Genomic DNA, 60,948 nt, shown 5'->3' with positions numbered 1-60,948 from the left:
GGAGCGCACAAGATCATGAATCTTACGCCGAGTGGACATGACTTTCAAATGAATAAACTCCTCGATGGTCCTCTTCAGTGAGTCTAGACGAGCACGCGTGGAGGGGGGCAGATGGCCGTAGGGACTGCTGCAGACAGTTGATTCGCTTGAACTTGGCATATTGAAAGTGTTGTTTTTACCGCACCTGCATTTGCTTATTTATAGGCAAAGGGTACTGAATACGGGGGAAGTCGAAGAGTTCCCGACCATACCAAACGACTGCGCATTTATGCAGTAAAAAAGTTAATCACAGCCGTTGGTGTAAGAATACGTGTACGGTCAGCAACCGCCTCGTAAATTGGTCCGAGTAATCAAAGGGACATGAGCCAATATCAATGCCGCAGTGTCATCATTGCCTCGGGGAATGAGGAGACCCCCGGCACGATTTTCGTGTCGAAAATCAGGGTTGTGTATGATTGCGATACTATACCATAGGTCGGGAAGTCTTAGGTTACCGACATTTTGTGAAGCCCGGGAAGCATAAGTCCTCGGTATTTTACGAGGCCCGAGAGACGTGAGGCTCAGGCGTGTCATTCACAGCCCGAGAAGCACGAGGTCCCGACGTTTGTATTAATGTCTCGGGAGGTATTAAGTGCAGGGGTCCTGGTAAGTCATTTCATCAGATAATACAATCCGTGATGCACGTGTTAATTAATAGGTTTAAAATCGTCGTCTCCGGGCAATGACAGAGAAGGAAACTGAGATAAAATTTTTATTTAACCGTGTACATTGGCACGTATTACATCATCATATTTCTCTTCTACAACAATTATGCATATCTTCAACCAAGCAGACAGCGGGGGAGTGGAGCCTTGCATGAAGCTGGGAGAATCGAGAATGTTCTTCAAGAGCTTCAATTCTTTCCGAAGCATCAGCTGATATACATGGCCATCCGTGAAGATGTCCACCCACTCAGCTATGTGTAGTTGTTTGCGCATTTTCTTTAGTTTGAGTACCAGGGTAGGGGTGATGGTCTCCTCATAATCATAGAGAAGTTTCAGTTCTTGAAGCTCTTCCCAATAGCCGAGAACTTCGTTAAGAACTTCGTCTTCTATGATGGATTTTTGGACTTCAAGGTTGGGCTCCCTCAGGGCCTCAGCCATCCCTGGGGTTCTTGAGCTGCTTGCACCGGTCATATCTATTGAAGTAATCAGCAAGGGATAGTGGAAGGGTTGGAGGATACTATATATTTATAGGGAGGAGAAGTGTATCACAATCGTTGCTTCTCGAATATATCAACGGTTGAGATGAGTATTGGAAGTTGCACCGAGCAGGCGAAAAGACAGGCGTAAGTATCGAGATATCATAACAGTCTTCGAAACACGAAACATTGCGGATAAGTTTGAATTTTAGGGCTTACGACAGCATCAGCAATAATATCCACATCTGTAGAATTCTAAAAGATTCCGCTATCACCAGGAGAACTGTTTTTTACTAATCGGGACAGCGAGACAGACTCTAGCCCGACTTTTTTAGGCGGGAGTGGTGATGCCCCAAGGGAGCCCGGGCCTGGGTACAGACCCTGACCCGAGAGGTTCTCGAACTCGGGCAAGATCAGAGCAGAGAGAAAATATCAAAGTGCAATTACTTTCAGTAAGCCGGGGTGAAAAACAGGATCCCGGATCTTCAGACGCCCGGCAAGTTGTGCACTTAGTTATCTGAGGAATTCCCAATAAACCACTTGGCGAGCCATCGTCCAATGAACAATTAGCCAATACCCGGGGTAAAAACTTCCCAGGCGGAAAAGTACCTCAGAGGCACCCGGGTGGAAAACACCCGGGAAAGAGACACGTTCTCTCCCTGACAAACACGTCTTCCGGACATCGCGGAGCCCATCCTCCCACACTCCATGACCAAGTCCACTCCCAGTACATGGCCCACTATTTTGCAACGTGGCCCATGACCCCAAGTCATGGACCACCATCCGAGCTTTGCGGGCAAGTTATCTACCAACTTCATCTATAAGTACCCTCCGTTGGGATTTCACAGAGGTATCGACTCTTCTCTGAATACTCATAAGCACTCACAAATATTCTTACTTTCTTCCTCAGTTTTCCTTTGCGTACATCACTGACTTGAGCGTCGGAGTGGATACGCCGGAACAACTTCCGGCGCCCTCCCCCCACCCCCCCCCCCCCCCCCCCCCCCCCCCCTTTTTACGTTCTGTGATTTCAGGATTAATACCCAGGTCATCCCGGGCGTTGGTTCTCAGGCTATAGGGAACTCAATCCTCCCGGACCACCGGTCATTCATTATAGAAAATTCCAACCGCACAGATATTCAAACACCAGACTTGACAGATTGCACATCCGGCTATTACCCGATTTGCCCGGTCGACATCAGTATACCTTAACAAAATTTTAACACCATATATTTCAATTAGTTTTATTATTTATGATAAGATAATATATTAAATTTTAAATCAATATTTTGTTTATTTACACGTTAGTAATATAAAGTATAAATGACGTTATTATTAGGTAAATTTGAAATTCATTATCATTAACATGAAATATTATATAAATATGTAAAGAGTGAATTTGAATTTTATAACCTTAGTTTTTTAAGTAACAAAAAATATATTTGAAATATGTATACAGATGAGATTTTTTTCTTGCATGTCTAGGCATCCTCAATTTTCTATTTTTTTAAAAACAAAGAATATATAAATAAAATTATATGTTGAGTTATAATTTATATATGAAATTACAAAATTATCTTAAATATTTTTTTTTTAAAAAAGAAAATAATAAATAAAGTATGTATTTATAACCTTTTTCTGAAAATAAATTAAAAAAGACGTTAAAATGGCGGAAGACCTGAAGGATTGGTTGCTTCTCGAAACGCGAATATAAGCTATGCCTACTCTAATGTTGCCAGCAGCTCGCTCCGCTGTCTCACCACCACGTCCGCCGTGTGCGGCGGCGCGGCTTAAGCCCTTGTCGTGTGTACTTCCCTCTCAATCACTCCGTTTCAGCAGCACCATAGATCCTCATTCATTTCTTTTTTCTTTGAAATGTCTGAGAAGTTTATCTTCTCCTTACTTTATTCTCAATAGCCACAGTAGAAAACCCCTAGCTTCGGCTCCCATTTCTGCTGCCTATAGCTCTACCAATGGTGATTCTGAAGATGAGAAACTCGCTCAGGTATGTTGTTTCCCTTTCCCTCTCTGTCCTCGTGTGTTTTGCCTGGATGGGAATTGCAATAGCCTTCCTTGATTGATGTTTCTCTAGTGGCGGCTGAGTTGAGATTTTTATCATTTCAAGTATCATGTTTTGATTTAGGGTTTGTGATATTGTGGTTTGTTGGAGATGAACTTTAATTACTTCAGATTAGGTTTTTTTGTAAGAATTAAAGGTCAGATTTTGTTCTCAATTGAGTTTTTTTTAACATTTTATTAAGATGTCTTGGAAGCTGATGAAATTTGTATTTGGGGTCTTCGGTTGAAATTATGTAATAATCCATTAAATCAAAGACGAATGATCTTTAAAAAAGTGAAAATGCAAATTGATCCAGTATTTGGTCCTGCTTATCATTTTTATTTACAATATTAGAATAATGAGGGGTCCCAATTGTTGAAGCAATTATAATGTTGAACATAAAAACGTCAGTTTGAAATGGCCATATTAGGTTTCAAAGAGATTAGAGAGCACCTCGAGGAATTTCAAGAGATTGGGAAGTTTTGGTTTCTGGGGACAGCTAGTTTGTACGGTAGTTGCCGCCACGATCCTTTCATTTTCTGTCGTTATATCTGGGAAGATTACATCGCCTGCTACCTTTTATTCTACTGCTGGTGGTATAGCAGCTGCATTCATTTCTGTGTTCTGGTCATTCGGCTATATTCGGTTATCCGAGAAACTCCGGAAAACAGCCAATGATCCTTCTAAGGTAATGTGCAATTATGAACAAGTAGCATTAGATTTAATGTTTGAGCTTCAGTTAGCCTATGTTACATATTTCCGTTTAGTTCCAACAATATGTGATCCCATTGTTATGATTTGTATATATCTGTTGATTTTTTATTTTTTAATTTCACTTTTAACTACTTGGGTGGAACCTTAAATGTTCATAAGAAGTTATACTCTTTATATGTCTGAAAATAATTTACATGATTTTGTCTAACGACTAATACTGAAAAATTTATAAAAAAGTGTTTCCTGAAGGGAAGATCTTTAGGGAGCCAAAAAAGATGGTGTTTTAGAGGGACCAACCTACTTTCCTTGACACTTCCAAATTGACGAGATAATCTAAGAGTATTTTGGAGTTGTGTTATATTGTATTATTTAACAAAAAAAAATATTATAGGATGCTGACAACCCTAATAAAATCTATACTCGTCAAATTCTTTCATATGAGATCAATCTTTCAATTCTTGCATCCATAAGTTGAGAAGATTTTATTTTTTGTAATACGCTAGATATTAAGGTTAGATTTTTTCCAACTTCACAAGTCCACAAGCCTCATATGCCTGGTTAAAATGAACCATTGTAATCCTGGACTTAGCCTCAATTTTAGTTCAATCACTAGTCACTACGCAAACTTGATGAACCAAGTGGAGCTTTGTCTCTAGCCAACAGCCTGTGCTAGGAATTGTTCTCCCACTAACCACTATCAAACTAAGTTCAAATACTTGCAGAGCTTCCCTAGCCCACTATAATTTATAACTTGGTAGCCCCGTCCATGAACTGACCAGGAGTGGACCCAACAGGGGGTTGGGGACAGTTGCCCCTCTTAAAATAAATTTTTAAAAGTTTTGTTTGTAATTTCTAAAATTTGATCGTGTCACTCTCACCCCATCAAAATCCATTCAGTAGCCCTTCCTCACCCCCATCTATTTTTGTCCCATCTTTCGAATTCCAAGATACACCAATAAAAGAAACTCAATATATCAGTCCATTTGGTATAAACTTACTCAGTGCGCTGGTCATTGTCCTGCCAACTTATTGCAAGCTGAATTTTCTTTTAGGCACCTCCTCGAGAGGATGTTGTAAGAAGTCTGAAAAATGGTATCGTCATAAATCTCTTGGGCATGGGTGCGGCAATACTTGGCATGCAGGCAACTGTAGGTTTGTTGGTGGCCAAAGCTCTTACAACCTCAGGTAATCCTTATTACCAAGGTTCCGCTCCTGGGAGCAGTCCAGTTCTTGCCTTGGATGTTTTCTTGGTGCAGGTATCCTTCAGACTTAATGATCATCTGATTTATGCATTTTATGTGGGATGCTTACAGAAAGAGCTTGGAAATTAGGTTGGTTGGGATATGGGTTTGAAAAATGGATTTGAGAAATACTACACTAAAACTTGAAGTTTTCTTTTCGAGGGGTACGAGAGGATTGGCTCCTACTAGAATCATCCTTGTGACCTTGGCTTGTAAGTCGGTTATCTTCTCATTACATTTGCTTGTTTTACAGGCATCCGCAAATACTATACTCTCACATTTTCTAGGACTGATAAGCTCGTTGGAGCTACTGCGATCCGTCACATTGCCACCTTCAGAAAGTGCTCCGAGTCCTAAGCTTGCATGAGGTATTTGGTATTCTCAGAAAAGCCGTTGAAAATGAAGTTCACAAGCCATTTCGATGGTTGGTATTTGGCCTAAGAAATTGTATCCAACTTCGAGCCTGAATCTTTTTATAGGTGGACCCTTTTTACGTTGAAATCGTGCTTGCTATAGCCAGCATTTGGAAAAAGGAAATCTTTTTATATTTTCCATTTTAAGTTCGTAATTATTATGCTATTGCTGCATTGAGCAAGTCCAGTAAATGTGAGTGGCAGGATTGTTTGATTAATCTTTTTGAATGTTAAATAAACACCTAGTAAATCGCACCTAGTAACATGGTTACATTTGAAATTTGCTAACAAAGTTGCCATTTCTCCTACTTTAAATTGAATCATAATGAGATATTTATTCTATATATAATTTATTTATGAATATTAATTATATTAGCAATTTTAATTCTAAATCAAATTTTATGGACATTGTAGCTAAAACTAAAAAAATAAAAAATCTTGTCATAATATATTTATATATTTTAATACTCCCTGGTACTCGGGTATGTGCATTATGTTTTTTTAACCAAAAACTAAGAAAGAAAAAAATAAATGATAAAATATAAAAATAATGTTTTAAAATAAATAAATATCCATCAAAAAGAAAAAAAAATGTAGTATTTTGTAATTAAATAGTCATGATAAATAAAAAAGATTTGTAACATTTTCGTAATTTAAAAAAAAATGTTTGAAATTAACAATTTATATGACCGTTTTAGTTGTAATTATAATTAAATTAAAGATAACATAACCGTTTTTGAATGGGATTATGTAATAAGATAATATATTAATTTGGTATGATCCGGGCTTTCGGGTTAGGGCCCTGAAGCCCATCATCAAATGATTCGGTGTTCTTTCCCAGGAATCAATACCAAATCAACTATCCAAGATCCAGAATCTAGGGTTTATGGGTTTGTAGTGCTTCCCGCAAATGTCGTCTTCGTCAGGCAGGCCGGCTTCCATAGCTGCCGGAAATTATCAGGTGGTTCCAGTTGCGGAGAAGGCGGTTTCTTCGCTTCCTCCGCGGCCTCCACCTTCTTCTTCGTCATCATCTGCTTTAGTAGAGTACACACCGCCTGTAGCTGCGCCAGAAGACGAGGATCTCGAAATTAAGCTACGCCGCATTATTGAATGTGTTCCAGTTCGCGTCAACAACACCTCAGGAAGTTCTGCCGGTTCAGGATCGGGTGATTTCCATCAGGTAGTGGATGCCACTAGTTTCTGCAATTGATATGATATGTACATTGTAACCACCACTAATTAATCACCATAATTTCCAAGAAACGTAATCCCAAGGCCGTATCGTTGTGTTTGATGAAAATGTTTATCTTTTAAGTAATATTCCGGTCATCGATGAGATATTTCTCTTTCAGAAGGTAGTTACAGATCGACCTACTCAATCTCAAGTATACAGCCATTAGACTGTTGTTGGGCATGGCTAAGTTTCTTCTACAATGGTGGAGGTTCATATTGTGCACTTTTATTCATGATAAACATAGGAACCCTCTGGTAATTGTTATTTAAAATTGTTAAACTCGAGAAGAACAGAGCAAGCAAATTGCTATGAAAAGCTCCATCTTTTCTGTTAATTAGAAAATATAAAAGATTGTTCTGTACAAAGTGTAACTACCGACCCTATTTGTATGTACAAAAGCGCTCTCTCCTAAAACACATTTCTACTCGCAAGAAAAGTCTTTATCAAACATTTCAGAATTTGAATGAAAACGATAAAATGCAACTTTTGAACTGAAAAGTGTTTGGAGTTCATGCCTCTCTGTAGTGAGTCATAGCCTTGGAGCTTGTTTGTCTTGGTTATTCAGAAGCTTTATCAAACAAAATGTGGAGTGATTTTGTCTGCTGAAACAGTGAAGGTAACTAGAGTATATACCACTATATACCATGGTGCTTATGGGTTGAATGCTTTTTTCACGATGATGGCCTAATCGTTGTGTTTAATTCACTTCACCCTTAAGCTTTGATGAATTTCGCTTTTTGGAACGTTGGCTGCATAGGCAATATTCACCATTGGTTCGATTTATTTGTTTTAAACTAAGTTGATATAGCTAGCAGTTTGGAAACTATTGTCTTGTTTCGACGTGTCTTTTTGAATTCTTCGGAACTATGATTTGATTTACGTGGAATGATCTATTGTATGGGAAATAATAGAGAATTATTTTTATTAAGAAAAGGCGGAGGCAAATTGAAGTTATTACGAAAAACCAGAGCGAATCTTAAGATCAAAAACAGAAAACATTGGCTATAGTTTATCTTGTACAACGTTATCTTGTTATACTCATCCCCTTTCACCAAATTATAATTACAAATATTTAAATTTTTTTGTTGGGTTATTGATGGTGACAGTATCGACAAATGAGGCGGAAGGAACAAGATCGGCTAGCAAGGATGGACGTCGACTACCAGAAAAGGAAAGAAATCTCAGAATTCAACCAGAGAAGAGAGGAAAGATTAAAGGCTGCAGAGGAACGTACACTGAAGAAACGTTTAAAACGTCAGAAGAAGAAACAGAGAAAGAAAGGGAAAAAGAGCAAACTGAATGAAGGTGGAGAAGAGCATCCGACTGAGCAATCATCAGACGAGGATGGAGATTCAGATAATGATGAAACTTAGAGGCAAGGAAAGACAAGTCCGATGCTTAGGCTCCGAACCCAAACGAGCTAACCAACAATAAAAAGAAGAAAGGTAGTTTGCTATGAATTGTAGGTTGATGGTGTTGCGTCAATGTTGTGTAAGATAGGACATCTGATCAAGGGAAACAAGTTGTATTGGACCCAAGAATAGGTGGTTTCATATTGCAAGTTGAATGTATAATCTTTGTTGATTTGATCAAAATTTCCCAAATGGGATAAAAAACCTTTGTGCGCATCATCCATGTTTTAGATTTATTTGACCTTGATTTAATAATCAATACATGTTCATGTATGTGTGGATAATCATCTTGAATAATTTTTTTAAAATATTTTAATTTTCCCTAAAAATAAATTAATCCAAGACTTCACCCTTAATGGGCCTGTTATTATTTACTCCAGCTGAAGCCCAATCCGTATGGCAGTGCGGATTCCGTTCAACCAGAAATTGAACAGAAAGATCTCTGCACCATGAATTCGCAACACCAAAACTTGCTGTAAATCGATCAAAAAACAAAAGGGAAGAAAGTAGTGAAGAAGAAGATGCTGCCCACCTCTTCATCGGCGAAGGGGCGCTCGGGTGCTCATGCCCGACCCAATTCGGTCCTACCCCAGTACCTCCGCAGAATAGTCAAGGTAATTTTTGGACGAAATATTTTGCAGATCTGATCTTGATCTTTGGTTGTGAAATTTACCTTGTTGTGAGAAATTTGTGGCTTGATTCGGTGATTTTGCTTTCCCCACCTGTCATTATCATGTGGGTGAAGGACTCGAGATTGATCGAGTTAATAGAGGAGCAAATGTGAAAGGTTATGTGTATCGTTTCTGTTTTCAGTTCGTTTTATTTCTACTAGTTGAGGTGATGGGAGTTCTTTTGTGCTTGAAGTTGAAATTTTGGGGACATGAGCTGGAACGTCTTGTTCTGCTGCTATCTCAGTTTCGTTGTAATGCTGCGGAACATTCACAGTGATTCCTTACTTCATTATTTAAATACAAACTAATGTACTTTTCTGAATGAAAAGTGTTCTTCTTCATATTTAATTTGGATACAGCCTGTTCCATATTGATTTATTGGAAGTTCTACAGCTACTCACATGATCATCCCTCCATGCTATCCTCACTAGTCGTTGTACTGTAGTTACTATCCAGAACCCTAAAACCAACTTATTTGAGACTAAATTATGATTCAAAGGTCGTCATGGGAAGTCAAGGCTGTGTTGTGGGATGGGGGACATAAATTGGAAAATAATCTCTGGTTAGCTAATGCACTGGCTCTTTATTGTGGTGTTACACCATCTAAACATTAATTTTTTTAATGAGTTGGAAATACACCATCTAAACATTAATTTTTTTAATGAGTTGGAAATACACTTCAAGTATGCATGTGTGTATTTGGTTTTTTAATTGGGTATCTGATTGCTAAGTCTTTGCTTACTTTGTGGGTGAATTGAATATTGCTTTGAAACTTTTATCTTAGCTGTGGTCTCGAATATGGTGTGCCTATTATCAAATCAATTTCTTTTGGCCATGGAATTTGCTTCATTTTTACTTTTATTTTTTATATGAATAACATTTTCAGAAGCCTGCTGATACTTTTGGCTGTCTATAGTTAACTATTTATAGTCTATAAATGCCTCTTTTTGATTTTCAATCAGTGACATTTTTTTTGGATGGCTCAGTGGCAACAAATGGATATTGAATATACTTTCTGGCAAATGCTTCATCTATGCACTTCTCCAAAAGTCGTGTGAGTTTCTATCTTTCCACAGATGGCTGTTGGTGTTCCAATTTAAAGCTAATCCATTAAGCCTCTCATTTAACATAATTAGCAAAGGTTTTTACTTCTTTTTTTCCATGATTAGTTAAAACTAAACAAGCTATTAATTCTGTATTCGTGATATGGTTTACTTCAAAGCAAATTTTATCAGTGTCATGTTACATATATGAACAGAAACATCTTTTCACTGAAATAAACACCTCAGATTTCCATGTAAATAGAGAGAGAGTTTATACACATTCATAAGTCATATAATTTTACTGTGGCGGGTTGTCATATTTGGAGAGGTAAGAAGATTTTGTTAATGTAAGCAGCTGTGTATTGGTATATTTTGAGAATTCCTGGTAGTATAATAGTCTATGGTATCTTAATAAAGCACCAGGAAACTTTAGTAGTCCCTTGCTTATTAATTTTATATTTCTGATTTATAACTTTGTTCATTTTGCATGGGAAACTGTTCAATGAATGCAGATATCAACACACCAAGTATCACAAGCGTAAGTTAGTTTTTTTACTTGGCATCATATTATACGTATGAAACCAACCTTTCTCTGATATCATTTTATTTCATTTGTGGGCATCAACTTTTGCAGTTGATGTATTTTTTCTGCTGAATGGATGGTTTCATACTAATTTTTTTGATATTTTTAAAAATTATACACTCCATTTTGTTAAGCAAGATAATTTGTAATTCAACTGGTTTTTGTTTTAAGCTGTAGGTGTTATTAATACTTTTCCATTTTTGTGTCATGTAGAAACAAAGAATCAATGGGCACGTGATGATCCTGCATTTGTTGTGATATTTAGTCTTCTTTTGTCAGTTGCTACTGTGGGTTATTGTGCTGCGTAAGTGCACTCATGATCTTAGTTTTGAACAAACTTGTGTAAAGTCCTCGTATAGTTGACATTATTAGCAAGTAGATTTATTTTTGAAGATATAATGAATAAATTAAATTGCACCTGAGGTTCGATATTCAACATGATGTTCTTTTAAATGATTCCAATATCGTAAGTTCTTCAAATGAAACTCTGGGTGTTGTGTTCTTTTCACCTCTTGCAATACAATACTTCATGTGTATTCTAATGCTGTTGTTTGTCATCTATCATTTATTTCAGGTATGATCATAGTGCAGGACACACTGTTTTTGTGGTTATTTCGGTATTGCTTTTCCATTTCCTTGTGATAGGCACAATTTTGGCAACTTGTTTTTGGTAAGGAAAAATATGAATATGGGTAGAGTGCTTTTTCTTATTATTGCATGTTTCTATTTTCTTGATTTAATTTTATTACTTTTTGAGAGCTACATTTCTATGAAAATGCTTGGTCGTAATCTAAGTTTCACTCATCAGATCTTTGTCAGCTGGTTCAGAATTTTTGACGGTTTTCATAGATGATAGAGTTTTATTTGACAAGATGATGAAATTTTATTTGTCAAATTTTGTCCAGGCTCTTGACTAACAATTATCTTCGAGAAGAAGCTATAAACAGCCACGTGGTTGAGCAACGGGTGGAATGGCAAGTGCTGATCTGCTTTTGCTAATCTCTTGTATTATTATATATATGAGTTAGTCTGCATTTCTTTAGTTTCTGTATATCTGATAGCATTGTTTTCTTCTTATGTTAGTAAAATTATGCCTCGTGCCTGAATTTGTACATGTGTTTGTGCTAAGAACTCTTTAATTTTCTTGCTAACATTATGTTGATCCGACTTTGTGAAGGTTGTATTCTTTTGATGTACACCTCAACTCTTTCTTCCCTATGTTCGTGCTGCTATACGGTATGCATAAAATAAATGTGCCTTATCTTGTGGTTTTCTTCGATAATATATTTACTGATGTCTTTGCATTTTGCAGTCGTTCATTATTTTATATCACCTCTTCTACTGGCTCATGGTTTTGTTCCGGTGTTGCTATCAAATTTGCTCTTCATGGTGGGAACTTCCTACTACCATTACCTAAATTATTTGGGTTATGATGGTGAGATGAGTTTACCAATTAGCTGTTTCTTTTTTTTTTCAATTGGTTAATGAATAATGACAGTCATTTCTTATCATGTCCTTTTGTCTCTCACCCTCGAGCTAGGCTATGAACCTCATCAAGTTTTTTGTTCCATCTTGTGTCAAAGTTCCACTTTAGGCTATAATGACGTTCATGAAGTGTCCAAAAGATTAAGGGCTTTGCATAAACTTCTCTCAGCTCATTAAATTCAGAGTTTGTAAAGAAAAATACTGAGTCATTTCCACCTAAATCACATGTTATGCTATGAACTCAGTCTAATTTTGCAAATCTTCTGGTTTGCAAATAATGGACTCCCATTTAAAAGTAGCACGATATATGCAACCAAATCGAGCGTTCTTGGGAATAATATGTGTTAACAAGCTTCTTATGGCTGAGTCAGTTTGATTATTTTTTTAATTATTAGTGCGATGAAGTTTAATGTATTCAGAAATATATGGCATTCTATTGTGTTCACACGTATCTCACAAAGTGTTGATAATATGGGAAACTGGTACCACGGAAGTGTTTTTTGAAGTTTAACGCATAATTTGTCTATCCTAATGCAGTATTGCCCTTCTTGGAGAGGACCACTTTGTTCCTATATCCAATTGGCATCGTCCTTGTATTCTTCCCCATCTGTAAGCATCCTCACACTATATTCCAAAATGTTTTCTGAGTTATTCAACAAATAGATGGATATTTTACATTTTTGCAGTAATTTTGAGTGGATTCAATCCATCGAGATATTTCATGAACATGTACTTTAGCCAGTTGCACTAGATTTGTCTAACATCTCAGACGCCACAAATGACCCAAGAAGATTCCACGAACCCGAGGATGGTTAACGAGGAGATGGAAAAGAGCTGCGATTTGGCAAAGAAAGAGTAGGTAACAGTTAGCCTTTTTTTGTCCTACTGCGAGTGTGATTGGGCATAGGGAATATGAATTGTTGTTATCATAGGAATTTTGGTTGCAATTTTTATCTCATGTATATGCCAAACGGGCTTTAGATTAGAGTCTCAAATACTGAGTTTCTTTTACGGCTTGAAGTTCTATAAAAGCATATGAGGTTCCCCAGAGTAAACCTAGAGATCAGTTGTGAATTGTTATGTTGGTAGGTTAAACTCCATGGTGCATCTAATGGATGGCACCACCGATCACAGTTCCACTCGAACCGTGAACCGAAATCGAAGCCAAACTCATGTTTTGGTTTGGTTTGTGTTTCAAAATCAAATATATAATCTGAAGTATAAAAAATTTCACAAATTCATCTTTTGTCTTATGTCAAAATTTTGATGATGGATAGATAATTATTGGATTGATGGATCCATTAGTAATATGGGCAAACATATATTATTGTGGTCTTTTTTTTTAACTGGTGGATGAGTTTATTTGTTATAATTGTGTTTGAATTAAGACTTTGTTCTAAACTTGAGATCGTTGTGTCATATGAACTATAAGCAATTGCGATCATATTGTATGGAGTTTTCTTGAATATAGTATGAATAAGAAGGAACCAATTAGTCCGAAGCAAATGAACTCAAATCTCTTTGTTCTTCGTTGCATATGTATTTTGTTTTCAAGGTACGCACCCAAACATGCACACTTCGACACTTTTAAAGAACAAAATTAAAGTTGGACTCAGATTTAAATCAACACCCCTACAAATAAATAATCGAAATACACCTCGATTTCATTCAAGAAAGTTCAACTTTTGAGTCCGGTATAGACTTCTGCAGAGGCAGAGCATTTAGCAAACTTTGGATCAGATCATCGATCACTCGACCATGAAGCCAGAATTCTTCCAAAAAACAGAGGAAAGGGGTCCGAGAAGATTTATATTTGAACACAAGTGGCTTCCGGAGGAGGATTTTACAGATTTTTTAAATTAGAATTGACAAGTTTTTAGGGGAACACCGGTTTGCCTAATCGTCTATCTCAATGCAGTAATGCTCTCAAATCACGGGGTGGCACTAGGTTTGATCAACTGGGTCGGAAAATCAGTGATCTTTGTAAGAAGCTGGATCGGCTTATGAGCTCTCGGGAGATTAAAAATAATTTTTGGCACATTGAAGAGGTCGAAAAACAAATCGAAAAACAAGAGGAGATTCATTGGAACCAACGAGCGAGCCCGAGTTAATTGGCTACTGCACGGGATCATCATACCAACTTCTTCCATGTGAAAGCATCTTCGCGCCGCCATAATAATGTTATTAAAGGTCTTATGAATGTGAGAGGTGACTGATATACTGATAAAAATAGTTTGGCTGGTATTATCAAAGAATATTTTGGTAATTTATTTTCCTCTTCTAATCCAACCACGATGGATATCGAGGCAGTGCTTGAATTCACATATATGGTGGTGGGAGATCAAATGAATGTCGTGCTCTGTGCCACATTTACTGAAGAGGAAGTCCAGAGACCAGTGTTTGATATGCATCCATCTAAAGCTCCAGGGCCGAATGGTTTTACTGCTCTTTTCTATCAAAAGTTATTGCCGATAATTGATAAAGACATAATGAAATCTGCTTTGTCCATTCTCCACTATCAAGAAGATTTGACAAAATGAAATGATATACAGATTACACTTATTCTGTTATTCACAAGGTTAAAGAGTCAATGTCTTTAAAAGACTTCGGAACAATCATTCTTTGTAATACCTGCTATACGATAGTGTCACACTCAATCACTAACCAGTTTAGACCAATTCTTAATCAGATTATTAATTCTTTTCAAAGTGCATTTATCCCAGGCAGGTTAGTTCTTGATAATGTGATTGAGTGTATGCATAGGATACAGAATAATACGAAGGCAAAAACCGTCGAGAGGGCTCAGAAAGGATGATGATCCGCTATCACCATATTTGCTCGTGCTTGTTCTCAAGGCTTTTCTCATCTATTTACCAAAGTGGTTGATCGAAAACTATTTAGGGGATTTGAAGTGGCAAACTCTTGTTCGATCATATCTCATTTATTCTTTGCAGATGATAGCTTGATTTTCTTCCGAGTTACCAGGGAGGATAGTGTCAATGTTCGTCGTTGCATTTTGATGAATCATCACTCACATTTAGTCTGAGAACATCACCTCATACTGTCAAAAAGAGATTTTATTCTTTCTTACTCTTTACAGTGACTGAGTACCATAATATATTACACGGAAGATTTGTTCTAAGGAATATATAATCTAGGCTATAATTGTGGGTGACACTTTAATTTAGGGATTTATAATGATATACTTTCTATAAGTACTAGAAGATTAGCTTGTATGACAGCTCATGTTGACACTCCCCCTCAAGTTGGTGCATATATGTAAGTGAGATGCAGAAGTTTCTGCTAGACACAGCCTTTGTGAGGACATCTGCCAGCTGGTCTTCTGACTTGACAAATGGGAACCAAATGATTTTCTCTTCAAGATTTTGTTTGATGAAGTGCCGATCAACTTCCACATGCTTAGTTCGATCATGCTGGATTGGATTGTGAGAGATGTCAATGGCTGCCTTGTTGTCGCAGAACAAGTTCATTTCTGAGCAGGGGGCAAAGCCTATTTCAGTTAGTAATCTTCTTAACCAGAGTAGTTCGCACGTACCCTTAGCCATACCTCGAAACTCCGCTTCGGCACTGGATAGAGCCACAACCTTTTGTTTCTTGCTCCTCCACGTAACAAGATTTCCTCCTACAAATGTGAAGTAACCTGAAGTAGACTTCCTATCAGAGATATTTCTTGCCCAATCTGCATCTGTATACCCATCAATATTTTTCAAGTGATTATTCTTTTTGAATATTAGTCCTTTCCCGGGAGAGAATTTCAAATACCTAAGAATCCTAGTTACTGCATTCATATGTGCTTCACTTGGACAGTGCATGAATTGGCTCACTACGCTTACTGCATAGGCGATGTCTGGTCGAGTATGTGACAAGTAGATAAGCTTGCCAACTATCCTTTGGTACCTCTCTTTATCAGTGGGCACTTGATCGGCATACATTCCAAGTTGATGATTTTGGACAATAGGAGTATCTGCTGGCTTGCACTCTAACATCCCCACCTCTGATAGTAAGTCCAAAACATATTTTCTTTGAGATAAAAATATGCCTTGTTTTGATCTGGATACCTCGATTCCCAAGAAGTATTTGAGTCCTCCTAAGTTCTTCATCTCAAACTCAGTCGACAATTGTTTTTGAAGCTTGGTGATTTCTTCTTCGTCATCCCCTGTGATGATCATGTCATCTACGTAAACAATCAGTTCGGTCACCTTTCCTGATTGGTGTTTTAGGAAAAGGGTATGGTCTGAATTACTTTGCGGGAATCCATATTTTTTCATCGCTGCACTGAATCGGCTGAACCATGCACGTGGAGATTGCTTCAACCCGTACAATGTTTTTTGTAGTTTGCATACTAATTTCTCATCAGGATTTTTCGAGTATCCATGTGGGATGTCCATGAAGACTTCTTCTTCTAAATTACCATGAAGGAATGCATTTTTCACATCAAGTTGATGTAGTGGCCAATTTAAATTAGCTGCAAAAGATAATAACACCCTAACAGTATTTAATTTTGCCACTAGTGAGAACATTTCTTGATAATCTATACCATATGTCTGTGTGTACCCTTTCGCCACGAGCCTCGCCTTGTACCTGTCAATGAATCCATTAGCATTGTATTTAATGGAGAAGACCCATTTGCACCCTACAGTTTTTTTCCCTTCGGGTAATGAGACCAATTTCCAAGTCTTGTTTTTTTTCTAAGGCCTTCAGCTCTCTTTTTACCGCTTGACTCCATTGTGGATCACGTAGTGCTTCTTCTACATTTTGAGGAATATAATCCGAGGACAGTTTATGTGCAAAAGCCTCGATTGGTTCGGATAGCCTGTGAGTGGACACATAGTTGGCTATAGGATATTTGGATCTTCTATCTTCTACTTCCGGGAGTATCGGCTTGGTGGTTTTCCCCGGTTATGTCTATTAGGCAAGGAGTATTGTATAATACTATTTAAATTATCAACAACAGGAGATATGGCAGGAGAACTTACCTCAGTGATATTCTCAGGAGAAGGGCCTTCGGGTACTAAAGGAGGGGGGCCATCACTAGTTGGTTCTTCAGCTGTAGGGTGTTCTTCAATCATCCTTCCCTAAGTATTTCCATCATTTGGTTGTTCTGATATCCCTTCTTATTCTAGCCATGTTGTTGCTAGCCAATTCACCTCTTCATTTGGAGGCTCCCCTTGAAGAGATGACTTGGTGGCAGACGATGGATAGAAGGTCTCTGCTTCAAGAAATGTGACATCCATGGTGATGTATGTACGTTTAGTGATGGGATCGAAACATTTATACCCTTTTTGATGCATAGCGTAGCCTAAGAAAATACAACGGATTGCACATGGATCTAACTTGGTTCGCTGATTTTTATGGAGATGAACGAAGGCAACACATCCAAAGATTCGAGGTGAAAGCAATTAACACCGTGGGTAGGGACGTATGGCTCGAAAGAGCCTACAGGGGGGGTCTGAAATTGTAGGATTTTGGAAGGCATTCTATTAAGCAAGTAGACGGCTGTTGTAACTGCATCACCCAAATGCCGAGAGGGCACATGTGCTCCAATCAACAAAGCTCGTGTTGTTTCTAATATATGTCTATTTTTTCTCTCAGCGATGCCGTTTTGTTGAGGAGTATGAGAACACGAAGTTTCATGAATGAGACCGTGGTGCTGAAAGTAAGTCTTGAATTTTGTATTGAAATATTCACCGCCATTTTCGGTACGTAGGGTCTGAATCTTTGCTGGAAATTGTGTTTTAATCATTACATGAAAAGATTGGAACACGCCAAACACCTCTTCTTTCCGTTGAAGTAGATACAACCATGTCATTCGAGTACAATCATCAATGAACGTAACAAACCATTTATTTCCAGATTGAGTAGTAACATGAGAGGGTCCCCATACATCCGAGTGAATTAAAGAAAAAGGCGTGTCTCTTTTTGTGTGGCTTATTGGGTACAGAACTCTATGGCTTTTGGCTACAATACATGTTTCACATTTAAAAGATGATGGTTGTAATGTAGAAAATAGGGTAGGAAAAAGGTGCTGCAAGTATCCAAAAGACGGATGTCCCAAGCGTTTATGTAGAAACCAAATTTGATGTTCTTTATCACTGGTGTGCCGAGTGTGATGCGCTTTCCCTGAATTGAAGTCATCCATCTAGTAGAGTCCCCCTTTCTTAGTACCACGCCCAATGATCTCCTTGGTGAGAATATCCTGAAGAAGACAGAAATTGGGATACATAACACAACACAATTGAGATAAATTGTAACTTGACTGACAGAGAGCAATTTGTTTGACAAAGATGGAACAAGTAAGGTATTGTTCAGGGAAATAGATGAGGATAGGGCCACTGTTCCAGCTCCTGTGACTGGGTATTGAACTCCATCGGCATTTGCAATACAAGTTCTCCTTTGTTGAGTGCTATGTGAGAAATCATGGGAATAAAAAATCATGTGATCAGTAGCCCCAGAGTCTATAATCCACTTGCTTTCATTGTGGTCATGATATGTGACCAATGCTTATCCGCAATTACCTTGATCCCCGAGTACGGTAAACAGATTTGTTGATTCTGGTTGAGTCGTGAGAGAGGATTGAGAGTCTGCACTTGCAATTGCTGCCCTTCCCGTGTCTTCATTTGTATCAGTCCCCTCACATTTTTTTCGAGCCTGGAACTCACTCCACCACTCAAGGTACCCATGTAACTTAAAGCATGTTTCACGGGTATGTTTTGGGTTCCAACAGTGAGTGCATTTCAGAGCTCCAAATTGGGGTTTTGATTTTTGTTTTCCTGGTTTGAATCCTTTTGATGCCATATCCGCACCAGGAGCAATGTCACTACTTGATGTCATGACTGCTTGCCTAATGTCTTCACGTCGAACATGAGCATACGCCTGCTCAATTGTAGGGAAGGGTTGTAATTGAATAGCATCACTTCGAGTCTTATCCAGTCGATCATCTAAGCCATCAAGGAAGACATAGACTCTATCTTCCTGTAGGATGGAATTATACTTCTGAATGTCTCCTGGACATTTCATTGGATTAGGAGGACGAAAGTCAGTTTCGCGCCATAAGCCTTGAAGATCACTATAGTATTTTTCAATGGAACCACCCGCCTGCTTCATACGAGTTACACGTCGTTGAAGGTCATATACTTGACGTATCGGTGGCATCAAAGAAATTTATAGCGATTGAGTCCCATACCTGTTTAGCAGTTGGGAATCAAATAAAATTACCGATCAATGAAGGGTCCATCGAGTTGACCAACCATCCTTTGACAATGGCATTTTCAGTTCTCCATTTCCGGAATGATGGATCAGTTTCGAGCGGTTTTTCCGAGTCACCGGTGATATATCCTAGTTTGTATTTTCCTGAGATATACATCTCAACGAGTTGAGACCACAAGGCATAGTTGGAACCATCCAACTTAATGCCAATTGGAGCAATGGAGAAATCAGATGGGGTTTGAGGTGAGATTTGAACTTTGTTCAGGGCCTCTGTTATTTTAGTTGTCCAGTCCTCGAGACTGGAGTCTGCCATGGTTGCTGTATGTTGGAAGTTTGGATCAGTGGGTGGAGGTAGCAACGATCCTAGGGACCTGCTCTGATACCATGTCGAAAAGAGATTTTATTCTTTCTTACTCTTTACAGTGGCTGAGTACCATAATATATATTACACGGAAGACTTGTTCTAAGGAATATATAATCTAAGGCTATAATTGTGGGTGACACTTTAATTTAGGGATTTATAATGATATACTTTCTATAAGTACTAGAAGATTAGCTTGTATGACAGCTCATGTCGACATATACATCAGCAAATATTGTGGGTGTTCTTTCAGTTTTGTGGTTAAGGAGCACGGAATTTATTTGGGGTTATCGACTCTTTCCTTGTGCAAAAAAATATTAAAATTTGGATTTTTACTTGAAAGGGTGAAGCAAAAAATTAGAGATGGTCCACTAAATTCTTCTCTATGGGGGAAGAGAGTTCTTGATTAAATCAGTGTGACAAGTGAATCCGTCTTATACGATGTCATGCTTTAAACTTCTAGTTACCCTTTGCCAGGATTTGAAACAGTTGTGTGCCAAATTTTTGTGGAATGACAAGAATGGTAAGCGGGTAATGCATTGACTGAAGTGTGACAGTGTTTCCAGTTATCCTTAGCTGCCAGAACAATAGTGGATTTCTCCACCCTCAAACCATTTCAGATTGGATGTGGATGCATGATTTGAAAGCAATAGTAACAGATTTAGTGTTGGGATAGCGGTGAGAGATTCCCAGGGGCAGATTTGTGGTGCACTAGAGTCCTATCAGATATCTAGGTTCTGTAACCTGTGGGGAGTTGAATGCAATCAGAAGTGGTATGGATTTTTGCATGTGTCTTGGATTGGTTAATGCCTGCATTTTCTCGGATCCATTGGATTTTGTTTGGGTGGTGCTTACTCCTCTCAACGAGCTTGGTCATCTTAGTTGTCTTGGCCCTGGAAGCGACTAATGGAGCGGCACACTTTTTAGCTCGCAATGCTATGTCTTTTTCTGACAGTGTTGAATGGTTAGATGGTGGTATTCCTGTGTGGTTTCTAAATATTGTATCTCGGGATTTTCCGATTTAGATACAAAATAGTTCATCTTTTTTTTTTAAAAAAAAGAAAATACTTGTGCACTTTAAATGCCTACTTTTCAAATGGATTAATTTTTAAATTTTCCGGTTTCTTCACAGGAGACTATGAGAATAAAAGATTAACAACTCGAAATCATTACAATATATTCATGAAATGGTGCATACTCACCAATTTATTCCATTTCCATTGACAAATTTAAATTGATATACTATGTTAAGTAATTAATTACCTAAAAATATGGTATGTCAATTTTCCAAACATTCATCCATCTAGATTATCAAATATTTCTTATAGTAAATTAAGGATGTAATCGAACTGAGCCGAGTCAAACTCAAATATTAGCCTAACTCCTGAGTATTTGAGTTTGACTAGTTTATAATCGATCAGTGCTCGAAGTTTATTCATGACTCACGAGCTTATTTGAATCAAATATTTATTAAATTCATTAAAAATGAATTGAATTTCGAATAGCTTACAAATGATTTAATTCAATAGCGAATATGCTTTATTTCGTTAGTGGGCCGGTTATATGGGCCGAGCGACTTTTTCCATGCAGAAGTCTATGTCCATCTCCAGGAGGGCTTGGGCCTGAGCTTGTAGGCCGAACAAAACTGTTCATCAGATCATTCAGACCACACCCTTCTCCTGGGCTCAGCCCAGAACTGGAAATACTCTCCCCCTTCTTTGACCCTCGCTCTTCTCCCATATGGGCCGAGCGACTTTTTCCATGCACAAGTCTATGTCCATCTCCAGGAAGGCTTGGGCCTGAGCTTGTAGGCCGAACAAAACTGTTCATCAGATCATTCAGACCACGTCCTTCTCCTGGGCTCAGCCCAGAACTGGAAATACTCTCTCCCTTCTTTGACCCTCGCTCTTCTCCCATATGGGCCGAACGACTTTTTCCATGCACAAGTCTATGTCCATCTCCAGGAGGGCTTGGGCCTGAGCTTGTAGGCCGAACAAAACTGTTCATCAGATCATTCAGACCACGCCCTTCTCCTAGGCTCAGCTCAGAACTGGAAATACTCTCCCCCTTCTTTGACACTCGCTCTTCAACCCATATTGATTTCTTGAAAACGGGCCGGGCTTCGGCGTGGTAGGTATCGGGCTTTAAAATAATTATTATGAGACCAAAAAGAAAAAAATAGGTGAATGTTTTATATGATTTCGCCATTCCCGATAATTTTTCAGCGAATTTTTTCTCTCTTTAGAAAGTGAATTTCCATGATTTTGTGCATGAATTTATAGATTTGAAATTTGTAAAATCTAGGATTTTAGAATTTCATCATGATAATATTTTGTACCAAGATTTGCAAGATTTTCGAAATAGAATAGATAATTTTATCTGGAGCATTATTTGGAACTCAAGAATTTAAATAATATCGTGTATATTTCGGAATTTGAGATATGCAGAATTATACCGGATATATATCTAAGATTTGATATACCTGGATAAAGATTTAAGCAAGAAGATAACTCAATCTTGGATCTCAAAATCTTGAAGAATATATCATAGGATTTTCGAAAATATTGGAAGATTTATTGTGGATTTTTGAAATTTAGGAGATATAGGGAAAAGTCTACACGATATAAAATTCAGGCTTGGGAAAAATTTAAAAGTTTACCTACCAGGATTTTTGGAGAAAAATCAAAATCTTATTTTTGGAATAATACCACTAATTTCGAAGGTAGGTAGGGAAATTTTTGGGATTTAAGAAATATAATTTCGAAATAAAAAGTCTACTGAGTATTGGAAATTAGACACAAAAGTCGAAATTTTGCAGACTGGACAAGGCATAATTTCGAAATTTATCCAAGGGAAGGATATCAAGATTTCGAAATTATATGGGATAAAAGATTCAGAATTCGAATTGGATCACGGATCAATTCTAGATGAAGATTTGATTCAATTCAAACGCGTGGATAAACTCGATCGAGATAGCAGCCAACCCCTATAAATAGGAGGGCCTATAACTCGAAAATTCACACCATTTTCCACAGCAAATTTTCGAGTTTCTCTCCCTAGTCCCCTAGGTATTTTCGAGTTTTGCTCAGCCGAGTAGCGAAGCGCTGCAGTCCTGTCGCCGGATCGGAAATTTTCGAAATTTCCTGTGCAACCATCTACCCTTTCACGTTTTTCTACCAGATTAAGGTAAGTGGGCTTGTTTTAGATTGCGTATTTTCGGTGCATGAATTTTTCGGTTTTGTTAAATTTCGGTCGAGTACGATTCTTCTTCTACCCCCTTCTGGTTATGATGTCTGCATGGGTTTTATGATGACACTGTGAGGATTCAACTTGATATGGGAGGGAATCCCAACTATGATATGACCCTCATACGGTGGGGATATAACCGATTCGGTCTCGCCCCCTTAGAGGAGTAAAAATTAGGGACTGATATCAGTAAACCATTGAAAGTAGAGGAATCTCAGTGTCCGGTCAATGATATGAACGTGGTATGAGTCAAATTATGCATGGTGTGTGTGGGTATGTATTTCGAAATTTTATATGCATGTTGTGTACTCGAACGGCCCCCACTTGCTGAGTATTTCCCAAAATACTCACCCCTTACAACCTTCCCAGATAAATCCGAAGAACAGGTGGAGGAAGAGGAATCAGAAAAGTTCTGGGGCTGGTGATTAATTTTCGAGAAGTATAGTATTTCTACTTTAAATTTTCGTAATTTTAATTGTAAGACGTTTCCGCATTTTGCTTAGTATTTCGGTTGTAAAAACATTATTTTGAGATTTATGAAATAAACTGGTTTCGGTTTATACTGTGCTACGAGGCTAGTTGTTTTCGATTATGTGATTGATGAACAACGCCGATGTCAACTAACCCCGGTCGCGGGGCGTGACAAAATTGTTGTCGCGGATGTTGATCGTTTGAATTCAAGCATTTCAATTTATATTAATCCAAATCAAATTAAATTACAGCGGCAAAAACTTGTGTGAGACGGTCTCACGAGTCGTATTTTATGAGACAAATATCTTTTTTGGGTCATCTACGGAAAAATATTACTTTTTATTCTAAGAGTATTATTTTTTATTGTAAATATCGGTAGGGTTCACCTGTCTCACAAATAAAGATTCGTGAGATCGTCTCATAAGAGACCTACTCACACATGCATTTAAATAATTATAACTAGTACCCGATTACACGTATTGCGTGTTTGTATATTTCATATTTGTATTCTTGTATAGTCCGTTTTTCAATAAAAAAAATAATATTATAAATGGTACAATTAAATTTTAAATTTTTGAAGGGATAATAACGTAAAATATGGCGTGGAATTTTAAATTTAACACGTTGCCATTCGAATTTTAAGTAAACAAAATTGTACGAAACACATTCCCAATACAAAGTCTGCTAATACTTGTAACCAAGAAGCTGTGAAGAATTTTCCAAAGGACCACTTTTTCACGTCGTTTAGGAAATGCTTTGGACTTGGGAAAAGTATCCATCAAAGAAGAAAAGATAATACGAAATCTTGCTTTGATTTAGAAAATGTGTTTGATCCATGTTCGGTTTAAGTTAACACATGCAATAATAAATAATTCCTCATTTTGAGTTAAAAATATTTGACATATGATATTCAAAATATATAGATCTATAATAGCAGTCGAATATCTGAGTTATGTACTTGTATAATCGTTTTTTTATGGACAATAATTGAAGTGTTGGAGTAGGAAAGTAAGATATTTCAAAATTAAATACCTACTTATGGAGTATAAAAATTCACATGAGATCGTCTTACATGTCAATTTTGTGAGACATATCTCTGATCCGACTCTACTCATGAGAAATATTAATTTTTATTCCAAAAATATTATTATTCATGATAGTTATGAATCGGGTTGATCAATTACATGGATATAAATATGTGATTTCGTCTTATAAAAAACTTACTCATATCATGCGTATAATAATATATAGTAGATATTAATCTAATATGAGCATTCAGTATAAATAAAAGATAAATATAATTAAGTGTTATTCAAATCAGCAAGTTCCAATGCAAGAAAATGCAATTTTAATAATAATATGATCATCTAATGAAATTATTTAGCATTTTTTTAAGTAATTTAATCAATTAGGAGGTGAGCAAAGTATGATGCAGACCTTAGACTGTAGCCATGAAATACATTAAATGAATTTGATACGAAAACCAAATATATGGAATTCGGAAAATTAAAGACAATACGTGACAGAATTTTCATAAACAAGGCATGCATGCACAGTTGCAGACATAGGCGAAGCCATGGTTGCTCGCTCGGGTGGCTCATATTTTTTTCATATTTTTAATTTAGTCTAATTCCTCAATAGCCTGGGGATTCAATTTGTTAATACTAACTCAACCCGAGCTTAGAAAATTCTAATCCGGAGAGAAATGAAAATATGACTCCGCACGAACCCATTTAAAGTAATAATGATTCATTTTAACGATTCATTTAAATAATTAAATTAAAACTGACAGTACCCAAAATAAATCATCAATACTCGGCAACAACCCCAATATATAAGAACAATAATCTTAAAGTATCTTAAGATTGCAAATATTCATAATTTTATGTGAATATGAGTATTCAACATTCTTGCATCATCTCATACATGACCGGCTTATGTTTGTAAATTGAAGTTAAAAAATAACTTTCTTTTTTTCTTTTCATCATATCATTCATCGTTTCATTGTTCATATCATTATGACTGATCCCATATGTTTCGGATTGTTTGGGATCGAGAATGAAGATGTTAGGGGAATTTTCTTCCGAAGGAATGCAAAAAAAACATGGTGGTGCTAACAAGTTTTACTCGTCTAAACTATATTTAATTCCTTTGAAAAAACCCATAACCCAACTTATTAAATAGAAAGCGTGAAGTTAATTTCTTTGTTTACTTGTATTAGTATGATATAATTTTTACTTGGCAAAGCAAACAAAATGGGTAGGAATTGAGTAAATTAAGTGCAAAGAACATCAATGCGTATGTTAGGTGTCAATTCACAATTGATAGTTGGCGTCAATTCAAGAAAGTTTTGCCACTTTTGGGAGTAAAACCAAACCCACTCCAAAAACTTGGGTTTAAACCAATGAAGATCTTGGATCCATAATAGAACCTAATTCTACTATTTGTTTGTCAAATTATTTCATGGCCTACAAGATTTTGAGAAGTCATCTAAAGTTCCACGTTCATAGGTGATGGGAGTAGACAAGTATTGCAATTTAGAGTAAATGGAGTGTTGAAAGTAAATTGTATTTATGTACAAATTAAAAAAAAGTATAACTTTATGTAAAAAAAATTATCTTTTGAAATCCGATGTTTTTAAAAATTAGGCATATAATATCTTACAAAGTTGGTAATTTGTTCATATGCTTTTAAACGTTAAACTCTATATAAAATAAATAATGTGTAAAAAATTTACAAGAGTTGTGACTTGTGTGATAGCCTAGGCTAAATTCCCCTCTCCATCACAAAATTGAACTGATAGGTCTAAGCGCGACATACGCCAAGAATTCAAAGAAAAGACGACTTATTTTCTGTCAAAAGGCAAACAATAAAAGTTATAAATATTTTTTTAATAAAAATAAATAAACAACCGATCATACTTGGTAAATTGCTTCTTTTCAACAAGACCTGTTTACGGACCTCCATAGGCTCAATCTGATCACGGCCATATTATCCAAAGCTTGTAGGCAATACATTATAAAGAACTCCAGTTCCTCGGATCGAACGAATTATGGCGAAGGGGATCCTTTAACCGGAACAAAAGCATGAAAATAAGGTCTTCACGAAGGTGTAGTGGCAATACTTTCATAAGCTGCAGTAAAACATGCACGTTGAACGTATAAACTGGCTCCATAAGCTGCGATAATATTCATTTACATCGTTTATGTCGATAAACGTACGTCTCAAGGCTAAGTATAGATATGTACAACACAAGTTCAGAATTCTGAAAATGTAGTTCAATACGTATGCAATAGCAGAAAGAAGTCACTAATGCTAAATGTTCCAAGGGAGTTGAAAAATAAAACCATACAGTCGTACGTCTCCTTCTGATTTTGTGCTCAAAAGGAAATCTATATGGCCGTACTTTTCAAGATAAAGCACATTCGGTTTCGATTTCAATTCCTTGAGAGTGTGCTGGACATCAGCAACATCTGCCAATGCATCATTTCCCCCATAGCCAATCCAGATTGACGACGAGTTGGGTATGGAGCTCAGATCAAATAGTGGTTGCTTTAACTGGTTGTATTGCATCATATTTTTCCAAATACCATAGCCGTACTTTGCAAAAGTTCCTTCACGGATCACTGTCAAAAGAGTTGTTAAAATTTCAGCGTCACAATAAACAAAATACCATGTTCTCCATGAGAACCTTTGTTTTTGGAAAAATAATAAATAAAATTTGTATTTTTTCAATTCGATACGGGACTGCCACTGCTTGTTACAGTAACATTGAAACAAGAATCAAACCCTCATTCACCCTTTTTGGCTCCTTCCAATAGGAAAAATCCAGTAAACTAGATATCAAGGTACTTATCAATCCGAAAGCTATTGAAGCAACAATTCTTCCCTGAAAATTTCATGTAACAAGGCCTTTAAACCAGTAAGAACACATTAATTTCAAGAATCAAGATCCATTTGTGTCACATCTATAATATCGTTCAGCTTTTGATGGATGCCAAACTAAAGGAGAGGTTACTCTTATTGTTAAAAAGAACAGTTTCGTACCTTGAGTTTCACAAGTAAACAACTATCAAGCACCATCTAAACTAACGGATAAAAAGTGTAGGTACATGATTATATGGATTGCCCCAGTTTCATTCAACAAATTAGAATCCCATTAAATGATTATTCTTTTACGACAAACTACATGTTTTAACCATTGGATCGCAAGTGCGTGCCATCGTGCTGCAAGATAGTTTTCATTACTGAATCAGAATAGACAGGAATCTTGAACTAGCGCGATCACATAAAACTCACAGGTCATAGAAACATTGAACCAAATACAGCAGCTAATTTGTTAGGAGATCCGACTAATATGTAAGATGCTTCTTATTCCCATAATTACTCTCATTTTCTATTTGTGTAGGATGTTTTTTGTAACTGTGAGATTCGAGCCAATTTTAATTCTCCTTTTTGAAAGGTCGGCCAAATGAAAATGAATTCAATGTTGTTGAGACATGCTTTCGATCACTGCTGCCATAAAATTTTTCATTTGCCAATATTGAATGAATCACAGGTTTACCAGCTACTGGGTGGTAAAAGGCTAAAATTTGATCATTCTGATACCACATATGATGAAAAATATTTGAGCAGGTGCTGGATTTAGAAACAGCGGCTGTAAAAGTACGGTATTCTGCCAATGAAGTTGAAAATGTGAGGGAATATTTTACCTCAAATCCAGATTATGTGATTGTGATAAAAATTTCAGGAAACAAGCCAGCATGCCTAAATTTTACAGTATCTCTGAACGGCAAATTGCATCATCGTCCATATGTCAATGACCGAAATCAAATTATTTTGGATGGAAGTTGTCCAGGGAGAAGAATCCCACCAAAATTATACGGGGCAATAAGCCTAAAGTAAAAGGGCATCTGAACTACATTCTCAATCAAAAAGGAATTCAGTATTCAGAAGTTATTGATCTGCAGATTAGTGAACATGCAACCTAATGATTCAAAAAGGATCCTCCTACCATGTATTCTTTAAGGAGAATCGATTCCGCAAAGAGATTTTCGTGTTCTGATCTTTATTCCACCACATTGACAACTATCAAGCACTTTTTCATTGAGTCTCATTGAAGCTTTTTAAATGTTCTCAGAGCAAGGTGGAAAGTGATTGTAATACAAGAGAAAGCGAGAACGTAATGATTACCAGGCAGAAAGGATCAAGTCTTTTAAAACCGATGAGGATCCCTCTCTGGTCGAGCTTCTGTTTCAGCATGGATGGTACCTCCTGATAGCTAGTTCACGTCCTGAAACTCAGGTCTCGAACCTGCAGGGAATATGGAACAACTAACAAGGATACCGAACCTGCGTGGGGGTATGTTCTAGTTTCTGTTCATTTTTGCATTTTAGACTGGATATTTACGGATGAGTGTTATTTTGATGTCTCGTGAACCCTTAATTCTCAGTGTTGCTCCTCACTTGAACATCAACCTCCAAATGAACTACTGGCCAACCCTTTCGTGCAATCTTAACAAGTCCCAAGAGCTTTTGTTCGATTATCTCTCATCTCTCTTGATAAATGGAAAAAAACTGCTCGTTTCTCACTTCACATATTACAATCACAAATACATGATGAGTACAAATACAAGCATAAATTTACTTCAGAATCATAATTGTCAAAGGCGAGAGCGCATCTCAAATGTTACAGGTTAACTATGGCGCACATGGTTGGGTTAAGCATCGTGTTTCTGATATATGGGCAAAAACATCACCAGATAGCGGACAACCCGTGCGGTCTTCATGGCAAATGGGTAAAGCCTGGCTTTGTACATATCTACGGGAGCATTACACCTATAAGATGGACAAAAGTGATATATTTTTTGCACTTGAATTAAATATAGGTCCATATCTTTTCAGTTTTGATATTCTTATAGCGTTTTGGCTCTCAAGCGGTCATTTGATCTCATGATGCATTTTGGTTCTAGTTATTATATATTTGAAAGGGGGAACAAGGCCTATTTAACCTGTAGATTCTACTTTTTTCACTTGATTCGGTCATTTGAATTGTGCTGCTATTCTGATTCCATGTACGAATTTCTCGGTAAGTTTTGGCTTTTTAGTGCCATAGAATAAATGTTTTCTAATGGAATGAACAACTTTCCCACTCGAAATACATAAACCACACTAAATTATTAAAGGGAAAGCATATGTCTTGATGGAAGGCTGCACTTCATTCCGTTGGACTGGTTAATCTAAGGTCCGAAAGGATTTCTTGAAACCAATCCATCAACTTCCCCATAGCACAATTTCAGTGCTCCAGAAGGGAAGCCTGCTAATGTGAACAACACATCAACAATGGATATGGCCATCATAAATGAGGTTTTCTCAGCCATCATTTCTGCGGCTGAGGTAGAAAATTTATACGTCGTCGTAATCGAAAATTCTTGAATCATGCAAAGCTAACTTGTGACATGATTATTGAATTTTGAATTCAATGGTATAAAGGAACTGGAAACGAGCAAGGATGATCTGATTGCAAGAGTTTGTAAGGCTCAACCACGTCTTTATCCAACTATGATTACCATTAGCCTGCACAAATGAAGAGCCATTTTCCTATGATGTATGGGTCAATCGACATCCAGTATTGTCGATTGTAATGGCAGACACACGACTTTGAGGATCAAGAGGTGCACCACATGCATTTGTCACATCTATTTGGCAAGTTTCCTGGACGATTTCCATGGATAAGAGTCCTAATCTTTGTAAAGCAACGAAGTTTTCATTGTATAAAAAAAGTTGGTTATTGTAGAACATATATCTTATGTGACTCAAGTAGAACCTGAATCTCAGTCTCGACTCGAAACAGGAGAGGATGATCGACTCCATGGAAAGCCGCTTTGTGGGCACCTCTTGGTGATAGCGACCATGCATATCGTATGGTAAAACATCTGTTCAATTTGGTGTATCCTGAGCATAAAATTGATTTTGAATGAGAGTTTTATGCTAACCTATCGACTAAACATGCTCCTTGCCAGATTGATGCGAACTTTGGGTAGGACGCTGGTACTTTTTCTATATTTTGATTTCGTGATCTTGTGACGCTTAGTGTATAAAAGAATATTTGTTCACTCAATCAGATTTTCACACAATTCAGAGCATTAGTGTGAAAAAAATAATTTTCGTATGATTACTAATGAGAATAAAAAAATGTTATCTAAAACATATACGTAATTCTCATCAATTATTATTATTTGTCTCACAAACTTTTGAACATAGGTGCACTTACATAAGACTTTTGAACATAGTCACCACTACAGAACTGACATGGTATCAGTCCTGCACTAAGCCTCACTCCCCAGCAATCTCTTTCACTACAAGAGCCATATCAGTAACAATTGTCTTTATTTTGTTGAGTATCTTCGTGTTAGGTGGTGTCCCCAAAGCATCACATGTCCAGTAACTTGCATCAGCCAACTCTTTCACAACAAGAATTGTATCTGCAACAGCGTTTGCAGCCCTCTTTATCTTCCTCAGGATCTATGCAACAGACGGGTTCCTTGCATTAGCCAACTCTTCCACAATAAGCGTCATATACGCAACAAAGTTTGCAACCATCTTTATCTTCATCAGGGTCACTGCAGTAGGCGAGTTCTTTGTGGCGACATCTACAAGGTAACAACCAAGACCCAACTAGCACGTTCCCCAAACAGGGACATCTTTGAGGAAGATGGACTTCATTTCTTTATCCTCTTCAGCAGATTGAGGAAGGCATGCGAGTCAGACATCACGGCAGCTAGATTCTTAGTATTAGAGTCGCAGCAAGACACGCATTGGAGGTCGACTATCGACCCCTCCTTTAAGACCGGGAGTGTCGAAACCTCGATCGAATGAGCTTTCAATAAATACCTAGTATCCATCTCCAATCCATATACAAAAGAATATCTTTTAGTGGAGCCATTTTGAGAGTCTAAATGAATCTAACAAGATCACAAACATAAATCAAAGCCTAAACTGATTTTTAAGCCTCAAAACCTTAAAAAATTTATCACATGAGCATCGCCGACCATTTGTCGAACATATCAAAATTTGGATAGGAGATTGATACTAGGTATTAGGTCAAAGCTCATTCAATCGAGGTGTCGACATTCCCAGACTCGAAGGAGGGGTCGATAGTCAACCTACAATGCGCGTCTTTCTGCGACTCTAATACTAAGAATCTAGCTGCCGTGATGTCTGACTCGCATGCCTTCGTCAACCTGCTGGAAGAGGATGAAAAAACAGAATCGATCTTCCTCAAAGATGTCCCTGTTTGGGGAACCTGTGTTTTGGCTCTTGGTTGTTACCTTGTTGACGCCGCCACAAGGAACTCGCCTGTTGCAGAGACCGTGAGGAAGATAAAGAGGCCTGCAAACACTGCTGTGGATATGGCTCTTGTTGTGAAAGAGTTGGCTGATGCAAGGAACCCGCCTGTTGCAGAGATCCTGAGGAAGATAAAGAGGGCTGCAAACGTTGTTGCAGATACGACTCTTGTTGTGAAACAGTTGGCTTATGCAAGTTACTGGACAGGTTATGCTTTGGGAAACCACCTAACACGAAGACACTCAACAAAATAAAGACAATTGTTACTGATATGGCTCTTGTAGTGAAAGAGATTGTTGGGGAGTGAGTCTTAGTGCAGGAATGATGCTGTGTCAGTGCTGTAGTTGTGACTATGTTCAAAAGTCTTATGTTAGTGCACCTATGTTCAAAAGTTTGTGAGGTAAATAATAATAATTGATGACTAATTACGTAAATGTTTTTAGTCATGTTCCTGATATCATTTTTTTATTCTCATTAATAATCATACAAAAATGATTTTTTCCACATTAAAACTCTGAATTGTGTGAAAATCCGATTGAGTGAACAACTATTCTTTTAGAAAAAGGCGTCACATGATCACAAACTCAAACTATTGAATAAACGATCAACATTACCGAAAGTTCGCATCGATCTGGTCCTTCAAAATCATTTTCATTCTCAAGATCCACCAAATTGAACAGATTTTTACCATGCGATTTCCACGGATAAGAGTCCTAATCTTTGTAAAGCAACGAAGTTTTCATTGTATAAAAAAAGTTGGTTATTGTAGAACATATATCTTATGTGACTCAAGTAAAACCTGAATCCCAGTCTCGACTCGAAACAGGAGAGGATGATCGACTCCATGGAAAGCCGCTTTGTGGGCACCTCTTGGTGATAGCGACCATGCATATCGTATGGCAAAACATCTGTTCAATTTGGTGGATCCTGAGCATAAAGTTGATATTGAATGAGAGCTTTATGCTAACCTATCAACTAAACATGCTCCTTGCCAGATTGATGCGAACTTTGGGTAGGAAGCTGGTACTTTTTTCTATATTTTGATTTCGTGATCTTTTGACGCTTCGTGTCTAAATAGAATATTTGTTCACTCAGACCAACTCACTATTTCGAAGAAGGGCTCCACATATACTAGAGTTTAGTGGAGGTGGAGGTTGATGCTAAGAAGTCGAGAGTGTGGGAATGCCCTATCAAACTACCAACAGGGAAGATGACAGTAGTTAAATTCAAATATGAATTGGATCCAAAATTCTGTAGCAGCTGTAATTCACTCGGCCATATCTCTGAATTGTGTGGGGTGTAATATCGAAGGAAAAGTGGTAACCAGCAAATTAAGCAACTCATAGATCTGAACCCACAAAGGTAGGAACACCATATCATCTTTGCTGAATAGAAAACAACTCGGCATCTTCCTTAGGATAATTGTCTTCCCGCTATTAGGTAAGGTCCCCCATCGAGGACTGAGTCTCTTTGAAGTTCATTACCAAACTGGAATTTAATCCAACCATTTTCCTTGAACAAGAATTTAACATTCCCGCCCCATCGCTTAACAAAGTTGAGGACAGTATATGCATTCGGGCGTGACCCCGTGACATACCCAACAAGACAATATCCGAATGTTTTTTCCACGGTTTCAATCTCCTCACAACCAATTACTAACTCCCCAATTGGGGGTTCAGTATATTTCAGTAATGATGCTTCAACAGGAGCTCTATTATCCTTGAAAAGACTAGCAAATGATTGTTTCCCATTCATCTTGTTATGCATATCTCGGCTACCTCCAGCAGCAGAACCAACAATATTAACATTTGCTGCATTCTGTTTAGCATTTAGTCCAGAGTCTTCTCCCTTATCATCCTGATCAGTACCCTGATTCATGTGTATCTCCGAAGGGTACACAGAAGAGTCAGTCATCACTTTTTTATTATGTAGTATAATAATTTTTTAAAAATTTTAATAAATATAATTTTAATTTTTATGAGGTTTTGTGACTGGAACTCCAAAAATAAAATGAACGATATTAAAAATTTTGATTTTAAACTATTGCTAGCATAAAAAAAATATGTTTTTAAAAAGTACAAATAAATAGATGAAACAAGATGAAAATTTTAATGTTTGTATTGAGTATGTCAGTTTAGGATATTTCTCAATTAAATGTACATCCAAATCTTTTTGTTGAATCAAAAACTTTTTTTGACATTTTATTGTTGTACCTTAGGCTATAATTTTTGTACTTAATAGAATTTCATGGAGTCATTAAAAGTCTATTGACATTTTGAATACATATAGACTTTCGTAGAGTTTTTAAAAGTCGAATTTGAATATCACGTGAATTTTTAAAATTCTTCAAAATTTTACTTTGAATACGACTAAACTTTTGTAGAGAATATAAAAATCTAGTTTGAATACCTCTGAACTATATAAAAATCATTAAAAGTATATGACCAATACACGTCATGAGACTTTTGCTTTTGCCGTTCCTTGGTTTTAGATTCCAATTTTAAGTTTGAAATATTAAGTTCGAGATTCAATTGTAATCACTCTTATTAAATCATACCAAACATTAAATATAATATTCTACATCTTATTTATCATTAATTTATCCTTATATTATATATCACATGTTTATCCTATCATGTGTACCAAACTATTACATAGAGTATAAAAACTCACATGAGTCTGTCTTACATGTCAATTTTGCTAAACATATCTATGACCCAACTATACTAATTAAAAAATATTAATTTTCATTCCAAAAATATTATTACTCATGATATTTATGAATCGGGTTGATCAATATCACAGATATAAATATATTACTTCGTCTCATAAGATACTTGCTCTTTATTTTGATGTCGTACGTAATAATATGTAGCAGATCACTACAAAAAAAAAAAAAATTAGACCGTCGCTAAAACCGTCGCTAAAAGGGGAAAGCGACGGTTTTAACGACGGTTTGAAATTTCGAAACAAAAGTCAGCGTTGCCTTCTCAAAACGACGGTTTTTAACATACGTCGCTTCATAGCGACGGTTTATTTAAAGAAGACCGTTGCTATTTAGCGACTGTTTTTAAAAAACCATCGCTAAACAAAGCGACGGTTATTTGAACACGGTCGCTATAAAAAGCGACCGTTTTTAGATTACCGTCGCTTAATATAGCGACGGTTATCACAAAACCGTCGCTATAAAAAGCGACGGTTGTTCAAATACCGTCGCTATTTATAGCGACGGTATACGTAAAACCGTCGCTATATTAATCGGCGGTTTTCTAAAAAAACCGCCGCTTAATATAGCGACGGTATGTTACAAAAGTCCACCTAAGGAACCGCGACGATAATAAATTTAAGCAAAAATTAATGTATTAAATTTACACAAATAAACTAATACATAAAAATTCAATTATATATTAAATTTTCTGTACAAAAAAAACTTTAAAACCTGATGTTGCGCGAAGATATAGCTGCTTCCACGTGACGCTGGAAAATGGCACGAGTAGCTAATCTACAAAATAAAACGAAATAGTTAGTACAAAATAGAAAACCGAAACTTCGAAAAATTTATAGGGTTTTGCTTACTACCAAAGATAGGCGAAAATCGTTGAAGAAAATTGTTCGAGAACCTCGGTATAAATAGAATCATAGCGACGGTCTAAGATAGAACCGTTGCTAGTTGCGACGGAATTAACTATAACCGTCGCCATTAGCGACTCTTTTCCATAAACCGTCGCCGATTCAGATCGGCGACGGTCTAGACAAACCCGTCGCCGAATTAAATCGGCGACGGTTTATGCTGAACCGTCGCTATTTATATTAATACGGTTTACAACAATCGCCGTATATTGCGACGGTTGTTTTTAAACCGTTGCGAAATAAAGCGACGGGTTATAAAAAACCGTCGCTATTACGACGGTTAAATAAACCCTGGCTAAAAAAGCGACGGTTTGTCACAAAACTGTGGCTAAAATAGCGACGGTGGTTTTTAAACCGTGGCTTAAAAAACAACGGTTTTGTTTACACCGTCGCCTGTTTTTTATTAGCGACGGTTTTAATAAACAGTCGCAATATATTACGACGGTTTATTGGAACTGTCGCAATAGATTACGACGATTTATTAAATCGTGGCTAATTAAGCGACGGTTTATATTAAACCGTGGCTATAAAAGCGACGGTTATGATTAAACTGTGGCAAAAAAGGCGACGGTTTATTGGAATCATGCAAAGCTAACTTGTGACATGATTATTGAATTTTGAATTCAATGGTATAAAGGAACTGGAAACGAGCAAGGATGATCTGATTGCAAGAGTTTGTAAGGCTCAACCACGTCTTTATCCAACTATGATTACCATTAGCCTGCACAAATGAAGAGCCATTTTCTTATGATGTATGGGTCAATCGACATCCAGTATTGTCGATTGTAATGGCAGACACACGACTTTGAGGATCAAGAGGTGCACCACATGCATTTGTCACATCTATTTGGCAAGATTTTCCTGGACGATTTCCATGGATAAGAGTCCTAATCTTTGTAAAGCAACGAAGTTTTCATTGTATAAAAAAAGTTGGTTATTGTAGAACATATATCTTATGTGACTCAAGTAGAACCTGAATCTCAGTCTCGACTCGAAACAGGAGAGGATGATCGACTCCATGGAAAGCCGCTTTGTGGGCACCTCTTGGTGATAGCGACCATGCATATCGTATGGTAAAACATCTGTTCAATTTGGTGTATCCTGAGCATAAAATTGATTTTGAATGAGAGTTTTATGCTAACCTATCGACTAAACATGCTCCTTGCCAGATTGATGCGAACTTTGGGTAGGACGCTGGTACTTTTTCTATATTTTGATTTCGTGATCTTGTGACGCTTAGTGTATAAAAGAATATTTGTTCACTCAATCAGATTTTCACACAATTCAGAGCATTAGTGTGAAAAAAATAATTTTCGTATGATTACTAATGAGAATAAAAAAATGTTATCTAAAACATGTACGTAATTCTCATCAATTATTATTATTTGTCTCACAAACTTTTGAACATAGGTGCACTTACATAAGACTTTTGAACATAGTCACCACTACAGAACTGACATGGCATCAGTCCTGCACTAAGCCTCACTCCCCAGCAATCTCTTTCACTACAAGAGCCATATCAGTAACAATTGTCTTTATTTTGTTGAGTATCTTCGTGTTAGGTGGTGTCCCCAAAGCATCACATGTCCAGTAACTTGCATCAGCCAACTCTTTCACAACAAGAATTGTATCTGCAACAGCGTTTGCAGCCCTTTTTATCTTCCTCAGGATCTATGCAACAGACGGGTTCCTTGCATTAGCCAACTCTTCCACAATAAGCGTCATATACGCAACAAAGTTTGCAACCATCTTTATCTTCATCAGGGTCACTGCAGTAGGCGAGTTCTTTGTGGCGACATCTACAAGGTAACAACCAAGACCCAACTAGCACGTTCCCCAAACAGGGACATCTTTGAGGAAGATGGACTTCATTTCTTTATCCTCTTCAGCAGATTGAGGAAGGCATGCGAGTCAGACATCACGGCAGCTAGATTCTTAGTATTAGAGTCGCAGCAAGACACGCATTGGAGGTCGACTATCGACCCCTCCTTTAAGACCGGGAGTGTCGAAACCTCGATCGAATGAGCTTTCAATAAATACCTAGTATCCATCTCCAATCCATATACAAAAGAATATCTTTTAGCGGAGCCATTTTGAGAGTCTAAATGAATCTAACAAGATCACAAACATAAATCAAAGCCTAAACTGATTTTTAAGCCTCAAAACCTTAAAAAATTTATCACATGAGCATCGCCGACCATTTGTCGAACATATCAAAATTTGGATAGGAGATTGATACTAGGTATTAGGTCAAAGCTCATTCAATCGAGGTGTCGACATTCCCAGACTCGAAGGAGGGGTCGATAGTCAACCTACAATGCGCGTCTTTCTGCGACTCTAATACTAAGAATCTAGCTGCCGTGATGTCTGACTCGCATGCCTTCGTCAACCTGCTGGAAGAGGATGAAAAAACAGAATCGATCTTCCTCAAAGATGTCCCTGTTTGGGGAACCTGTGTTTTGGCTCTTGGTTGTTACCTTGTAGACGCCGCCACAAGGAACTCGCCTGTTGCAGAGACCGTGAGGAAGATAAAGAGGCCTGCAAACACTGCTGTGGATATGGCTCTTGTTGTGAAAGAGTTGGCTGATGCAAGGAACCCGCCTGTTGCAGAGATCCTGAGGAAGATAAAGAGGGCTGCAAACGTTGTTGCAGATACGACTCTTGTTGTGAAACAGATGGCTTATGCAAGTTACTGGACAGGTTATGCTTTGGGAAACCACCTAACACGAAGACACTCAACAAAATAAAGACAATTGTTACTGATATGGCTGTTGTAGTGAAAGAGATTGTTGGGGAGTGAGTCTTAGTGCAGGAATGATGCTGTGTCAGTGCTGTAGTTGTGACTATGTTCAAAAGTCTTATGTTAGTGCACCTATGTTCAAAAGTTTGTGAGGTAAATAATAATAATTGATGATAATTACGTAAATGTTTTTAGTCATGTTCCTGATATCATTTTTTTATTCTCATTAATAATCATACAAAAATGATTTTTTCCACATTAAAACTCTGAATTGTGTGAAAATCCGATTGAGTGAACAACTATTCTTTTAGAAAAAGGCGTCACATGATCACAAACTCAAACTATTGAATAAACGATCAACATTACCGAAAGTTCGCATCGATCTGGTCCTTCAAAATCATTTTCATTCTCAAGATCCACCAAATTGAACAGATTTTTACCATGCGATTTCCACGGATAAGAGTCCTAATCTTTGTAAAGCAACGAAGTTTTCATTGTATAAAAAAAGTTGGTTATTGTAGAACATATATCTTATGTGACTCAAGTAAAACCTGAATCCCAGTCTCGACTCGAAACAGGAGAGGATGATCGACTCCATGGAAAGCCGCTTTGTGGGCACCTCTTGGTGATAGCGACCATGCATATCGTATGGTAAAACATCTGTTCAATTTGGTGGATCCTGAGCATAAAGTTGATATTGAATGAGAGCTTTATGCTAACCTATCAACTAAACATGCTCCTTGCCAGATTGATGCGAACTTTGGGTAGGAAGCTGGTACTTTTTTCTATATTTTGATTTCGTGATCTTTTGACGCTTCGTGTCTAAATAGAATATTTGTTCACTCAGACCAACTCACTATTTCGAAGAAGGGCTCCACATATACTAGAGTTTTAGTGGAGGTTGATGCTAAGAAGTCGAGAGTGTGGGAATGCCCTATCAAACTACCAACAGGGAAGATGACAGTAGTTAAATTCAAATATGAATTGGATCCAAAATTCTGTAGCAGCTGTAATTCACTCGGCCATATCTCTGATTGTGTGGGGTGTAATATCGAAGGAAAAGTGGTAACCAGCAAATTAAGCAACTCATAGATCTGAACCCACAAAGGTAGGAACACCATATCATCTTTGCTGAATAGAAAACAACTCGGCATCTTCCTTAGGAACAATTGTCTTCCCGCTATTAGGTAAGGTCCCCCATCGAGGACTGAGTCTCTTTGAAGTTCATTACCAAACTGGAATTTAATCCAACCATTTTCCTTGAACAAGAATTTAACATTCCCGCCCCATCGCTTAACAAAGTTGAGGACAGTATATGCATTCGGGCGTGACCCCGTGACATACCCAACAAGACAATATCCGAATGTTTTTTCCACGGTTTCAATCTCCTCACAACCAATTACTAACTCCCCAATTGGGGGTTCAGTATATTTCAGTAATGATGCTTCAACAGGAGCTCTATTATCCTTGAAAAGACTAGCAAATGATTGTTTCCCATTCATCTTGTTATGCATATCTCGGCTACCTCCAGCAGCAGAACCAACAATATTAACATTTGCTGCATTCTGTTTAGCATTTAGTCCAGAGTCTTCTCCCTTATCATCCTGATCAGTACCCTGATTCATGTGTATCTCCGAAGGGTACACAGAAGAGTCAGTCATCACTTTTTTATTATGTAGTATAATAATTTTTTAAAAATTTTAATAAATATAATTTTAATTTTTATGAGGTTTTGTGACTGGAACTCCAAAAATAAAATGAACGATATTAAAAATTTTGATTTTAAACTATTGCTAGCATAAAAAAAATATGTTTTTAAAAAGTACAAATAAATAGATGAAACAAGATGAAAATTTTAATGTTTGTATTGAGTATGTCAGTTTAGGATATTTCTCAATTAAATGTACATCCAAATCTTTTTGTTGAATCAAAAACTTTTTTTGACATTTTATTGTTGTACCTTAGGCTATAATTTTTGTACTTAATAGAATTTCATGGAGTCATTAAAAGTCTATTGACATTTTGAATACATATAGACTTTCGTAGAGTTTTTAAAAGTCGAATTTGAATATCACGTGAATTTTTAAAATTCTTCAAAATTTTACTTTGAATACGACTAAACTTTTGTAGAGAATATAAAAATCTAGTTTGAATACCTCTGAACTATATAAAAATCATTAAAAGTATATGACCAATACACGTCATGAGACTTTTGCTTTTGCCGTTCCTTGGTTTTAGATTCCAATTTTAAGTTTGAAATATTAAGTTCGAGATTCAATTGTAATCACTCTTATTAAATCATACCAAACATTAAATATAATATTCTACATCTTATTTATCATTAATTTATCCTTATATTATATATCACATGTTTATCCTATCATGTGTACCAAACTATTACATAGAGTATAAAAACTCACATGAGTCTGTCTTACATGTCAATTTTGCTAAACATATCTATGACCCAACTATACTAATTAAAAAATATTAATTTTCATTCCAAAAATATTATTACTCATGATATTTATGAATCGGGTTGATCAATATCACAGATATAAATATATTACTTCGTCTCATAAGATACTTGCTCTTTATTTTGATGTCGTACGTAATAATATGTAGCAGATCACTACAAAAAAAAAAAAAATTAGACCGTCGCTAAAACCGTCGCTAAAAGGGGAAAGCGACGGTTTTAACGACGGTTTGAAATTTCGAAACAAAAGTCAGCGTTGCCTTCTCAAAACGACGGTTTTTAACATACAGTCGCTTCATAGCGACGGTTTATTTAAAGAAGACCGTCGCTATTTAGCGACTGTTTTTAAAAAACCATCGCTAAACAAAGCGACGGTTATTTGAACACGGTCGCTATAAAAAGCGACCGTTTTTAGATTACCGTCGCTTAATATAGCGACGGTTATCACAAAACCGTCGCTATAAAAAGCGACGGTTGTTCAAATACCGTCGCTATTTATAGCGACGGTATACGTAAAACCGTCGCTATATTAATCGGCGGTTTTCTAAAAAAACCGCCGCTTAATATAGCGATGGTATGTTACAAAAGTCCACCTAAGGAACCGCGACGATAATAAATTTAAGCAAAAATTAATGTATTAAATTTACACAAATAAACTAATACATAAAAATTCAATTATATATTAAATTTTCTGTACAAAAAAAACTTTAAAACCTGATGTTGCGCGAAGATATAGCTGCTTCCACGTGACGCTGGAAAATGGCACGAGTAGCTAATCTACAAAATAAAACGAAATAGTTAGTACAAAATAGAAAACCGAAACTTCGAAAAATTTATAGGGTTTTGCTTACTACCAAAGATAGGCGAAAATCGTTGAAGAAAATTGTTCGAGAACCTCGGTATAAATAGAATCATAGCGACGGTCTAAGATAGAACCGTTGCTAGTTGCGACGGAATTAACTATAACCGTCGCCATTAGCGACTCTTTTCCATAAACCGTCGCCGATTCAGATCGGCGACGGTCTAGACAAACCCGTCGCCGAATTAAATCGGCGACGGTTTATGCTGAACCGTCGCTATTTATATTAATACGGTTTACAACAATCGCCGTATATTGCGACGGTTGTTTTTAAACCCTTGCGAAATAAAGCGACGGGTTATAAAAAACCGTCGCTATTACGACGGTTAAATAAACCGTGGCTAAAAAAGCGACGGTTTGTCACAAAACTGTGGCTAAAATAGCGACGGTGGTTTTTAAACCGTGGCTTAAAAAACAACGGTTTTGTTTATACCGTCGCCTGTTTTTTATTAGCGACGGTTTTAATAAACAGTCGCAATATATTACGACGGTTTATTGGAACTGTCGCAATAGATTACGACGATTTATTAAATCGTGGCTAATTAAGCGACGGTTTATATTAAACCGTGGCTATAAAAGCGACGGTTATGATTAAACTGTGGCAAAAAAGGCGACGGTATTTTTTAATTCGTCGCTTATTTTATATGGCGACGGTTATTTTAAAAACCGTCGCTATATTGCGACGGTGATAAAAAACCGTCGCTAAAGTGGTGAAAACCGTCGCTAATTCTTCCTTAATCTAAGATGAGCATTCAATGTAAATAAAAGATAAATATAATAAAGTGTTATTCAAATAAAAAAGTTCCAATGCAAGAAAATGCAATTTTGATAACAATATGATCATCTAATGAAATTATTTAGCATTTTTTAAAGTAATTTAATCAAGTAGGAGGTAAGCAAAATATGATGCAGACCTTAGACTGTAGCCATGAAAGACATTAAATGAATTTGATACGAAAACCGAAATATATGGAATTGGTAAAATTAAAGACAAAGAGAAGTTCTTCCTGGGCGGCTCATATTTTTTCCCTATTCTTCATACATCAAATTTAGTCTAATTCTTCAATTGCTCGGAGACTCAATTTGTCGATTATATCAGATTTTTTTTACTATTTTTTATACATCAAATTTAGTCTTATTCCTCAATAGCTCAGGCACACAATTTGCCAAAACCAATTCGACCCAAACTTAGAAAATTTTAGTTTAAATAGAAATGAAAATATGACTCCGTTATTAATCGCAATACCATTAACCCATCTAAAATAATAATGATTCATTTAAATAATAATAAATAAAACTCACAATACCCAAAATGAATAAATGATACTATACATCCACCCTAAGATATAAGAACAATAAGCTTAATGTATCTTAAGATTGCAAATACAGAAATTCGACATTCTTATATCATCTCGTACAATTATCGACTTATGTTTATACATTGAAGTTATTATTTTTTTTCCATATCATATCATTCATCGTTTCATCTCATTATCAGTACTCATCCCATATGTTTGGGATCGAGAATGAAGATGTCAGGGGAATTTTCTTCCGAAGGAATGCAGAAGGAACATGGTGGTGCTAACTTTGGGATCCACATGTTAGGTGTCGATCCACAATTGAGAGTTGGCTTCAATTCAAGGAAGTTTTGCCACTTTTGGGAGTAAAACCAAACCCACTCCAAAAAATTAGGTTTAAACCAATGAAGATCTTGGATCCATAATAGGACCTAATTCTACTATTTTGTTTGTCAAATTAATTTCATGGCCTACAAGATTTTGAGAAGTCAACTAAAGTTCCACATTCATGGGAGTAGACAAGTATTGCAATTTAGAGTAAATGGAGTGTTGAAAGTAAATTGTATTTAACGTTATGTACAAATGCCAAAAAAAAAGAGAGTAAAACTTTATGTAAAATAAATTATCTTTTGAAATCCGAAGCTTGTAGACAAACAAAAAAATAAATTCAATACATTATAAAGAACTCCAGTGCATTAGAGCTATCCTCGGATCGAACGAATTATGGCAAAGGGATCCTTAAACGGGAACAAAGGCATGAAAATAAGGTCTTCACGAAGGTGCAGTGGCAACACTTTCATAAGCTACAGTAAAACATGCATGTTGAACGTATAAACTGGCTCCATAAGCTGCGATAATCTTCGTTTACATCGTTTATGTCGATAAACGTCTCAAGGCTAATTCAGAATTCTGAAAATGTAGTTCAATACGTATGCAATAGCATAAAGAAGTCAATAAATGCTAAAATATTCCAAGGGTGTTGAAAAATGAAACCATACAGTCGTATGTCTCCTTCTGATTTTGTGCTCAAAAGGAAATCTATATGGTCGTAGTTTTCAAGATAAAGCACATCCGGTTTCGATTTCAATTCCTTGAGAGTGTGCTGGACATCAGCAACATCTGCCAATGCATCATTTCCCCCATAGCCAATCCAGATTGGCGGCGAGTTGGGTATGGATCAGATCAAATACTGGTGGCTTTAACTGGTTGTATTGCATCATATTTGTTCAAATGCCATTGTCGTACGTTGCAAAAGTTCCTTCACGGATCACTGTCAGAAGAGTTGTTAAAATTTCAGCGTCACAATGAACAAAATACCATGTTCTCCCTAAGAAATCTTGTTTTTGGAAAAATAATAAATAAAATTTGTATTTTTTCAATTTGATACGGGACTGCCACTGCTTGTTACAGTAACAGTGAAACAAGAATCAAACCCTCATTCACCCTTTTTGGCTCCTTCAAATAGGCAAAATCCAGGAAACTAGATATCAAGGTACTAATCAATCCGAAAGCTATTGAAGCAACAATTCTTCCCTGAAAATTTCTTGTAACAAGGCCTTTAAACCAGTAAGAACACATTAATTTCAAGAATCAAGATCCATTTGTGTCACATCTATAATATCGTTCAGCTTTTGATGGATGCCAAACTAAAGGAGAGGTTACTCTTATTGTTAAAAAGAACAGTTTCGTACATTGAGTTTCACAAGTAAACAACTATTAAGCACCATCTAAACTCCCAGATAAAAGTTGTAGCTAGGTACATGATTATATGGATTGCCCCAGTTTCATTCAACAAATTAGAATCCCATTAAATGATTATTCTTTTACGACAAACTACATATTTTAACCATTGGATCGCAAGTGTGTGCCATCGTGCTGCTGTTAGAGATTTTCTCTAAAAATCATGTTTTTGCACACTTATATAAACATGAAACAAATATGCGGAAGCTAAATCGAGCGTTACCTCCAGCCATTGAATCATCTTTATGTCTTCTGATTTTCCTCCGATTGAAGCCTTCTAAACACTCCAATCTCTCTATAGATGGTGTATTTTTTGTATGAGATTGTGTATCTAGGGACCTCAATGCCTTCGGTATTTATAGGCAAACTCATACCATCAACGAGTTTATGTGAGAGTCTGAATGTTCAGAAGAAGAAACGTGTACGCATGTTTTGGCCATCGCCAATTCCTACACGCTACGTCTCTTTTAAACATGTGACATATTTCTTACATTCTCCCACTTGACACATATATCTCATTTACCATAGGAGAAAACAAAATACATGAATCATGGCGATAGATCATCTTAAAACGAATATTATCTTCCATGTATTACAATGCATTATGTCTCTCAAATCTGTATAACTTTATAAATAAACCCAATGTTTATTCGAGATCCAACTTTATTGATATTTTTCTCAAGATAACTGAATATGTACATAACTGAATATGAGAAATATCATAACTGAAATTGTTTCATTATCAAAACCAAATGTATATAAACATAAATTTATTATGGAATCAAATCCATCAGTAATTACCATATGATCCTTTAATATCTGAAATTTGCATGCCTTTAGGTTAAAAGATCATCAATTCAGTGCTAACGTGTTCAATGACCACTTTATTAACACGTTCTCCAACGGTTTAAAATACATTATGTCGATATACTTAATTCGACCACCGCTTTAGTCACAAAGACCATAACTGAATTGCAGTAATATAATCTTAATGGCTTAGACATAGAATTCATAATTCTAAGCCCATAATGAAACTCTTTAAAATACACCACACAATAGTACTTCAATGACGAATTTTGACTCAATAGTGGAAATAGCAAATCACCTTCCAAATTATCAATTCGTCTCACATAAGCATGTAAAACTTTAATACCATAAAGGTATCCCAAAACATTTTGCAGCTTTTTAGTGGTCAAATACTTATATTACTCTGATAATAATTAAGTTCTCACTAACCTTCTGGTATTCATAATGGCCCACAATATTCTCAACAAAACTTAATGAAGAGATAACATTGTAAAACCTGAAATACCACTAATGTGAGACATGTTTCAATCCATATCATTTTCTTAATCTTGAAATATTAAATATTCATCATCACTAGAGAAGAATTCTTTATGTTGTTCGATATTGCCTAATGAGACTTTATTTGTTTTAAGACTCATCTAAAAATAAATGGCAATTGAACCAACTTTTTATGGAATTTATATGATTGGTTTCACAACACACCTATTAATTGGAGGATGTTGTGAATAACAATCAATATCTATAACTTGTGTGGATGAATGAGCATCATAATGATCAATATTCTGAATTTGATCGCTCCCACTAATCAAGTCATTCTCAAGAAATTAATATCAGAGTAATAGCAATATGCTGCAAATTTAATGAATACATGCTAATGTTATTAAATGAAGCAATAAACCATATATCATATTTTACCCATGTAAATCATGATCTACATATGAATCACTGACATAAAAATTGTATGTGGACTGAATTTTTAATTCAATTAGATTCATACAACTTAATGATATAACTATTGAATTATATTTAATTCTTAATCCATGTATTACATTAAGAAAATAATTCAATAGTATTCTAATTAATTATATTTAACATAACGAAATTTCCTGTGGGATGAATTTCAATGTTCAAATATAATTAATTACAATTTATATCTCTTATAACCAAATGTGATCCTCATAATTTATGTATAATTTTAATTCAATCAAAGATGCTGTGGCTACTCTTCAATTAATTAAAATCATACGAATCACTAGGATATTAAATTCTTTATGCATAAAATATTTATTCTTCATAATTATTCATCTCAAAATATTATCAAAATGATGAATAATTTTATGTAATTTATGTCTATTACAACTAAATGTGATTAAAAATTTATGTATAATTTTAATTCAATTAAAGATGATATTGATATTCTTTAATAAATTAAAATTATACGAATCACTAAGACATTAAATCACAATTATATAAATATTTATGCTCTTAATAAATGTCTTTCATGTGATCCTCAGCCCACTTAATGTATAATTTTGCATAATTAAGGGTGTTGTGGCCAAACCTTAATTATTTAAAATTAGACAGTTCACTAGACATAAATTTTGATTTTTATAAATATCCTTTATGTGATCCTTAACCGACTTAATGTATAATTTCTCATAATTAAGGGTGTTGTGACTAAACCTTAATTATTTAAAATTATACGGATCACGAGATAAATGTCTTTTATGTGATCCTTAACCGACTTAATGTATAATTTCTCATAATTAAGGGTGCTGTGGCTAAACCTTAATTATTTAAAATTATACTGATCACTAGACAATTTTATTTTATTATGCTTAATAAATGCCCTTAATATGATCCAAATATGACTTAATGTATAATTTCTCATAATTAAGGGTGTTGTGGCTAAACCTTAATTATTTAAAATTATACGGATCACTAGACAATTTTATTTTATTATGCTTCATAAATGCCCTTAATGTGATCCAAATCTGACTTAATGCATAATTTTTCATAACTAAGGATGCTGTGGCTATTCCTCAATTATTTAAAATTATATGGTTCACTGGACAAAATTTTGGCTTTACTTAATGCTTTATATAATAATTATTTCGCAATCAACACTTTCCAAGAGTGCTCCCAGGAAAGATAGGTAGTGCTAAGGCCCTTTAAATACCCAACTCTTAGTCAGAGCAATGTTCATCAGGGAGACCAGTGGATAGTCAAGGCAGTTTAAACCGGTCTATGAAGAACTCCCTCAGATCATGTTTTCTTACGTCACCTTATAATTATTATTCAACTTAATTATCCACATTTATGTGAATCTTTATAAGCCAAAATTTTTCATATTAAATAACTTTATATTCACATTTTTACTTAATATGAACAATTACATTCCCCATCAGTTTTTCTCTTCAATCAGAGTAATGATAAAGTGAGGATCACATTTACATAAAATGTGGGCTCCTCATCAGTTTTTCTCTTTTATCAGAGTAGTGATAAAGTGAGGATTATTTGTTCATATGTGAATATCTGAAATATTTTATTATATTCACATCTTACTTGATATGTTCATTTCAAATTATAAACAACTTAATATAATTTGATATGAACACAATGTGAATATTGTTTTTCCAAAATATTTTTCAATACAATTTGCATTTAAAAAACTTAAAAATAAATGCAAAAATAATATTAAATTTGCATGTACATATCAAACACTTATCCATAATATTTGACATTATATCTAACATGCAAAAATAATTTCTAAATATGTATTATAAATTACGTCAATTTTGGAATTATTTTAATGTGTACAATTATTTAACCAAATGCTATATGTATACCGAATTATACATATAACTTAATAACACATTATTCATTATTTATTTATTTATTATTATTATTTTAAAAATAATAATAATAAATTAAACGACAATTCCTTTAATAATTGTCAAATGGTGTTTTGTGTAGGTCATTCAACATTTATTATTATTATTATTAAAAAATAAAATTAAATGTTAAAGTTTCAAATTGAAACAAATGACCGACACTTTATCTTCCTACGATTCTTTAACATGGGCCATAAAATTTATATCAAATGGCATTTCACATGCCTTTATCAGAATGAATTAATACACATTGCATTATTTCATCTTCTTCACGCATGCAACCGAGAAGTTCATTTCCAATTTCCAGAAACTTCAACGTGAAGAAATTTTTCGAAAAAATTTCAGGTACGTAAACTTTCTTAAAGTTCATATCCAAACTTCAAGCTTCAAATTGCTTACGTTAAACTTCATAAAAAATTTCTTAAAGTTCTTGATATGAAAACAAATATTTCAAGGCAGAGGTATCACGACTCTGATACCAAATGTTAGAGATTTTTTCTAAAAATCATGTTTTTGCACACTTATATAAACATGAAACAAATATGCGGAAGCTAAATCGAGCGTTACCTCCAGCTATTGAATCATCTTTATGTCTTCTGATTTTCCTCCAATTGAAGCCTTCTAAACACTCCAATCTCTCTATAGATGGTGTATTTTCTGTATGAGATTGTGTATCTAGGGACCTCAATGCCTTCGGTATTTATAGGTAAACTCATACCATCAACGAGTTTATGTGAGAGTCTGAATGTTCAGAAGAAGAAACGTGTACGCATGTTTTGGCCGTCGCCAATTCCTACACGCTACGTCTCTTTTAAACATGTGTCATATTTCTTTCGGCTGCAAGATAATTTTCATTACTGAATCAGAATAGAGAGGAATCTTGAACTAGCACGATCACATAAAACTCACAGGTCATAGAAACATTGAACCAAATACAGCAGCTAATTTGTTAAGAGATCCGACTAATATGTAAGATGCTTCTTATTCCCATAATCACTCTCATTTTCTATTTGTGTAGGATGTTTTTTGTAACTGTGAGATTGTAGCCAACTTTAATTCTCCTTTTTGAAAGGTCGGCCAAATGAAAATGAATTCAATGTTGTTGAGACATGCTTTCGATCACTGCTGCCATAAAATTTTTCATTTGCCAATATTGAATGAATCACAGGTTTACCAGCTACTGGGTGGTAAAAGGCTAAAATTTGATCATTCTGATACCACATATGATGAAAAATATTTGAGCAGGTGCTGGATTTAGAAACAGCGGCTGTAAAAGTACGGTATTCTGCCAATGAAGTTGAAAATGTGAGGGAATATTTTACCTCAAATCCAGATTATGTGATTGTGATAAAAATTTCAGGAAACAAGCCAGCATGCCTAAATTTTACAGTATCTCTGGACGGCAAATTGCATCATCGTCCATATGTCAATGACCGAAATCAAATTATTTTGGATGGAAGTTGTCAAGGGAGAAGAATCCCACCAAAAGTATACGGGACGATAAGCCTAAAGTAAAAGGGCATCTGAACTACATTTTCAATCAAAAAGGAATCCAGTATTCAGAAGTTATTGATCTGCAGATTAGTGAACATGCAACCTAAAGATTCAAAAAGGATCCTCCTACCATGTATTCTTTAAGGAGAATCGATTCCGCAAAGAGATTTTCGTGTTCTGATCTTTATTCCACCACATTGATCGACGACTATCAAGCACTTTTTCATTGAGTCTCATGGAATCTTTTTAAATGTTCTCAGAGCAAGGTGGAAAGTGATTGTAATACATGAGAAAGCAAGAACGTAATGATTACCAGGCAGAAAGGATCAAGTGTTTTAATTAAAACTGATTAAGATCCCTCTCTGGTCGAGCTCTGTTTCAGCATGGATGGTACCTCTTGATAGCTAGTTCACGTCCTGAAACTCAGGTCTCGAACCTGCAGGGAATATGGAACAACTAACAAGAATATCGAACCTGTGTGGGGGTATGTTCTAGTTTCTGTTCATTTTTGTTGTCTTAAAAATAAAAGATTTAAAATGAGTTTAATTATAATGATTTACAATGGACTTCTATAGCAACTTGGATTAATCATTTTTGTAAAGCGATGACGAATACGAAGTAGTTACTATAAGAGCTCATTGTGCAGTCACGCAGCCGCAGGCCTGGCTCGGGGCGTGAAAGTTGCTCCTCACTTGAACATCAACCTCCAAATGAACCTACTGGCCGACCCTTTAAATATTAGGTTGGGTCTTGCATGTATAGCAGGGTATATTTTTCGTGTCGAACCATATTATTTTTATCAAATTCTTGATTGATTTTGTTCTTCTAGTAATAATCTTGTCGACACTTTCATTCGTTGGTCTTCTGATTTTGAAACGTACACGTGAAGTTCGTGTCCAAATGAATAAATGAATGCAAAGATTCATATGATCAGTACATTAATGGCCAGCCAAGTGCTAACAACTTAATTATTGAGTAGTGATCTGAACCAATTGTTATTTTCAAATTTTATCAATTGATTAATCCCACAACATTTAAGATAGAATTAATAAATGTTGATGTGAAATAATCATTATTTAAAATTTTATTATTAATTTTCCGATCATACTAGATATTTATTTTGTTAAGTATCGAGAATTGTTATTTAAACGATTATTATTTTAAAAGAGAATAGCACTATTCAAAAATTTGCTTCTTTTACAATGTTTAGTGATGGTTTTCGTATATACATACTGCAATAAATTTGTTTATTTGGTAATTTTCAGCGGATTTTTTATGGCAAAAATGAAGCGTTCTTATTGTCATCGTCGCAGACTCCAAACATTGCAAATATAATTGCCACGGTCTTATTTGAAAAAACCATTGCTATATATGTACTAGCAACTTTTTTAAATAAGAAAAATCTAAGGCTTAACATATAAGAATACGAATTATTTATTGTGCTGTAAATAATTATCAAAGGTTCGTTTGAAAACTGTCGCTATGCATTGCAATGATTTACTTTACCAGCCGTTTTCTAAGATCAAAAAAACTATTGTTATTTGGCGACGGTTTATATGGTAATGATCTATAAACCGTCGCTAAATTGAATTTGTGACGGTTAAAAAACCGTCTACAAATTTTAAAGGAAAAACAACGATTGTTTTTTCTTATAGTGAGATCAATTTTGCATTTGTTTCACAAAGTTCAATGGAACTCTGGAGTATCATTTCATTCAGAAGATGTATCCCCTTCGATCTTCATGCAAAGCAACGGAGGAATCGGCTTCTTTGTAGAGAGCTATATTTCTCTCAACATCGACGAATTTCTTTTCCAAGTTGGATATATCCTCCCGGAGAGATTTTGGACCAATTGCACCTTCTGAATCATTTCCTCCACTGCCATTTTCTCTCGACTCAATTTCCAAGTCATGCGGTCTCTTATTTTTTGGCTGAAACCAGGAGGATATTAGTACTTTATTCTTTCAATCTATGGGAATTTATTCTTTCAATAATCGGTTTTGAATATATTTTGTCCAAAAACAAACAATTTTATTAATACTAAAAAAGTCCACAACCACGGCCAAAGCGGACAATATCACAAGTGGGCTGAGCCGTGATATTTGATATCAGAGCGACTCTGTCTGGGTTTGGGATAATGAGGCAAATCTCAGCGAGGACGCTGAGTCCCGAAAGGGGTGGTGAAGGCCCTTAGGCGAAATCCCAGATCGCCAAACCTCGGGAGAGATGCTGGATATTTAAATGGGTGTGTAGCAACCCTTGTGACGTGTTTTAAAGTCATGATGTCACAGACCAAAGTGATAAATATCACAAGTGAAGTGGACCATGACATTTGATATCAGAGCGACTCCGCGTCGATTTAAGATGGTGAGGCAAACCTAAGCTAGAACGCAGAGTCTCGAAATGGGGTGAAGGCCCTTAGGCAAAATCCCACAACGTCAAACCATGAGAGATATGTTAGGCATTTAAATGGACGTGTAGCAATCCCTTGTGACAACATGATTTTCATACATGTAGACGTACACGCTTAGGACATGCATTGTCGGAAATCAGACAAAGAAAATTTCCAAGGTTCCGCAGATACTTATACACCGTATACAATTGGATTTTACCCCAAATTAATTAAATTCCATTCAATTACAATAATGGATTCAGGATTACTCCTACCTGGAAAATCAATCAAAACAAAATGTTCAATGTTTTGAAGAAATGTCTCATAGATAGGTTATCGAGAATAGTTTCCCAAGTCCGAAACGGCACCGGACATTGTTGTTTCCTCCTTGCGTGATCCAAGAGCCGATGGAAATCATCAGTGCTTCCAGCCCGACCATGATTCCTCGTAGCTAATTAAACCATCTACTCATGAATCTTTGAAATGCAAGATTAATATTATTTGACGTTCTTCGGTTGCTCGATCGGTTTCTCCAAGTCTCTAATCTCTTGGATCTTTAAGAAGATCATTTTGAAGCTAGTCCATTTATTTATGTATATGGATCCATCGATGAATATGCATGGTTGGTTTTAATCCATATGCATCTTTCATAAGACGAGTAGCTACCTAGCAAAAACTGTAGCAAATTTATGCTATATTAATTTTTATATTTTATCCAAATTCTTTATCAAAATATAATATTTAATCTCTCAATCTTTCACAGAACACCTAAAATTATTTCAATTTTGATTTAACCAAAGATTTTACAAATAATATTTTATTTAAAATTACAATTTCATTACTAACTTTAGTTATATAAAAAAAAAGATATTTGATAAAGTATAAAAAAATAAGAATTTCACATTATTTGTTTTATTTATGTATGTATGGATATTTGGAAGGAGTTTTAGTTATAAAAAAAATGATTATCGAATCATCAAATTTTAAAATGTAATTTAGATAAGTGTGGATGAACTTTATTAAATGCCATAAAAAAATAATAAACATGAGATTCATCATATCAAGTAAACACATGACGAATCGAAACTCTCGGTGAATTTTAATAATAATAATTTATTATTCTGTTTGGTGTTATAAGATCTTATTGTTACGATAAAAATTCACGCCTTTTAAAATAATTGAGCTTAAATTCGTTGATATATTTGGTGTTATAAGATGTTATTGTTACGACAATTATCAATATATCATAAGTCATAACATTATAGAATTATAATTATATCAATTGATATTCATGTAATAATAGTAACAATAATAAAATTTATTGGTGCAACAAATGGTGAGGGAGACAAAGGCGATGTTGGAAGAATAATTCAAAAAGCAAAACGAGATTGATGGAAAAAGTTTCAGCTTGAACTCCATAAACACTACCCAAGAGAATAACCACAGCCACACTGAAGAAGAAACTATCAGGTAGGATTTGGAGGATGCAGTTAAGATCGAGAGTGAGCAATTCACTCACCAAATTGTAGGGGAATCTGATGAACAGACGGATGAGAAGGAGAGACCTGTTGTAAAATATGCATATTCCAGAAGACGTAAAGGAGTGAAAGTGGAGGAGGAGGACAAAAACTTGATGGTGAAAGAAAAACTGCAAGACGATGAGGAACCAGACCAAGCTTTAGGAGGAGTCAAATGCATTAGACTTAAGCGGAGCGAAAGAGAAAGACGCACATTGGAGGTCGACTATCGACCTCTCCTTAGATACCGGGACGGGTCGAAACTTCGATCAAATAAACTTTGATCAAATACCAAACGTCCATCTCTTGTTCATATATAGAATATTGTCTTTTAGTGGAGCCATTTTGAGCAATACATGGAATCTAACTATATCACAAACATAAATTATACATGCTTTAGCATCTTCCTACCATCAAGGTTTCATCAGGTTATCATGCTTTAATCACTGCTTGTGAAGTCATTTTTTTCTTGTGTAACCAAAAAATCCAGATTACCACGATATTGAAAAAAACAGTAGCTTCAAAATTGATAATCATTGCAGAGCCATAATTAAAGCAAAAAACAAGAAATGAATGAGATAAGTAAAATCATAGAGACATGTAGATTGTTGAAGTAATCTTGGTGGAGATAGATTCCTTTGAACCTAAAGTTATATATTGCAAACAATTAACCCAAAACTCATATCATAGATGACTCAGAGAATCAATCAACATGAAAACCAAATCAGGTTTCGATCACAAACATAAATCAAAGCCTAACATTAACTCAAAACTCGTATTATATATGACTCGAGGACCGATCAACATTAAAACCAAATCAGGTTTCGATCACAAACATGAATCAAAGCCTAAACTGATATATGGAAAACAATTAACTCAAAACTCATATTATAGATGATTCAAAAACCAATCAACATTAAAATCAACAAAATTAAACGATTATAGCATGATAGCCAATTACTCAAAACTTAAACCTAACCGAATCCAAAACCTAAAAAAGAAATCACCAAAGCTAAAACAGTTATAATGCGATAAACAACTAAATGATTTAATAATAGTAAATTGAAAGCGTAAACCGAGGAAACTTGGATCACACAAGCTGTCTTCGTAGAGGCGACACCAAAATTGAAAGCGTAAACCTAGGGTAAGATTTTTGCTTTTGCCATTCCTAGATTTGGGCCACATTCTCTTAAATCCTCAATTTGGACCTTTGAGTCCAAACATTTGATAACAATACTTGAGTAAATTTTGTGCCGGATTTTGCCCTTAGGCGAAACCCCACATCGCCAAACCACGGGAGAGACGCTGATCATTTAAATAAGCGTGTAGCAACCCTTTGTGGCGCGTTTTAAAGCTGTGAGGCCATGGCCAAAGCGGAAATATCACAAGTGGGCTTGACCGTGACATTTGATATCAGAGAGACTCTGCATGAGTTTGGGATGATGGGGCAAACCTCAGCGAGGATGCTGAGTCTCAAAAGGGAGGGGGTGAAGGCCCTTAGGCGAAATCCCTGATCGCCTCCTTCAGAACGCAACGTCCTCGTAGCAGCCTGACTCTTCGATCCACCATCGCCGAGAATCTAGAGGTGGCTCCTACAGGTTCAACAGGTGGCTCCCGTCATGTAGCACATTGCCCGCAGGTTTAAGAGGTAGCTCTCATGCACGTAGCTAATTGCCGCGCATAACACTTATTTCCTGGCGTTCCTTGCCGCTGATCGACTCTGATATCATTTTGTCACGCAACGTGCTCGGCCCCTTGCCTGCATGACTGCACTTAATTTTAAAAAATAATCGTATGTAAATTTGAAATTCACTTTAAAAAAATTAAGATAATAAATGAATATTTTCAAATGAGGTTACAAATTATTAGAGAAAGATTTTTTTTGTTACAAATTTCCATGACAAAATCTTTATATAAAAATGTTAAAAAAATTAACATTAGTAATTTATTTATATTATTTTAAAACACCAAATCATTGATTATAAATTATAATAGAAAAATTTGAAGTACCACATCATTTTTCTTTGTTAGGATATGATTAAATTTTATGAGAAACATGTGTGTTGGCTCTTGGTTGTACTTATTAGGCACGGCCAAAAGGAAGCCACCCGCTGGTGAGATGCTAAAGAAAATAAATAGGGCTGCAAAGGCGGTTGAGGGCTTGGCCCTTGTTGTAGAAGACCTGGCTGAAGCAAATACCTGGGCGGGCAATGTTTTGGAAACAACGCCTAACTTGGAAACCGACAAAAAAATAAGAACTGCAAAAACTGTTGCTGAAATTGCTGTTGTGGCAAAGAAGTGAGTGAAGTGGTGGCTGTAATTGTTGTAGTGATGCTTTATCTGTGAAAAAATTTTGAAGAACAGATGAATTACACTATTGAATAATTTAGAAGAATAGATGATCAAATAATTGAATATAAAAATTACAATTGTCAAGCCCCGAGCCCGGGCCGATGCCGGACATGACCGCACAATTGGCCTCTATCGGAACTACTTCATATTCGTTTTCGCTTTACGAAAATGATTACCACAAGTTTCTAAAGAAGTTCATGGTAGTTAATTATAAACTCATTTTAAATCTTTTATTTTTACCATGTAGGACAAAAGGTTTCACAATCATCCCGCTTTCAGAACGTGACGTCCTCTTCGCGGCCTGACTCCTCGATCCACCAGCGCTGAAAATATAGAGGTGACTCCTACAGATGATACCACGTTGTCAGTCATGCCTGTGCCTGCATGACTGCATAATAGGCTCCTATCGTAAATACTTCGTTTTCGTCATGATTTTGCGAAAATAATTAACCCAAGTTTCTAAAGAAGTCCATTTTGTAGTCTATTATAAAGTCATTTTAAATCTTTAATTTTTACCATGTGAGACAAGAAGTATCACAATAATCCCTCCGTCAGAATGCGACGTCCTCGTAGCGGCCTGACTATTCGATCCACTACCGCCGAGAATCTAGAGCTGGCTCGTACAGGTTCAAGAGGTGGCTGACGTCATGTAGCACTTTTCCCCGCAAGTTCAAGAGGTGGCTCCTATGCACGTAGAACTTTGCCCCACATAGCACTTATTTCCCGGTGTTCCTTGCCGGTGACCATCTCGGATACCATTCTGTCACGTCCCGAGCCCAAGCCCGTGCTTGCATGACTGCACAATGAGCTCATATTGCAACTACTTCGTATTCATCCTCGTATTCAAGTTTCTAAAGAAGTCCATTGTAGCTCATTATAAAGTCATTTTAAATCTTTAATTTTTATCATGTGGGACAAGAGGTATAACAATCATCCTTTCTTCAGAACGCAACGTCCTCGCAGCAGCCTGACTCCTCGATCCACCAACGCCGAGAATCTAGAGATGGCTCCTACAGGTTCAACAGGTGGCTCCCGTCATGTAGCACATTGCCCGCAGGTTTAAGAGGTAGCTCTAATGCACGTAGCTAATTGCCGCGCATAACACTTATTTTCTGGCGTTCCTTGCCGGTGATCGGCTCTAATATCATTTTGTCACGCCCCATGCTCGGACCCGTGCCTGCATGACTGCACTTAATTTTAAAAAATAATCGTATGTAAATTTGAAATTCACTTTAAAAAAATTAAGATAATAAATGAATATTTTCAAGTGAGGTTACAAATTATTAGAGAAAGATTTTTTTTGTTACAAATTTTCATGACAAAATCTTTATATAAAAATGTTAAAAAAAAAATTAACATTATTAATTTATTTATATTATTTTAAAACACCAAATCATGGATTATAAATTATAATAGAAAAATTTGAAGTACCACGTCATTTTTCTTTGTTAGGATATGATTAAAGTTTATGAGGAACATGTGTGTTGGCACTTGGTTGCTACTTATTAGGCACGGCCACAAAGAAGACAACTGCTGCTGAGATGCTAAAGAAAATAAATAGGGCTGCAAAGGCGGTTGAGGGCTTGGCCCTTGTTGTAGAAGACTTGTTTGAAGCAAATACTTGGGCGGACAATGTTTTGGGGACAACGCCTAACTCGGAAACTGACAAAAAAATAAGAACAACTGCAAAAGAAGTTGCTGAATTTGCTGTTGTGGCTGGGAAGTGAGTGAAGTGATTGCTGTAATTGTTGTAGTGGTGCTTTTATCTGTGAAAAAATTTTGAAGAACATATGAATTACGCTATTGAATAATTTGGAAGAATAGATGATCAAATAATTGAATATAAAAATTACAATTGTCACTCCCCGAGCCCGGGCCGATGCCGCCATGACCGCACAATGGGCCCCTATCGGGACTAATTCATATTCGTTTTCGTTTTACGAAAATGATTAACACAAGTTTCTAAAGAAGTCCATTGTAGCTAATTATAAACTCATTTTAAATCTTTTATTTTTACCATGAAGGACAAAAGTTTTCACAATCATCCCGCTTTCAGAACGTGACGTCCTCGTCGCGACCTGACTCCTCGATCCACCAGCGCCTAAAATCTAGAGGTGACTCCTACAGATGATACCACGTTGTCACGCCCCGAGCTCGGGCCTGTGCCTACATGACTTCACAATAGGCTCCTATCGTAACCACTTCGTTTTCGTCATGGTTTTACGAAAATGATTAACCCAAGTTTCTAAAGAAGTCCATTTTGTAGCCTATTATAAAGTCATTTTAAATCTTTAATTTTTACCATGTGAGACAAGAAGTATCACAATAATCCCTCCGTCAGAATGCGACGTCCTCGTAGCGGCCTGACTATTCGATCCACTACCGTCGAGAATCTAGAGTTGGCTCGTACAGGTTCAAGAGGTGGCTCACGTCATGTAGCACTTTTCCCCGCAAGTTCAAGAGGTGGCTCCTATGCACGTAGAACTTTGCCCCACATAGCACTTATTTCCCGGTGTTCCTTGCCGGTGACCATCTCGGATACCATTCTGTCACGCCCCGAGTGTCACGCCCCGAAACTCGGAGTTGACACCGGCGTCGTTTACAATCACACAATTTAAAACGACAAGCCTTCGTAGCACAGTTTAAACCGAATCCAGTTTATAAATCCTAATCTCAATAAAATTGTCTTTACAATAACGAAATAACCGAACGACAGAGTTTACAATGCGGAAACGTAAGACTGAAATAAAATAGCTTAAACATATTAAATCTTTCTCGAGCATTCACCATCCCCAAAACTGCTCGGATTCTTCCTCCTCAATCTGTTCTTCGGGCTTATCTGGGGAGGGTCGTAAGGGGGGTGAGTATTTTGGGAATACTCAGTAGATGGGGGATATCGAGCACAAAATAAAACAACATGTATAATTTCGAAAATACCACATGACTTGCATAAAATTTTCGTACCACATGCATAAACATATATCAAGCACTGCAATTTATCGACCTTCTATGGTTTACTGACGTCAGTCCCTAATTTTTACTCCTCTAAGGGGGCGAGGCCGTATAGCGGTTATGTCCCCCACCGCGTAAGGGTACGTCATGGTTGGGATTCCCACCCATATACGGTTGACTCCTCACAGTGCGTTTAAAATCGTATGACAATGCAAGAAGTAGAAGAAAACGAATTGTACTCGACTGGTGTTTTTATCAAAAACCGAAAATCATGTATGCATAAAATCGAGATTTTTATTTCACAAACAAGCCCACTTACAGTGTTTTTGGATGCTAAAAACGTAGGTTGCTTGCTTCGGGATGGATCGCTCCTTGCTCTACACTTGACGGTGCTTCGACTCGATTCTTAGGCTAATTTTTGTGACGATATTTGGACAGAGCTTCGCTAGGTAAAAGCTGCTGAAATTCGAGAATATGCAGCCAAGGATTTTCGAAAATTGTGGTGTAGAAGAGTGGGGTTGATGCACTATTTATAGGGGAGAGGGTTGGGGCTAAGTATGGCATCTCAATCATGCTCAATATTGCCTCAAATCTCACAATTTTTGGCTCCAAAATTCCTTCCATAGTTGCTGATTTTCTCCCAAATCTAGCTCCCATCATCCTCATCTAACGGTTCGAAATTGAGGAGCAAAGGAGGGGATGATTTGCTTCTCATCTTGGGGCTTATTCTAGCAGGATTTTAAATCTTTAAATAACACAATATTTAGGCAAAAATATATGGTTGATTTTCGAAATTTGCTAAGTCCATGCATTGATCCTTTTAACCTTGCATGATATCTCCCCAAATTTTGCAATATCTCCTCCCATATTTCGAAATTAAGCATGCCTTTGTATGACTATTATTGGCTTGATCAAAATATATCTAACAGTTAATTTCCAAGGTGCACAACTTATTATCTTATTTATTTCTTATAAAAAAAAAAATCAAATCCTACAATCTTTCCTTACAATAATTAATTATATAGAAATTCTCGGTTCTTACATCGAGCCCAAGCCCGTGCTTGCATGACTGCACAATGGGCTCATATTGCAACTACTTCGTATTCATCTTCGTTTTACGAAAATGATTAACTCAAGTTTCTAAAGAAGTCCATTGTAGCTCATTATAAAATCATTTTAAATCTTTAATTTTTATCATGTGGGACAAGAGGTATCACAATCATCCCTCCTTCAGAACGCAACGTCCTCGTAGCAGCCTGACTCCTCGATCCAAAAACGCCGAGAATCTAGAGGTGGCTCCTACAGGTTCAACAGGTGGCTCACTTCATGTAGCACATCGCCCGCAGGTTTAAGAGGTAGCTCTCATGCACGTAGCTATTTACCGCACATAACACTTATTTCCCGGTGATCTTCTTTGATATCATTTTGTCACGCCCCGTGCGCGGCTGCATGACTGCACTTAATTTTAAAAAATAATTGTATATAAATTTGAAATTCACTTTAATAATATTATGATAATAGATGAAAATTTTCAAATGAGGTTACAAATTATTAGAGAAAGATTTCTTTTTCTTTTTTTTTTTTACAATTTTTCATGATAAAATCTTCATATAAAAATGTAATAGAGTTTATAGATGTCTCATAATAAGATATGTAACATGTAATTAGTGGATGGTAACTCAAGTATATCAAAGAATTGCACAAAAAATATCAAAAACAAGACTAAAACATGGACAAAAACCACTACACTACTGACAGCCACCACTCTAGTCACTCTCCAGCCACCTCTTTCACCACAACAGCCATAGCAGCAATAGATGTTGCAGCTGATTTTATTTTGTTGACCGTCTCCGGGTTATGTGGTTTCCCCAAAAGTTTACTTACCCAGTTGCTTGCCTCAAACAACTCTTCTACAAGAAGAGCGGTACCCTCAACAGCCTTCGCAGCCCTATTTATCTTCCCAAGTGTCTCTGGAGCAGGCGGGTTCCTTGTGGCAGCGCCTACAAGGTAAGAACCAAGAGCCAAAACACAGGTTCCCCAAACAGGGACATCTTTGAGGAAGATGGACTCTGTTTTTTCATCTTCTTCCAGCAGGTTGACGAAGGCATGCGAGTCC

At 36.3% G+C, this 60,948-nt stretch overlaps 3 protein-coding genes, 1 long non-coding RNA gene and 1 pseudogene across 4 annotated transcripts; 4 read left to right on the top strand and 1 right to left on the bottom strand.

Annotated features, from left to right (window-relative positions):
* The first annotated feature begins 2,845 nt into the window (after window positions 1-2,845).
* Window positions 2,846-5,853, top strand: LOC140815090 (protein TIC 21, chloroplastic-like). The gene is made up of 4 exons (XM_073174200.1): window positions 2,846-3,185; window positions 3,670-3,927; window positions 5,006-5,209; window positions 5,448-5,853. Exons 1-4 carry the CDS (start codon window positions 2,898-2,900, stop codon window positions 5,559-5,561), a joined length of 864 nt encoding a protein of 287 aa, XP_073030301.1. The 5' UTR covers window positions 2,846-2,897; the 3' UTR covers window positions 5,562-5,853.
* A 541-nt stretch (window positions 5,854-6,394) lies between these two features.
* LOC140815116 (uncharacterized) lies at window positions 6,395-8,425 on the top strand. Its single transcript, XM_073174227.1, has 2 exons — window positions 6,395-6,787; window positions 7,948-8,425. The coding sequence occupies exons 1-2, from the start codon at window positions 6,518-6,520 to the stop codon at window positions 8,212-8,214; spliced, it is 537 nt and encodes a 178-aa protein (XP_073030328.1). The 5' UTR covers window positions 6,395-6,517; the 3' UTR covers window positions 8,215-8,425.
* A 213-nt stretch (window positions 8,426-8,638) lies between these two features.
* LOC140814526 (uncharacterized) lies at window positions 8,639-13,681 on the top strand. The gene is made up of 10 exons (XM_073173543.1): window positions 8,639-8,867; window positions 9,911-9,978; window positions 10,480-10,505; window positions 10,764-10,854; window positions 11,125-11,220; window positions 11,456-11,524; window positions 11,728-11,786; window positions 11,863-11,985; window positions 12,573-12,644; window positions 12,722-13,681. The coding sequence occupies exons 1-10, from the start codon at window positions 8,775-8,777 to the stop codon at window positions 12,784-12,786; spliced, it is 762 nt and encodes a 253-aa protein (XP_073029644.1). The 5' UTR covers window positions 8,639-8,774; the 3' UTR covers window positions 12,787-13,681.
* Window positions 13,682-26,289: 12,608 nt separating this feature from the next.
* LOC140814069 (uncharacterized) lies at window positions 26,290-41,410 on the bottom strand. Its single transcript, XR_012114065.1, has 3 exons — window positions 41,243-41,410; window positions 35,125-35,187; window positions 26,290-26,966 (listed from the first exon to the last, which is right to left on the bottom strand). It is a non-coding gene; the product is annotated as an uncharacterized lncRNA (long non-coding RNA).
* Window positions 26,966-28,777, top strand: LOC140814219 (alpha-L-fucosidase 2-like; annotated as a pseudogene).
* Window positions 41,411-60,948: the final 19,538 nt, after the last annotated feature.

This window comes from Primulina eburnea, chromosome 15 (genome assembly GCF_022965805.1).
Source record: "Primulina eburnea isolate SZY01 chromosome 15, ASM2296580v1, whole genome shotgun sequence".
In the NCBI taxonomy this organism is placed as follows: Eukaryota; Viridiplantae; Streptophyta; class Magnoliopsida; order Lamiales; family Gesneriaceae; genus Primulina; species Primulina eburnea.
Note: the sequence above shows the minus strand (reverse complement) of the source record. Positions and strands in the feature narration are given on the sequence as shown.

What these genes read in the sequence shown, in the direction of transcription:
- LOC140815090 (XM_073174200.1), top strand. Translation starts at nt 2,898, where the DNA reads ATGCCTACTCTAATGTTGCCAGCAGCTCGCTCCGCTGTCTCACCACCA. An exon ending in CAGCCAATGATCCTTCTAAG is followed by an intron (nt 3,928 to 5,005) that starts GTAATGTGCAAT and finishes ATTTTCTTTTAG; the next exon opens with GCACCTCCTCGAGAGGATGT. An exon ending in TGGATGTTTTCTTGGTGCAG is followed by an intron (nt 5,210 to 5,447) that starts GTATCCTTCAGA and finishes CTTGTTTTACAG; the next exon opens with GCATCCGCAAATACTATACT.
- LOC140815116 (XM_073174227.1), top strand. Translation starts at nt 6,518, where the DNA reads ATGTCGTCTTCGTCAGGCAGGCCGGCTTCCATAGCTGCCGGAAATTAT. An exon ending in GATCGGGTGATTTCCATCAG is followed by an intron (nt 6,788 to 7,947) that starts GTAGTGGATGCC and finishes TGATGGTGACAG; the next exon opens with TATCGACAAATGAGGCGGAA.
- LOC140814526 (XM_073173543.1), top strand. Translation starts at nt 8,775, where the DNA reads ATGCTGCCCACCTCTTCATCGGCGAAGGGGCGCTCGGGTGCTCATGCC. An exon ending in ATTTTGGCAACTTGTTTTTG is followed by an intron (nt 11,221 to 11,455) that starts GTAAGGAAAAAT and finishes AATTTTGTCCAG; the next exon opens with GCTCTTGACTAACAATTATC. An exon ending in AAATTATTTGGGTTATGATG is followed by an intron (nt 11,986 to 12,572) that starts GTGAGATGAGTT and finishes ATCCTAATGCAG; the next exon opens with TATTGCCCTTCTTGGAGAGG.